The sequence below is a fragment of the Vicugna pacos genome, chromosome X, assembly GCF_048564905.1.
Source record: "Vicugna pacos chromosome X, VicPac4, whole genome shotgun sequence".
Taxonomy (NCBI): domain Eukaryota; kingdom Metazoa; phylum Chordata; class Mammalia; order Artiodactyla; family Camelidae; genus Vicugna; species Vicugna pacos.
The window spans coordinates 44,276,820-44,348,908 of NC_133023.1; the positions used below are offsets into that span (position 1 = coordinate 44,276,820).

General features: G+C 37.1%; 1 protein-coding gene and 1 long non-coding RNA gene across 6 annotated transcripts; one reads left to right on the plus strand and one right to left on the minus strand.

Annotated features, from left to right (window-relative positions):
• Window positions 1-12,536: 12,536 nt before the first annotated feature.
• Window positions 12,537-15,920, minus strand: LOC140691754 (uncharacterized). Its single transcript, XR_012067427.1, has 2 exons — window positions 15,796-15,920; window positions 12,537-12,821 (listed from the first exon to the last, which is right to left on the minus strand). It is a non-coding gene; the product is annotated as an uncharacterized lncRNA (long non-coding RNA).
• RRAGB (Ras related GTP binding B) lies at window positions 15,682-42,169 on the plus strand. 5 transcript variants are annotated; one of them, XM_006218901.4, is made up of 11 exons: window positions 15,682-16,400; window positions 17,235-17,268; window positions 20,100-20,199; window positions 24,583-24,666; window positions 26,581-26,647; window positions 32,244-32,466; window positions 34,917-35,012; window positions 37,188-37,310; window positions 39,435-39,526; window positions 40,601-40,716; window positions 41,630-42,169. In XM_006218901.4, the coding sequence occupies exons 1-11, from the start codon at window positions 16,309-16,311 to the stop codon at window positions 41,725-41,727; spliced, it is 1,125 nt and encodes a 374-aa protein (XP_006218963.1). In that variant the 5' UTR covers window positions 15,682-16,308; the 3' UTR covers window positions 41,728-42,169. The 5 variants fall into 5 exon arrangements, with proteins under 5 accessions (XP_006218963.1, XP_072811864.1, XP_006218964.1 ...); XM_072955763.1 differs by having other exon boundaries at window positions 15,682-15,969; XM_072955765.1 differs by having other exon boundaries at window positions 15,695-15,791.
• The last annotated feature ends 29,920 nt before the right edge of the window (window positions 42,170-72,089 follow it).

Here is a 72,089-nt window from a genome sequence, read left to right on the forward strand (position 1 = left end):
GGTTCATCAATTGTACCAAATGTGCCACACTGATGAGGGATGTTGAGGGTAGGGGAGTATATATGCGTGGGTGGGGAAGACTATGTGTGAACTCTCTGTATTAAATTCTGCCATGAACCTGAATCTGCTCTAAAAATATAAAGTCTATTTTAAAAAAGATGTGTAGAATGAGCTAGAGTTAGATATTTTCCTTTCCTTGGTTGAGCTAGGCATTGATAAAACCCCAGTAGTTTAGGCTTTAGTAAAATAGTTTCTCCTGAGGACAGGTTTTGTTGAGAAGAACAGAAATTTCTGGTTTATTTCAAGTTACTTTGCCTCTCCCACTTCCAGTAACAGGAGGGGATTTTAAATCTGCTATTTACTTTGAGGACCTGGCAGAATTCTTGGAGGTAAAACTCACAAAAGTGTGGATCCCCCCACTATGACTGGGCTGCTCTGAAGTTTTTACCTCTTAGACTAGTCCACACTGAGCCTCCAGCAAATTGTTAACTCCGGTTGAGGTTTTCCTACCCTTGTAGTGGTTCCCAGAGAGGTTTCTGGGTGAGTTTCTGCTCTGAAGAGTTATTCTCATTATCCAACTATTTGCCTTTCCAATTTTAAGGGAAGTAGTTTGTCCTGTGACTTCATGTCTTTGATGAATATAAGAAGACTTGTCAGTTTTTTGGTTTGCTCAGCCTTTTACTTCTTGCTAGCTATTGTGAAGTGGTGACTCTTAAGCTCTTTACATGCTGGGCAGGAAACTGGAAGTCCCTCGATTAGATTTTTATTCATCATATCCATAAGTTTAGTTAACTGGAAGATCATTTCCTGATATTTCAAGCAAAGAGGTGGAAATGGGGAGGAAATTACTGCCAGCAGGATGTAGGAATAAGTTAAGACCCTGAGAAGTAAGAGTGAGCTATGGAAACAGAGGAATGTTGACTAAGAGTGCCACCTGCCATATCAGTTAACAAAGGATGTTGAGCCCATCAAGCCAACAGCCACTACAACCACTCCAACAGTGAGGCCTGTGGGAACTTAGAGTGGAAATAAACAGGATACTGGCCCTAGATAGTTAAGGTGCATATCAAAGGAATAATTTCAATGGGCCCAACTCTTGCATCTTCCCATACATAGAAAGCACTAAATTCATTAACTTGTGATGTCTGGATATCTTTAATTAACAGTCATACTTTGATGTTCTGACTGTCTGATTTTTGTTTCAAAACCTCCTATATATCCTGGCTTCTCCCTTACTTCTTTGTAACAGTACCTCAGCGCTATCTGAGAGGCTGTCTTCTGAGCCTGAGTCCTCAGAAATGCTCACTGAATAGAATATATTTGTCAACTTTTTGGCTGTGCAGTTTTTTCAGTTAACCATTTTGGTAATCAATAAAGGGGCCCAGAGCAGACTTCTCTCCTTCACCTGAACTCTATGAGGCTCTAGAGCCTGATATCAGGAGAGGCCTGTTATGCCCACCTGCCTCCTCAGAGAGTCCAGGAAAATTTGGGTGAATCTTTCTTGATCCTCAGATTTCCCACAATTGGCTGATGCTCCTAAACTCCTCTCTGGAAACTTGGTTTCAAGCAGATGTACCCGGATTATTCTCAGTTAAAAGACACTGGGAAGATTTTTGCTCAGTTTAGCCACTGAGTGGTTTATTCTCAGTTAAAAGGCTGGAAAGACTTTAATCATTTGAAAGGCACTGAGTAAGGTTGGACTGGCCTGTTGTTTTTCCTTGAACTGGCTACTTTAATAGAGTTTATCAAAATAACAAAACTTTCAAAAAAAATGAAAAAAGAATGACAGATTGCCAACTTCCAACTAATATCCCAGCCAGGTTTATGTATGCATAAAACTTATACTTACAAGTACTTCCTTAATTGGGAATTAAAGAATATCTCACCCTGAAAATTACCAAGATATGGTTCTTTAATCATATATGCAGTTAAGTTAGAAAAAGCTGGCTTGATAGAACATCTTTTCAAAATTCTGAACTTAAAGAAACAAAGCCTTCTATTTTATAATTTCTTTTTATTGTTTATTATTTTACCTTTATTATTATTTATTATTTTATGTATTTATTTGAATTTTTATTTCTCTTCCTGTGTCTTTGAAATGTAAATATTCTACCTGATCTTCTTGATATTGTGCTTGTGTGTGTATTTTTTGAGTACTTTTTGGTCTCTGCCATCCAAAAGATACACAGATGACGTACATTTAGCAGCCAATCAAATAGAATGGCATTCTGAGCAGCCTTTTGTCTAACTGTAACAACTCTTATGGGTTAAGGGGCTTTTTGCCATCTTAATGTTTATTACATCAGCCTGTACAGTGAAGACCTTTATTTTCTTAAACTATTTTGGGGAGTAAACTTTCTGGATTTTGTTTAGGATTGCAGCCTTTGCACTCTCTTGTGGGAAAACCTCTTGCATCTTATTACTTTGAGTCATATTAAAATATATCTCACTAATAGCCAGATGATGGTTCCTTTAAATTGTAGAAACTTCTAAACTGGTAAAAAAAAAATAGAGAGAGAGATCTCATTATAAACATCTGTTTTATTGGTACCTGTCAAAAAATTAAAAGGTGGAAATATATATGTAAAATGGTTAACCTAAGAACTCTTTTAATTAAATTAAATTAAAACAAAATAAAGTTTTATTTGTGGTCTGTACTTCCCCTCAATGGGTCTTACAGATGCTAATAAAAACATTAGGACAATTAATGTTAATTAGGTTGATTCAGAGAAGTGAAAAAAAAAATGAAGGAAATTCTACAGACTTTTTCCCCAAAAGGTGAAAATTTTAAAGAGACTTGTCCCAAAAGAATAAAGAAATCTATAGATGGTTACTAAGAATAGGATAAATAAAACAGATATTAATGGAATTAAAACCAAAGGTTTTGATACAACACTACCTAAGGTTGGATGGGCCAGAGGGACCCCCTTCTGATTCCCAACATTATAGGCCCCAACGAAGTCCATTCTATCTACCCCAGTTTAATATAAATATATATTAATATAAATATATATATATATATATATATATATATTTATAAGGCTGGAAGAAAATTATATTGAGATACTTGACCAACAATTACTTGGGCAGCATTTAGGCAAAGTAATAAAGTTAAAAAATTAACAAAAGGGCCTGAGACCCTGGCTCAACCCCTCTCTGGGGACCATGGAGACTTTTTATACACAATATATAAAATGATCAAAGGATAAAGAGAAAAAAAGCTTCTAGGACTCCTTGTAAGACTGTTGAGGTTGAGAGTTACTTGTTTTGTCACAGAAAGAATTCAGAGATAAGACATGGAGGTTAAGAAAGCGAAGAGAGGATTTATTAAGGGATAGGTAGTATTCTTTCAAGGAAAGAGCAGGCAGACCCAGATGGGTGGCTGCCTTGAGTTTCCTTGGCAAGCTCATTATATGAGTGTAAAAATGACTGGGCAGAATAGTCATTGCTGGGGAGGGGTTTGGAGTCATCTTTCCTGAACTTCACCCCAGCTATACCTTCCCAGGTGGGGAGGAGGGATTTTTCATCCTTATTTAGTCTTGGTTGGGAAGTTGGATGAGGTCATACTGAACAAAAGGTTACATTTGAATGGAGGTATCATAAGCAAAAGTTACATTTACACAGAGGTCATAATGATCAAAGGGTTACATTCAGATGGTGGGGATTCCTGTCCTGTCCCACCCTTCTGTCTCCAGGACACTTATCAACACAGAAGGTATGGTTTTTTTTGTTTGTTTTTGTTTTTTTTTTTATCAGTCCAGAGAATCCTCTTTTTCTTAAACTGTCCCAGGACCCCCATTGTTTACAGAATGTATGGTTTTCTGTTATTTGCCCATGTCCCCCTTTCTCTGCTCATATCTAGCTACCTGCCTGATCTAATAAGATCAAGGCTTATTGATGGGGTCCTAATGGAAACTAAAGTTAAAGGTATAAAAGTTGATAAAATTGAGATAAAATTTTATAAAAATTGGTGTATTTAAAGGGCTTTCTGTAAGATAGTTACATCTCTTTTGCTTACTTGGTATAGACATGTCCGCTAGGAAATGCTTCCACTGATTGGTGTTGCAATACAGGGCATATGAATCTGCCTCTCAGACAATTTTAATTAAACACATTAACCAAAAGACTTATATGAGCCTGTACAATATAAAGTAAAATCAGGAGCAATATTCAGAAGCGAATAAAAATTATAATAAGGATTTTGCTCTGAGTCTAACCTGTGAACTCAGAAAGAGGTCCTTTGTTGAATGCCTTATGCAAGTTCTTGAAAACATGATAAATTAAGCCCTAGAATTCTAAAACATAGAACTCTCGAGTTTCAGTTTATTTGGAAATCTTCTCACTGATATAAAAAAGCAAATTAAAGAAAATATACTTAGAGAAATCAATCTTTTAACATCATTTAGGTAACAGATTAATTATTTGGAGGAATTAAAAGTGACTATCTTTGTCTTGCAAATTTTCTACAAATTAGAAATGTAAATACAGTCCACTATGACCTGAAACTGAGCCTAATTGGCTGAACTAGGTAAAACCTAAAACCAAGGGGGAAAAGGGGTGGGGAATAGATCTTTTAAAACTCAAACTGCTGTAAGGCTCCCTTACCCAAAATCTAATTCATAGCTTCCTTAAGGGTTTATGAAGGACAAATACAAATCTTAAAAGTCTTTTCCACAAATAGTAAAGTCTTAGTTATCTGAACAGGCAAATTTAACTTATTCCAACTGTTATTTATAAACTAGTAAGTTTATGCTGTAACACCTGAGTCATAACTAAGTTTCTAAAGTGAAGCTATTAAATCTCTAATTTTGTCTGTTTATATGTCTATGTACACATTATACATGAGATGCCTCTACTTCCAGCAAATATCAAAATTAGACTTATAAAAGAGCTCTATTTAAATGACTTAAAATTCAATGCTTACAAATTAAACATTTCCAAATATAAAAGAAACTGGCCATAATGAATTTCAGGTTCATGTGATCTAGGAAATATTCAGTATTAAATTAATATCTGATATTAAAGTTAGCCTAAGTTTGTTGGTTTAATCAATATGGTCATGTCTTACTTTTATGTACCTAGGTTTACTGAAGGTCAATATGTTTATGTTATTTATGTTACAGAGGTTGTCAGCAAGGAAAAAATTAACTTGGTACAGTAATGTTTTCATGTTAATAAATAAAGGTAAATGCACTAAAAGTTTTCAGGTGAACATTTGAGGCATAGTTATATTTTGGGAATGCCTTTCTAAAGTAGTTTCTCCAGATTTTTGGTAATGTACAACTTTAAAGGTTTTGTTAAATTAAGTTAAATGATGGGAATTCATTGAATATCCATTTCATTTCAAATAAGTAAAATACTGGAACATTAACTGATAAACAGGTCTAAATTTACCTACTTTTGTCTCCTTACAAGAGAGAAAATAAAGATATCTGAGTTTATTAGACACACATCATGCATCACATTGAAAAAGTTATACTATGAGAAGAAGTATGTTTCTAGAGATTATGGGATATTCTAATCAGAAAATGCTGATATGACAAACAGTTCGCAATTACTTGCTGCTTGTCAGTTTTCACAAGAGGTTAAGGCTTATAAGGGTTAAAATTGTAGCATGTAATTAAAGCTACTAAAATATTAAGGGGAACATTTCAATGTGCAAGGAAAGTAGGGTGTATGTTTTCAGTAAAAGAAGGCATGAAGAATAGAAATGAATTTGTTGGAACACCTATCCTTCTGAAACTATTCCAAAAAATTGCAGAGGAAGGAACACTTCTAAACTCATTCTATGAGGCCATCATCATCCTGGTACCAAAACCAGACAAGGCTATTACAAAAAAAGACAATTACAGGCCAATATCACTTATGAATATAGATGCAAAAATCCTCAACAAAATACTAGCAAATCAACTCCAACAATGCATTAAAAGGATCATACACCATGATCAAGTGGAATTTATCTCAGGGATGCAGGGATTTTTGAATATATGCAAATCAATCAACATGATACACCACATTAACAAATTGAGGAACAAAAACCAATAGACACAGAAAAAGCTTTTGATAAAATTCAACATCCATATGTGATCAAAACTCTCCAGAAAGTGGGCATGGATGGAACATACCTCTACATAATAAAGGCCATATATGACAAAACTACAGCTAACATTATATTTAATGTGGAAAAGCTGAAAGCATTCCCTCTAAGATCAGGAACAAGACAAGAATGCCCACTCTCACCAGTTTAATTCAACATAGTTTTGGAAGTCTTAGCCATAGCAATCAGAGAAGAAAAAGAACTAAAAGGAATCCAAATTGGAAATGAAGAAGTAAAACTGTCACTGTTTGCAGATGACATGATACTATACATAGAAAACTTTAAAGAAGTGACCAGAAAACTACTAGGACTCATCAATGAATATGGTAAAGTTGTAGGATACAAAATTAATATACAAAAATCAGTTGCATTTGTATACATTAACAATGAAATAGCAGAAAGGGAAATTAAGGAAATGATGCCATTTACCACCATGCCAAAAAGAATAAAATACCTAGGAATAAACTTACCCAAGGAGACAAAAGAACTGTCTGCTGAAAACTATAAGACACTACTGAAGGAAATTGAAGATGACATAAACAAATGGAAAGATACACTGTGTTCTTGGATTGGAAGAATCAATATTGGTAAAATGGCCATACTGCCCAAGGCAATCTACAGATTTAATGCAATCCCTATCAAATTACCCAATCTACAGATTCAGTGCAGTCTCTATCAAGTTACCAACAACATACTTCAGAGAGCTGGAACAAAAAATGTTAAAATTTGTATGGAAACACAAACAGCCAAGACAATCTTGAAAAAGAAGAATGGAGCTGGGATAACCATGCTCCCTGACTTCAGACTGTACTACAAAGCTACTGTAATCAAAACAGTATGGTACTGGCACAAAAACAGACACATAGATCAATGGAACAGGATAGAAAGCCCAGAAATAAACCCATGCATATATGGTCAATTAATCTATGACAAAGTAGGCAAGAATATACAATGGAGAAAAGACAGTCTCTTCAATATGTGGTGCTGGGAAAACTGGACAGCTACCTGTAAAAGACTGAAACTAGAACATTCTCTAACACCATGTACAAAAATAAACTCAAAATGGATTAAAGACCTAAATGTAAGACCAGATACTAAAAAACTCCTAGAGGAACACTCACAGACATACATTACAGCAATATATTTTTTCAACCAGCTCCTAAAGTATTAGAAATAAAAGCAAAAATAAACAAATAGGATCTAATTAAACTTAAAAGCTTCTGCACAGCTAAGGATTCCTTCAACAAAATGAAAAGACAACCTACAGAATGGGAGAAAATATTTGCAGAAAATGTGACTGACAAGGGACTCATTTCCAAAATATACAAACATCTCATATACCTTAATATCAAAGAAACAAGCAATCCAAACCAAAAATGGGCAGAAGACCTAAACAAGCAATTTTCCAATGAATACATACAAATGGCCAATAGGCACATGAAAAAATGCTCAGCATCACTAATTGTCAGAGAAATGCAGATCAAAACTACAATGAGCCAGAATGGCCATTATTGAAAAGTCTACAAATGATAGATGCCGGAGAGGCTGTGGAGAAAAGGGAATCCTCCTACACTGTTGGTGGGAGTGTAGATTGGTGCAGCCACTATGGAGGACAGTATGGAGATTCCTTAAAAAACTGAAAATAGGCTTATCATGTGATCCAAAAATCCCATTATCCCATATCCAGAGAAAAATAAAATTCAAAAAGACACATGTACCCAATGTTCATAGCAGCACTATTTATCATAGCCAAGACATGGAAACAACCCAAATGTCCATCAACAGATGGCTGGATAAAGAAGATATGGTACATATATACAATGGAACACTACTCAGCCATAAAAAGAATGAAATAATACCATTTGCAGCAATATAGGTGAACCTGAAGATTGTCATTCTAAGTGAGGTGGGCCAGAAAGAGAAAGAAAAATGCCATATAACATCATTTATATGAGGAATCTAAAAAATAATAACAATAATAAACAGGACACAAATGAACTAATTATTTACAACTAAGATGATCGATTTCTTAAATACGTGTAAGCACATTTGACTGTCCTTTATGATTGGATTACTGCAATCTGTCAATTCTTATTTTGTAGTTGTCTTTATTCTTTTGATGACTATGTAATTTTAAAAAGCCAAAGCTCTAACCTGTTCTTAGAAACAATAATTAGTACATATATGTGAACCCCAAAAAGTGCTATATATGGTATATATGCATTTACATGCAATATAATGTGTATGTACAGTCGCACTGTAATAAGTCTACCTAAGAACACTAAAAAAGGAGAAAAAAAATTTTAAAGAAACAAATTTGTTGGAAAAAGAGGGGTGATTTTGTCCCAGAGCTGGTTATTTCTGGATTTAAAACAAAGGGTGGGGGTACTAATATGGATACAGAATTTGTGGAAGGCTTGAAGAAAGGAAGCCTGAAAAAAGGAGTTTTATACATGGTCATGCTGAATTAAGTTAAATTTAATTAGATCAATATATTTTGTTACTAAAAGTAGGCTAGTAGAAGACTAACTTTGGTTCCTCTTTCTGTTAAGAGAGTGAAGTTTTCTTGGAATACTGCTTTTGATAACAGATTGTGTAAGTTTCCTTGCCTTCAAGTGATCTGTATTTATTTTTTACATCCTTTGTCACTTTGATGAAGTGAGCAAGTATTGTTTCACAGTAACCTATGATCTTTTTGACCAAGTATTTTTAAACCTTTTTGATATTTTTGACAGGTTTCCCAAATATTAAATTCTAACTAAGTTATTATGATCTCCAGCTAACTCTAAGATGATTCAAAGAAACCCTGAGATATCTCAGATAGAAGTGTTAAATTAATCAGGCTTATTTGGTATGTTAAATTACTTGAAAAGCATTGTCAAGTGACTGGATTTAAACTTTAGGTTTTATAGTATGGGTAAATGTCATAAATATAGATATTCCAAAATTTATATGAAATTCCTAAAAATGTGCTATACCCTGGTATAATGTTGTCAGTCTTAATTCTAGTTATTATCTTAAAATTCTACTTGTCACAGAAATATCCAAGTTTCTTGTTAAATAGCAATTTAATCCTTTCCTTAACCATGCTATTTTAAATCTTTTGTCATTTGTAGACAATTATTATTTTATTCTGATGCTCTTATAAAATGAAGAACTTCAAGAAGATTCATATAAAGAACTTTTTGACAGATATAACTTGATAACTTTTAGATCATACCACTTAACTGAGTAAGAAATTATAAAACTCTAATTTAAAAACTGATGACTTCATCTAGATCAACAGGAATCAATTACACGAGACTAAATGAACTGATAAATATGATTTATAATTTTATAAACTTTATGTAAAATATATTGCCTTTTAATCTTTGTTCTCCAGAAAAATCTAACCCCTTTGCTTTGACCCTCAACAAGTTGATAAAGTATACCTTTGTGAACAAAGATGAAACATTTATCTTTTTCTCTCTACCTGATCCTTCCAGAATTTCACTTCTTTAACTGGCTCCCCTCTGGACTTGCTGGTTTATTGTCACCAGATTACAATTAGTTTACTAATCATTGCTTTAATTTTTTTCTCCTTGTTTTCAAATTGTTTATGCTTTGTATCTCTCTCTCTGCTGTACTATGACTTTGTGGATGAGAATGTCCTCTACCATATCAATAAACAAAGGATGTTGCTGCCGTTGAGCCAATAGCCACTACAGCCACCCCCAACTGTGCACCATGAAAGGATTCGGGATGGAGAAAAGCAGTATACTGGCCCTAGATAGTTAAGATGTGTATGAAAGGAATTATTTCAATAAGCTGAAACTCTTGTATCTTCCCATACATAGAAAAACACTAAATTCATTAATTGAGATGTCAGGTTTTTCTGGATTTTTCTTTAATTAACAGTAATTTTTTGATATTCCAACAACCTGTTTTGTTGCAAAAACTCCCATATATTCTGGCTCTTCCCTTACTTCCTTGGAGCAGTCCCTCAGAGCTATCTGGGAAGCTATCTTCTGGGCCTGAGTACTCAAATTCTGTCAAAGAAAACACAATTCTCAATTTTCAGGTTGTGCATCTTTTTTTAGTTGACAACTTTATTAATACTACTAGCTGTATTACTTATATCCTATCTATTTTATGAGGTGGTTATCTCTTACATTACCCAATGTGTAACCTGGCCTCTGAAAAACTTAAAGATGGCTAAAAGTCTTGAGGCAGTTGATCATATATATAATTCTGCATAGAATAATTGTAATAGTGCAACTCTGGATATGAGAAGAAGCAACAAGGGAAAGCATTTCCTGTGTCATAACAGACTAGTAAGACAGGCAATCCATAGTATTCTAGATTATTAACAGGGCCTGATCCAAAAGAAGAAAAAAATAAACACATTAAATGGCCTATCAACAGAATCTTCACCTCATAAGGGAATAAGCCTCCTTAGCACCGTGGGACAAAATTTAGTCATGAAATGCCTCCCAAACATTGATTGAATTTATGACCAAGAGGAGGCGCTGTGGACTAGGAATGTCACCTACCATAAAGCTAACAAAGGAAGTTGAGCCCATAAAGGCATCAGTCACTGCAGCTGTTCTTGATGGTGAGCCTTGAGGGAACTAAGGATGGAAACAGATAAGATACTAGCCCTAAATAGCTAGGTGCATACCAAAGGAATGATTCCATTGAGCCCAGAATTTTGCACCTTCCTATACAAAGAAAAGCGCTAAATTCTTTAACTTGAAATATCTGGTTTTCTTTAATTAACAATAATCTTTTGATGTTCCAACTACCTGGTCTTTGTTCCAAAACCTCGTATATATCCTGGCTCCTACCCTACCTCTTCTGAGCAGACTGTCAGATCAATCTGAGAGATTGTACCCCAGGCTTAAGTGCTGAGAAAGTCCACCGAATAATACGTAACTCTCAACTTTTAAGTTGTGCTTTTTTTTTTTTCAATGTACAGGAAGAAGAGAAGCATGGAGGAGAGAAAGGGCAAGGAAGTTATGAAGGACACTTTTGGAACTGGAGACCCATGGATGTGGTTGAGGATAAAGATGAGTAGAATGAGTTTTGCAAGAAAAGGAAATATCTTATTGGATCTTAGGTGTTCTGTATTACTTTTACTTGCTGAGATGGATGGTTGAAAAAAATATGGGGTGGGAAAAACAAAAACATTAATTCAGAAAGATACATACACCCTGCTATTAACAGCAACGTTATTTATGTTTTTATTTTTCTCAATATATGCCCAGGAGTGGAATTGCTGGGCTATGTGGTGGCTCTGTTTTTGAGTTTTTGACAAACCTCCATATTGTTTTCCATAGTGGTTGCACCAATTTACATTCCCGGCAACAGTGTACAAGGGTACCCTTTCTCCACATCCTTGCCAACATTTATTATTTATGTTCTTTTTGATGATGGCCATTCTGAAAGATGTAAAATGATATCTCATTGTGATTTTGATTTGCATTTCCCTGATATTAGTGATGTTGAGCAACTTTTCATGCTCCTGTTGGCCATTTGCATTTCCTTTTTTGGGAAAATGTCTATTCAGTTCTTCTGCCCATATTTTAAATGGGTTGGTTGGTTGGTTGTTGGCTTTTTAATTGAAGTACAGTTCATTTAAAATGTATTAGTTTCTGGTGTACACCATGAATGGACTTGGAAGGCATTATGCTAAGTGAAATAAGTCAGACAAAGAAAGACAAATAGTGTAAGATATCACTTACATGTGGAATCTTAAAAAATACAACAAACTAGTGAATATAACAAAAAAGAAACAGACTCATAGATGTAGAGAAGGAACTAGAGGTTACCAGTGGGGAGATGGAAGGAGGAGGGGCAAGATGGAGGTGGCGGATTAAGAAGTGCAAACTATCAGGTACAAAATAAGCTATAAGGATGTATTGTACAACATGGAGAATATAGTCAATATTTTAAAATAACCATAAATGGTGCATAACCTTTAAAAATTTGTGAATCACCATATTACATACCTGTAACATATTGTACATCAACTATACTTCAATTAAAAAATATGATATTGTAAAATACATACATAAATAAATTTTAAAGTGGTTAAAAATATGGGGTGGGATCTGGACAGATGGAATACTAATGTGTTTGTACGTGTGTGTATAAGTGTATATGACTATAGTGAAGCTGAGGTGCTACACAGAAGCATCTGACAGGCAGTGGGACCTGAAATAAAGGAATGTTTGTATCTCTAGTGTGTAACATAGTTCCTGGCACTGAATGGCTGCTCAATAAGTATTTGTTGAATGAATGCATGAATAACTCTGCAGAATTTAACACTTTCTGAAAAGAATATAAAATAAAAAGTTTAAAAATTAACTAGACAAAAATGAAAAAGCAAACTTTTTTGCCTGTTATTGCCGAAATGTTGGCCTCTATGCACTGGTGTTGAATTGAGTCTTGGAGACAGTTTCAGGTGAAGTAGAAAAGAAATAGCTTTAATTGCTTTGTCATACAAAGGGGACCACAGTAGGCTAGTGCCTTTAGGACTGTGTGTCCACCAGGCATGGGTATGGGAAAGTTTTATGGGAAGATCTGGGGTGCAGAGCAGGTGATAAGGATCAGAGGTGAGGGTCTTGCAGTCTTCTTATTCCAGAAGTCCACTCAGATACAATTGCATCTGGTGTTACGGTCATCTCATGATGGGTTTGTGGATTTCTGGAGCTCTGGTGGTTATTAAAATGTGATCTTCTTCCTAGAACAAAGGAGGTTGGGGGGATGAGTGAGTGTAATGGGAAGGTTAGAGGCTATTCAGCACAAAATCAGTTGAGCAAGGTAAACAGAGATGGGGGTTTGTCAGAAGAAAAAAAGTTGCAAGAATTCCAAGTCAGAGTGAATCAGCAAACAGCTTTAGCATCAGGGGAGCCATTTTGGAACAGAGGCTAGTTTACTGCTTCAGTATCTATGTAAGATTCTTTAATGAAATGTAAAAATAAGCAGCCAAGGGTACCTGGGTGAAAACCAGAATCTTAACCTCTACATCATAGAGGAATGCATCATATCAACAGTCTTCTTTGTCATTCTCTGGAATCAAATCTCAATTTTGTTTAGTTCCTCTATCATTTTCTAATCCTTTTCTTCCACTCCCATCCTCCTACCCCTATTCCTCCTCTTCCCTATTCTCCTTTCTCCTCTCTTCCTTACCTCTTCCCCTCTTCCCCTTTTCTTCTTCATCCTCTCTTCCTTTCTTCATCTGTTCTTCATGGAACTTGAGGGAGGTAGTGAGAGCAGGTAAAGAAGTATGATGGTTTGGAGCAGAAGGAAAGGGAGACTAGCAACAGGGAGACTGAATTTCTATAAAAGAGTGGTTTAAGGGGACAATTTGGCTGGTGAAGCCTTGTGGTAATGGGGGTTGGAGGATATGTTGAAAGCTGCCTTTACATAACAAGCACATTATTTACACTGAATGCTTTTCTAGGGGTGAAATGACTGATGACCATTATTTCATCCACTCCAAACTCCATTGGAGCTGCCACTGTAGGAAAATCACTTAGCAGACTATTGCAATTATCCAGGCCTGATATTATCATAGCTGGGACAAAAACAGCGACACCAAGAATAGGTAGGAACAGACAGATTGTAGAAAATGGATTGGGAAATGCAGAACTCTCAGCACATAACTCTGTCCAAACCGCTGCACCAAGAGTCTTGCCAAGCCCCTAGGATGACCCCAGGCTCCCCATTGATCCCCACCCCAACTCCCTCACCCCCATTAAAAAGCCTGCCTGAGAATTCTCAACACTGCAAGGAGAATTTACTGTTTGCCTGATGATAGGCTCTGACCTACTTTTCTCAGAACATTTACTCAAAAGAGCTTACAATTGTGAATATGTATCTATTGCAAGTCAGAAATGTCTTTTTCAAGGAACTGAAAGTCATTCCTTTGAAACATAATCATCAAGAAAGATAGGTGAGGGAGATTAAGAAGTACAAATTTCCAGTTGCAAATAAATGAATCACAGGTATGAAATGTACAGTGTGGGGAATATAGTCAATAACTATGTAATATCTTTGTATGCTGACATGTCAAAACTAAACTTACCATGGTGATCATTTTGAAATGCATAGAAATATCGAACTACTATGTTGTGAAATGGGAACTATTAACATAGTGTCATAGATCACTTATACTTCAAAAACAAACTCATAGAAAAAAAGATCAGATTCGTGGTTACCAGAGGTGAGAGGTGGGGGAAGGGGGATTTGGATGAAGGCAGTCAAAAGATAAAAACGTCCCGTTATAAAACAAGTAAGTACTAGGGATGTAATGTACAACATGATAAATATAATTAACACTGCTGTATGTTATACATGAAAGTTGTTAAAACAGTAAATTTTAAGAGATCTCATCATAAGAAAAATTTTTTTCTATTTCTTTATTTTGGTATCTATATGAGATGATGAATGTTCACTAAACTTACTGTGATAATCATTTCATGATATGTGTAAGTCAAACCATTATGCTGTACACCGTAAACTTATACAGTGCTGTATGTCAATTGACAATACAATATTTTAATAAAACTGGAAGAAAACAGTAATAAAATGACTTTCTAGTTTGGGACTTAACGTCCTTCACCACAAAGGGAAAACTAGAACAAGAGCTGATTAGGGGACAGCTGGTAGGGAAGAGGGATATTTGGCAAGTGATAGGGTTAAGGAGGCATGGTAAGAATAAAATGAATTTTTCTTGAAATATGTCAGTTGTGGTAAGAAGGAATCATACAGTATGGAAAATGGGGACATCTGGGAGTAGACAACACCCTGTTTCTGTCGTTTCTCTTTCCTTCCGTCTGTCCTTCCTTCTCTCCCTCCAGTTCTTCTTTCTTTTCAAGTAATGTATACATGTGGTTTAAATATATACATAGTATATATATTTAAAAGGATTAAGATGAAAAGCAACAATACCCTCACTTTCTATGCCCTGCCCCTCTCCAGAAGCAGCCCCCGTTGAACTATTTCAGACGTTTTTCCCTTGAGTCCCTACATCTAAATGTGTTATGTATATGTCTATCACTAGTCCTTCAGTCATCAATTCTAGACTTTGTCTATTGGCTTCTTACTATGGTGTATGATGATTCGTTTCCCATATTTCCAGTTTTAAACAAGTAGGGAGATAAGGGTGGGTCTTAAAATTCCTTATGAATCCCTGATCACAGCAATAACTTTTATTGCGCGCTATGTGGAAGACACATTTGTAATCACTTCGGATGTATTAACTCACTTAATTACAAGCTCAGTTATAGGGATGGGACTAATAATAAAAGCAGGACGATAAAGATTTAAAAAACAGGAAAAAAAAGTTAATGTTGGGCCTTCCTCATTGAAAAACGTTAAGGGTTAAATAGCAGTTTAAAAAAAAAAAAAGGCTAGCTTTGACGCACTGAAATTCCAACCGTCTCCTTTAATTCTCCGCAGCGGCGCTGGGGCCTGGTTGCCCACAAGGGAAGCCCCTTTAGGCGGGCAGCACCCAACCAAGCCTGTGGCTGAGTCAGAAACCGGGCCACGTGACAGCGACAGACGGCACTCTGTCTTTCTCCGCGCAGTCTCTATGGTATTTTTCCCAGACCACCCGCCCCTAGGGAAGCGGCCATCAGGTGACAGACTCCGGGTTTACGGCAGGTGCCCACGTGATCCTGGCCTGCAGTCCGGTGGTTGTGGTGAGGTACCTGCGCTCCTGAAGGGCGGGCGGTTAGGTCGTCACCGCTGCAGCCACTGGCGGACTCTCCCGAGCGGCGAGGCTCGGGAACAACGAGCCGGCTGAAGCATTCATCGCTTAGTGCGTACGGCACGGGCCTGCTCTTTCCGCCGCCTCTGCCTTCGTCATCCCCACCTCTTTGCGGGTGAAGTCCCCTTTGGGTTTCGAGACCTTGGGGCCAAGGCCCAAACTCGAGACGAACCCCTTCCCTAATCCTTCTTTCCTTCTCATCCTCCATCTCTTCCTTTGCACCAACGAATCATTTAGCCTTTGAGCTGGCCAGCTCGGCGGTGCCTTGAGGCCAGGTTCGAGGCGGTAAAGGTAACCGTGGGGAAAGCAGCCCCCCAGTGGACAAAGGCGGAGGCAAGAATAGAGCAGGCCTAAGGGCCGCAGGCGACAAGAATAGGCGGCAGAGGGGGTGAACAAGGAAAAAAACGAGAGAGTACTGCGTATTTAGAAGGGACTGGAAAGGACTTGTTGCACGATGGAAGAATCTGACTCTGAGAAAAAGATGGAGAAGGAGAATCTGGGGCCGAGAATGGATCCTCCCATAGGGGAACCGGAAGGATCGCTTGGGTGGGTGAAGGGTATTATGTTAAACCTGGAGGGGGGAGGTTGCGCGTTCTAACTGAAGAGAGTATTGTGAATTAGAACACATCACCCATGAGAAAGTGCTTTGATTTACCAGTAAAGTTGCTTTTGGCTATTGGATAAACTGGGAAGAGTACTGGTTGCTATCTGGGTGGAAGCAACTCTTGGGACAGGCCTGATAATCACTCCGGGGAGGGGGATGTGTTCTAATTGAGGAGGCCATTATGAATTCCTTTGAATTATCCATAAAGGAGATTTGACACCATCATGTTGAGGATGAGAAGACTAGGAAGAGGGTTGGCATTTCCTGGGCAGCTTGAGAGTGCTTTCTGTGCTAATTTGTACCTGAATTTGAGACTTGTGTTTTATATACCTTGTGCTTGTGATAAGTGAAAAATGACTTGGAAGAACAGCTGAAGGACTAAAGATTTTTAAAACATGCTGACTTAAAAAAAAGGTATTCAAATATGACAATATTGCTTGAATTATTAAAGCACTTGTAAATGTTGCTTGGATAATTTTTTTAAGATGAAGGAAAGGTGAATCTTGAATTTTAATGGCTCATCTATATTTCTAAATGAAATCTTCCCAAGCGCTATCTCCTGAGCACAGAATTAGGGAAGAAGGAGCATAAACCCAGTTTTATAATGTAGGAAAATGAGGGCCTCTACTTAACTGAGGTCCCTCAGACAAATGTATTCAACTGTTGTGCTAAACAGTGCTCTTTTCCACCTCCACTTTTTTTTTTGCTATTTCTTTAATTCCAATTTTTAAGGCAACTGGATCATAGAAACTCTGTCTTTTGGTTTATATCTGCAGATGGGTGCTACCAAATACAGCCATGAAGAAAAAGGTAAGATGTGTTAGGTACATCAAAACCACGAAGGTAAAGGTAAGAAGTTACTAGTCAGGAAATAATGTGGTGCATATTTGCCATCTTTTCTGGACTGTTGTAGGAACTTCTACATGTTCTCCCTGACTCTTGTTCCCTTCTTTGTTATCAGGTTTAATTTTTCTAATATATAAATCTAACTAGGCCATTCACATACTTAAGAACTTTTTGTAACTTCCCACAGCCCACAGAATATAATCCAAATTACTTCATCTTGTAGAAAGCCCTTTAAAAATCTATTCCTGACTAAACCATCTGCCACACCTGTGCACCCTATCATAGCTATGCAGAATCTGTTTTTCTCCACATTTACAAATTAACTTGCATTTTGTGCAAGTCATATACACACTACACAAGCCTTTGCCTGGGCATTTATGTTGAACCCAACTCAAATGTTACCACTGTAAGGTCTTACATGAATTCTCCAAATGGAATTGAACACTCCTTCCGTTGTGCTTTTATGGTACTGTGCTCTAACTTGAGGTTTAGAAAGAATCCATATGAGCACAGCTCTGGAGCAAATTCCTGTACCTTTTGAGCTTTCAGTTTCTTCATTTTTAAAATGGTGATAATAATATTCCCCATCTCATAGAATTGTTATGAAATTTAAATGAGCAAATGCATGTAGAATACTTAGATTAGTACTTAATACAGTTGGCCTTGATAAGTCTTTCATAAACTATTAAAATTAGATTTCTTAAATTGGAAAACAAAAGCCCATAAAAAAGAATGAAATATTGCCATTTGCAGCAACATGGATGAACCTAGAGACTAGTAGGTTTAATGAAATCAGTCAGGCAGAGAAAGACAAATACTATATGGTATCACTTATATGTGGAATCTAAAAAATAATACCCATGAATCTATATACGAAACAGAAACAGACTTAACAGACGTAGAAAACAAACTTACGGTTACCAAAGGGGAGAGGGAGTGGGGAGGGACAAATTAGGAGTGTAGGATTAACAGATGCAAACTTCTACACAAAATAGATAAGCAACAGAGATTTACCTTTGCACAGGGAATTATACCCAATATCTTGTATTAACCTATGATGGAATATAATCTACAAAAAAGCCCTCAAAACAAAAATGAATCACCATGCTGTGTACCTGAAACTAACACAATATTGTAAATCAACTATATTTCAGTTAACAGAGAAATGTACTGTATTTAGCCCTAACTTTATCTAGTAATTCAGTTACATAACTGCAGTTTGATAAGGAAATATTCTTGATGAGCCTGGCTAAAGTTGCTATCAACAAGGGTACCTAATAATACCAGAAATTGTACGTGATTAAGAATAAAAGCAAACCTTTTTTCTAACAATTTTAGACTGGCTCCTTAGTAACATTTCCTTAGTAAGATAAAATTATGTAGCTAAATAGTGAGATTACATTGAACTTGAGTGCAGCATACTTTCATTAATACTCCATTAATATTTGTAATACTTCATTAATATTTGTAATAGGAAATTTTTATAAAATATCTTGGAATTGAAGTTAGAATATCTATCCCCTCATTTGAAAAGCAAGGTAATTGGAAATACATTTAATAAATTTTAAGTTAGAAAAGACTCTTGAAAGTTACCTCACCCAATTCCCTCCTAGTGCAAGAATCTACGTCATCTTTAATAGGTGTTTTTCTGTCTTTGTTAAATGCTGACATTGACAAGAAGGTGTTTACCTTCATGTGACTACCCTTTCCATTGGACAATTCTCACTGCTAAAAATTTGCTTCTTTTATATCTTTGTTTTGATAGACTGCTCATTCTTTTGATTAACATATTTTGAGCATCTGTTGTATGTTAGGCACTGAAGACTCAGTGGGATTCTCCCTGCCATTCAGGAGCTCAGTCTTGTGAGAGACAGGCCAAAAAAGAAGACTGGATAACTACAATGCATTATGGTTTTTGCAGTGTCATAAGAGTGTCATGGGAGGACAGAGGTGAAACACACCTAAGCCAGCCTAGGGCATTGTAATTAGAGAAGCTTATTGAGGAGATGATTACTGAACCAAGTCTTGAAGGGTAAGTGGAGCTTAGCTGAAGGAAGAAAAGGGAGTGAAAAGTTACTGGCAGAGAGTACAGCATGATACAAAGACATAGATGGGCTCCCTGGAGACTTGGGAGCAGTCAAAGGGGCTATATGCATTTCAGTTCAGTTCAGTATGGCTGAACTCTACAAGTTCCAGGCCAGGAGTGGTCAGAAGATGAAGGCAAAGAAGTAGATAAGCCAGATCAGGGAGGGTCTTGTATGTAGTTTAAGGACTTGATCCTGTAGGTGATGGGATGCTTTTAAAAAGGAAAAAAAGAATAATTAATGGAACAAAATCATGAAGATAAGTAGAAAGGATGAGATCAAGGGCAGAGGTGGTAAGGTTGACCCTGAGCAGGAGGAAGAACTTTCAGTTATACTGAAATACCCTGCCAGGTAGTTCAGTGCATAAAACATTAGATAATGAGAGATTAGGGTTCAGTTTCCTCTCAAGTTGGTATTCCTCTAACATAATTCTGAATGTATGATAGTGCATATTATTACCATAATAAATTCACTGTGATTCTATCACCAAGAGAATGACTCATGACAGGTAAGTGCCTGGCCTCTGGAATTCTAGATACCTTTGCAATCACCATTGGTTGGGGAACTAGTTAGTTACAGATATCCACACCAGGTTGTTAGTTCTGTCACTTCAGTAAAACATCAAGGATAGGAGAGAAATAGATCCTTTTAGACTTGATTTGCTGTTGATTGCTGACTTCTTTCCTCTCTTTTTCCCCATTTTGTCCTTAGGTGCTGTTGATGGGTAAAAGTGGGTCTGGTAAGACCAGCATGAGGTCTATTATATTTGCAAATTATATTGCAAGAGACACACGTCGCCTTGGTGCAACAAGTAAGATGTTTTATCTTATTGTAAAGTCAGGTGATCTTAATTATTAATAATCTGCATAACACACTTGATTGCTGTAACTTGGGGATGCAGAGATTGACAGATTTGTTTTTTGAGCATGTTTCCCTTTTTTTCACTCCTTTTCAGAGGAATGTGACCTAATTCTGGTTACTACTGCTCGCTCTCTTGGGGAAGTTTTTTCCTTTCTAGGTTACTTACCAAATGGGCTGCCCTTGTCCAACTTCTTTTCTATCTTGCTCTTTCTTAAACAAGCATAGGGGCCCTTTTGTTTGTTCATGTGGGGGGAGGCGTTTGTTTTTAACTGTTATTACATTAAAGGGAAATTAATTGATGGGTATTAACCAGCATAACAATAAAATCTAAGATTTTTTAAAAGCAGTAGTTAGTTCTAGTCTTCACTAAAAGGTAAATTGCTGGGATTGGGGGGCTGTTGGACGGAGGTTATCCAGATCTGTACTCTACTGCTTTACCTGGCTACACATAGAAGTTCTTATTAGAGTTCTAGCATTGACTTGAGAAATGTTTTATTGCCCTTTATGGTTTGAATGTTCAATCTGCCTTCTTAGTATAGGCTAGCTGGGCTGCCGTGGCTGCCAGTTCAGTGGATTTATGCTCCTGGGAGACCCTTTCTGTCTCTAGGCTATAATGCCATTTCATTTTGTAGCATCCAAGCATTTCTGGATTCTTCCTTGGTCCTTGGCCTCTATGTGACAAAACCGTTGCCCTACTTGGCTTTCAAAGATTCCTGATCTGGGTTGCTAGCATCTTGAACATTTTTAGGAATAAGTCACCCACTACTTCATAAGGTATCTCACTCTGGTTTCAAGAATGACAAACATTTTTAAAACGCCCTATGTTCTAGACCCTAGGATACAAAAGAGAAGGAAACCTCACTTTTGTTCTTAGAGTGTAATGTAGACTCTCATAATTGAGGAAGCTTTAATGATTAGAAAGTTATTTCTTATTTAGAGCCCCAAATCTATTTCCCTTTATTTCTGTTAGCTTATACCCTTTCTGTTCTCTTTAGCCTCTACAAATATTTTAGTGTGATTAATGTCTCCATCTATCCTAGGCATCCTTTGCCTCCCAAATCTTATCTTCTTTAAGTTAAACATCTCCAGTACCTCTATGTATTCCTCACTTGACATCATTTTGAAGCATTTTAAAGAACTTGTTTGAATGTGTCTATATATATATTTTTAAGTGCTGAGTCTTGAGTGAAGATGTGGTCTAATCAGGACAGAGTAGGACTATTACATCTCTTGCTCTGGGCATCACACTGCTGTTAGCACATTCTAGCCCCTACTCTCCTTTTGTGAAGGGGCCTTCATTATACTGAGTCATATGAAAAATATACCTTTTCATATATATTGTTATTAAAACACATATCCTCCTTCTGATTCTTGTGCAGTTAATATTTTGAACCTAAGAATAAATTTTTATCTCTATTATTCAGTTTTGTTTGTTTTAGACCATGATATGTTTCTGTACAGTGTTTGCTAACTATGAAGTCCAAGACAAGTTACTATCTCACTGAGACTCAGTTTTCTGATCCATACGAAAGGAGTTGGATACTATTTTCATTTTAACTACTTATTCTCTCATCTGATATATTAGCTATCCTTCCTAGTTTTGTACAATTTGTACATTTGATAAGCATCTCATCTAGTTTTCATCAAAGTCATTTATCAAAAATTTTGGTTAAGACAGGGTGCTATGGCCTATTATGCCTTGAGAGACTTCCTTCTAGAAAGTGCCTGTCCAGACTTCTCCCTGTTTTGATTTGCTATATTTTAAATTTTTTCTGCTCTTCCAAGTTTAATATCTGGACCTAATAAACACAGTTTCAGTAGATTAGAGGAAGCTAATGTTTACTGTATGCTGTTTTATTTACTTTGGTTCTCACGTTAATTTCATTTTAATAGACTTAGAAATGGAGCTCATGCTACAGCTGCAATTCCTGGCAGATTTCTTTCTCTTTGTATTTTAAATTCTGCACATTTTATTGAAGTGTTTTTTTTCTAGTCCAATTAATATTTTTGTTTTTAGCTAATCAGCAGAGTGATTGACTACCCTAAATCTAGTGAATAGTCTTGCAACCCAAATTTCAGAGCTAGTCAAGCTACTTAAAATAGTTTTAAAATAATCTAGCAGCATCATTAAAAAATTTTAGATAAGATATTTGCAAATTATATGAACCCTGTACATTAAAGCAGGCCATTTATTTAACAGATGTTTTCCTGGAGCTTCCTGTGAATGGAACAGGGCTCTTGAACTTAAGGATATCTCAATGGGACCATTACTGATAGTACTTTATTAGTAATTACTGTATTTCTTAAAGGTAGTAAAAGTATACTTTGAAATATAATGCTGGCCTTAATGCTTTAGTGTATCTTTAGTTTGTCATTGCTGAAGAAAGGTCTGAGTTCTACTGCTAAACTTACAGACTAATTAAAAATATTATGTATAGTGTATTGATTTTTACTTACTATTCACTTTTATGCAGTTGCTGATTTTCTTTAAAAATACTGGAAAAGTACTTATTCTAAACTATTATATCACCTTTAATGTTTTAGTATTTTTATAGTTTGTCATTGCTGAAAAAAGCCTAGTTCCATTTTGTTAAAATTAGAATCTACTGTTTTGAAATTTGAAGTAAGGATACAGAATGGTGGTGTAATTAATTATTAGGGGGCTGTTAAAATGTGTTTGTTGAAATAGTAAACTTGTCAATAAAATTGTGAATATGAAGTATTTTAGTCTCAAACACTGTTGACGTCTCCAAGATTTCCTACCTTCTCAAAATTCTCTGTTCCCTTGGCTTTTATTTAATGCTTTATTACCCTTATTTTATTCCTATATCTTTAACCATCCTTCCCTTTTAAAAAAACAAGAATATTTTCTTCTTTCTGCCCCATAAGTGTATGTGATATCCCAAAGCTCTATTCTTGGTTCTTTTCAGTTGCTATTATGACAGCAGGACAGAAAGACTAGGAGAGCCAGAGGGCCCTATAGGAGACATGAGATTAAAGAGGGAGACAGAAGGTGGGGGTTAGATCATAAAGCTAAGTCAGGTAGTTTAAACTAAACTGAGGGTAGAGGGCAACCCTTAGAGTTTCAAACAGAGAAGTAGTAGGATAGATTACATTATTTTTAATTTAAAATTTTAATTACAGAAGTAATACTTGTGAAAAATTCAAACATTATAGAAGTATGGAAAGTCTACTCCTTCCCTCATTCTCAGGCTTACTTGCTAGGGACAATCACCATTAGTAATTTGAGGTTACCCTTTTGGCTTTTTTTTTTCTGGGTGTATATAGTCATACAGAGACATGCTATGTTTTTTTTTCTTTTTAAAGAAGAATGGAATAAAATCTGCATTGTTGAGAGATCATTTTATCTGTAATATGAAAGATAGATTGGAGGGAGACAAGGGTAGAAAAAGGTTGACAAATTGGGAGATGGTTTTTAGTAGACCAGGTAAGAGATGCTGGGGGCTTAACTTTGGTTAGGGTGGTGGCAGTGGATATGGTAAGAAGCAAATGCATTTGGGATATATTTAAGAGGTAGAGTCAGTAGGATTTGCTTATAGGTTTGGGGGGAATAATGGGGGAAAGAGTAGACTCAAGGATGAAACTAAGATTTTGGCTTAGACTGAAAGAGGAATAGATTTTGTGGTAAGAATGGGAGGAGAATGAGTTATATTTGGATGCACTGAGTTTGGGATACTTTTGTGCTTTATGCAAGTGAAGATGTCCAATGTATGATTCAGAAAGGGAAGAAAGAAATCTGTATTTTATATATATATATACATATATATTATAATTTATATATATATATTATATCTATAGATATATATATCTATAGATATATATATATCTATATATAGATATATAGATATAATATAGATATATAAATATAAATGGATTATCGGTATCCAAATGGTAAGTAAAAAATATGAATTGACTTGCTTGCCTGCGGGAAGAATACAGAGAGAAGAGTAGGTGGCCAAAGATGGAATCCTGAAGAACCCCAACATTTAAGGGACAGAAAGAAGAATAGGAGACTGTAAAGGAGGATGTGCCAGAGAGGTTATAGGTATGATATCAGAGGCCAAGAGAAGAGAATCTTTTGAGAAGAGAGTAGTCAACAGTGTCATGCTGCAGAAAGTAAGACAAGGACTAAAAGTCCACTGGATTTGATAATGGGGCAGTTGGTTACTTGATGAGAACAATTTCAATATATGGGAATAGAAATCAGATTTCTATCCCATGTGCTCAGTATCTAAACAGTCACTGAATCCTGTCACTTCTTTTGTTATTGTCTTTCCCTTTCTCAGTAGCACTTCTTTCCATTTTTTTTTAGTACTAGACCGTTTACATAGTCTTCAAATTAATAGCAGTTTGAGCACCTACTCTCTCGTAGACTCTGTTGGAAATACAAAGACATGTAAGATATGATTCCTTTTCCAAGGAGGGGGAAGTAAGGGGGAAAAGGGAAGTAGTTTGAGCACCTACTACGTGCCAGGCACTTTACGTATGATAACTCCTTTAATCCTCACAGTAATCCTGTGAGGTCAACAGTATGCCTCCCACTTTTTTAAATGGAAGAGGAAACTAAGACTTGAGGTTGACTTACCCAAGGTCACACAGAGAGGTAAAGCTGATATTTTAATTAAGAACTGTTCGACCTAATGCCAGTGTTTTTTGTTTTTTTTTTTTAGATAATGCTTTGCTGATTAGGATCTAGTTTATGAGAAGATAAAATTGCACAAGAGTTAGATGGCAGTCAATTTAAGCAACAGCTTCAAGATAGCTGCAGAAGAAGCACCACTGTGTGATTGATTATCACATAAATTATAAAGATGATGATTGCTAGACTTTACGCAGTTTCCAGGATAAGAATTTTCATTATTCCTCCTTGTGATTTTTAGTGCCTGGCAGAGAGTAGATGCTTAATAAATGTTTAAATGAATTCAGAGGGAGTGATGATGGTAAGTGGGGGTGGCCAGTTAAGGATTTTACAGGATGTGGGATTTAAGCTGGGTCTTAGAAAATGAATCTAACTTCAGAAGAAAGGTGGGGAGGATGTTCTAGGCAGATGGACAGAGCAGGCAAAGTATAGGGTGGGGAGGGAAGTGTAAGGCAGAGGTCGCAAACAGGCAGCCTGTATGCTGGATGAGGCCTGTAGATGTGTTTTGTTTGGCCTGTGCAATGTTTTAGAAAAATTGAAATTAGTTATCAATATGTAAAAGTTTCCATAAAAATCTGGATTTCCTATTACTATTGAAAAATCTAAAGATCTGGTAATTCTGAGCCCACACGTTCCTGCATGACAAATGAGCTAGAGCTGAGTAATTGCTACCCACTCCATCGTCCCCTTGGGTGGATATTTACTCTCCATACATGATCAACTTCACTCTTGTACATTTCCCAGCCTGGCTCCTATTAGCAAGTTTGCGACCCCTGATATGAGGTATGTTGGGGGTTGGGGAGGTAGTGGGGTTTGGGAGGACTATGAGTAAACCAAATTGGACTGGAGCAAAAGGCTTTATTAATGTGAATCATTGGGGGACATAAAGGTAGATTGGAAGCCAAATTCTGAAGGACCTTGAATGCTCCCACTATAGGCATGGAGGAGCCATTGAAAGTTTTTTTGAATGGGGAGTGACATGTTCAAAGTAGTGTTAAGATAAACCTGGCAGTAGCCTATAGGATGAAGCAAAGTGAGTAAGGCTTCCTGGTGGGAGGTAATTGAGGAGCTATTGTAGTTGTGTAGGCTTGAGAAGGTAAGGGCTTTCCCTAATGTTAGTGGCAGGTTGTAAAAGGAACAGTGGAATTGAGAGAGATTACAAAGGAATGGCAATGAGTTGAATGTGGACAGAAAGGTCAAAATGACCCCCCTCAAAATGGGAAAATGGTAGGATCATTAATCAAAATAAATCAATAGAAGGAGTGAGTTTGGTTGTTTTATGTTTGTTTTGTATTTGGTTTTTGTTGTCATTTAAAAATTTTTTTTTGTGAAGACTGTTGGCAGGTCAGAAAAGAGCTCTTAAATGGTATATGTCTCTGTCTTACATGTTGAAATTTTAACAGTATTATAATTGGGAATTGTTTCTGCTCTAAGCACTAAACTACTAAAAAGTAAAATGACTTACATGAGATCCAGTTCTGTAGCTCAGGGTAGTTTAGGTGCCCACCTTGCCACTAAACCACACTACTAAGCTGAAAATCACCTTCTTGTTGTAGCTTTGAGCATTTCACTCCACTTTGGTTCTTCTAAATTCCATGGGTTAGCACTTTGCTTATTTTGAATTTCACCTCACATACTACAATTACTAGAGTTGTCATATTTGTCTTCCAGTTGATGTAGAACATTCTCATGTTCGATTTCTGGGGAACCTGGTATTGAACCTGTGGGACTGTGGTGGGTAAGTACCATCTGCTTAATTATTTGTGCAGCCAAAGGCAGTAATCATGGCATCTGGTATAATCAGCACAGAGAATACACTAGAGTTAACTATCATTTTAAAAAGTACATTAGATAGAAATTACTTAAGAATTGGCACTTGGTTAAATAAAGATCTCTGACTTTTATGTAATTGTGAAAATGTCCTCTGTATGTGACATGTTAAGCAGTAGTAACACTATATCTAGGTATCTGTAGTATGAAATAGATTACCGCCCCACCTCTTTTGCAAGTGATGAAATCAGATTTCTTTCTCAGGTGACCTAGCACTAGTGCTGAGCTCTTAGCCATCACACTGTACCACTTTATTCTTTGTTATTTCAATAATTGTCTCCAGGCAGTCTGAGGACTGTAGATTGGACCTGAGAGCATATATTCTCCAGCTGAGCCCCCACTGTTGGTGGAATAGGAGATAGTTTTTCCTCTTATGGCCAAGACACTTCCAGAATATTCCATCACAAATACAAATTCACTATGCTTGTGTGCCGGGTATTGTACCCTACCCTATGGTTAGGAGCTCCCTACCATATGGTGTGCTTCCCCTCCTTGCATCTCTGTGCTGAAGCAGAAACATGTAGTGATTAGGGGCCTAAGCCATGGAGTTAGATTGGGGTTTATATCTCAGCTCTGTTAGCTGTGTCATCTTGGGTAGATCATTAAAGTCTCTGAGCTACAGTTTCTTCATCTGTACAATAGGAATCATGATGGTACCTAGTGCCTCACAAAATAAATAAATATCATTGTTAGTTCAGTGTCTCTCAGCTCCTAGCATAGAGCTAGCCATGGATTAGATAGATGCTCAATGAATATTTGTTAAAAGAATAACAAAATAGCCAAATATTCTGTAAGAAAATGACTTCGTTATTGCTAGCAGATGGATCACTTAACACCCTAGCAGCTTTCTCCATACAAATCCTTCCTCATTATCACTGCTTGCAATTCTGTCATCTGTGTTGAGAGTAGTACAAGTCTCTTGCTTTTAGGCACTAAGATGTATTGTCACTTTTGCAGATAGGGCAGCTGAGTTCCAGTCAGTTATGAATCTCCCAAGGTCACACAGCTAATTAATAGCAAACTGTAGGACTAGAAGCTAGGTTCATGATTTTTTGATAGGAACTTCTATTTATTGAGAGCATGACATTTGCCAGGTTTCATGCTAGATTCTTCCCTATAGGAAAAAAAAAATCCATAGATTTTTAGGATAGCCTCCAGAAATTTAGAAAATTAAGTTGATCAGAATCCCCCACCCCAATTCACTGAATATTCTAGTTTTTTAGAAATCTATTCAGCATTCATTCAACAAATATCTATTGATCACATACTATGTACCACACAGTGAATAAATCGTTGGAAGTTATACCATAGTAGATAATACACAGTGTTCGGTGGCTACAAGAAAACCTTGAAAGTACATGTATTTTTTCTTTGCTTTGTTTAGTTATTTTTGTTTATTTTTTTAAGATTTATTTTTGTTGAGGTAGCATTGGTTTATAATAGCATTTAAGTTTCATTTGTACAATATTGTATTTCTACTTTTGTATACCCTATAGCATGCCCACTACCAAAACTTTAGTTTCTATCCATCACCATTACAATTGATCCCCTTTACCCTTTTCACTCTTCCCCCCACCTCCTCTTTCCCCCTGGTAACACTATTCTGTTCTCTGTATCTATGTGTTCATTTTTGTTTGGTTTGGTTTGTTCATTTATTTTTTGTTTGTTTTTTATATTCTATGAATGAGTGAAACCATATGGTATTTGTCTTTGTCCATCTGACTTACTTCACCTAGCATAATAACCTCAAGATCCATGCATACTGCAAATGGCAAAATTTCATCTTTCTATGGCAGAGTAGCGTCCATTTTATATGGATGCCACATCTTTTCCGTCTATTCATCTATTGATGAGCTCTTAGATTGTTTCCATATTTTGGCAATTGTAAATAATGCCACAATGAACATAGAGCTGCATGTATCTTTTCCAATTAGCATTTTCATATTTTTGGATAAATACCCAGAAGTGGAATAGCTGGATTATATGGTAGTTCTATTCTTAATTTTTTTGAGGAATCTTCGTATTTCTTCCTTAGTGGCAGTACCAGTTTACAGTCCCACAAACTGTTTAAGGTTCCCTTCTCTTCACATCTTCTCAAACACTTATTTCTTGCCTTTTTGGTAATAGACAATCTAATAGGCGTGAGATGGTATATTATTGTGGTTTAGATTTACATTTCCCTAGTAATTAGTGACGTTGAACATCTTTTCATGTGCCTGTTGGCCATCTATATGTCTTGTCTGGAAATATGTGTACACAGTTGCTCTGCCCATTTTTTAATCAGGTGTTTGCTTTTTTACTGTTGTTGAGTTGTATGATTTCTTTATATATTTTGGGTATTAACCCCTTATCAGATACATGATTTGAAAATATTTTCTCCCATTTGGTAGGTTGTCTTTTTATTTTTTTTATGGTTTCCTTAGCTGTGCAGAAGCTTTTTAGTTTGATGTAGTCCCATTTGTTTATTTTTGCTTTTGTTTCCTTTGCCTAAGGAAACATCTAGAAAGATATTGCTAAGACTAGTGTCAGAAAGCATAGTGCCTATGTTTTCTTCTAGTTTTATGGTTTCAAATCTTATACTGAAGTCTGTAAACATTTTTCAGTTAATTTTTGAGTATGATGTGAGTTAGTGGTCTAGTTTCATTTTTTTGCATGTCACATTTATTTTTCCCAATACCGTTTACTGAACAGATTATTCTTTCTCCATTGTATTTTTTTTTTGCTCCTTTGTCATAAATTAATTGTTCATATATGTGTGAGTTTATTTCTAGGCTCTCAATTCTGCTCCATTGATTTGTGTATCTGTTTTTCTGCTAATACCATGCAGTTTTGATTACTGTGGCTTTGTAGTATATTTTGAAATAAGGGCATGTTGTACCTCCAGCTTTGTTTTTTTTTTTTCAGAATTGTGTTGACTATTTGGGTTCATATGTGTTTTCATACAAATTTTAGAATTATTTGTCCTATTTCTGTGAAAAAATGTTGTTGGAATTTTGATAGGGATTGCATTCAGTTTGTATATTGCTTTGGGTAATACAGACATTTTAACAATATTAATTCTTCCAATAGAAAAGCACAGAATATCTTCCCATGTATTTGTTTCTTCTTCAGTTCCTATCATCAGTGACTTATAAATTTCAATGTTCAGTTCTTCTACCTCCTTGGTTAAATTTATTCCTAGATATTTTATTCTTTTTCTTGCAATTATCAATGGGATTGTTTACCTAATTTTGCTTTCTGCTAGCTCATTGTTAGTGTATAGAAACACAACAGATATTTGTATATTGATTTTGTATCCTGCCAATTTACTGTATTTGTTTATTACTCCTGACAGATTTTTGATGGAGACTTTAGGGTTTTCTGTATATAACATAATATCATCTACAAATAGTGAAAGTTTTACTTCTTCCTTTCTAATTTGGATGCCTTTTATTTCCTTTTCTTGCCTAATAGCTCTGGCTAACACTTTGAGTACTATGTTGAATAAGACTGGTGAGAGTGGGCATTCTTGTCTTGTGCCTGATTTTAGAGGAGGTAGCTTTCAGTTTTTCACTGTTGAGTATGATGCTAGCTGTGGGTTTGTTATATGTGGCCTTTATTATGTTGAAGAATATTCCTGCTATACTTACTTTATTGAGTTTTTTTTCATAAATGGGTGTTGAATCTTGTCAAATGCTTTTTCTGCATTTATTGAGACGATCATATAGTTTTTATATTTCATTTTGTTAATGTGGTATGTCATGTTGATTGATTTGAAAATGTTGGGCCATCCTTGCATTCCTGGAATAAATCCCACCTGATTGTGCTGCATGATCCTTAAATTAATGCATTGTGTTTTGTTTGCTGACATTTTGTTGAGGATTTTTGCACCTATGTGCATCAGAGATACTGGCTTGTAATTTTCTTTTTGTGTGTGTTGGCTTTGCCTGGTTTTGGTATCAGGGTGATGTTGGCCTCATAAAATGAGTTAGGAATTACTCCCTTCTCTTCAATTTTTTTTGAGTTATTTGAGAAGTATAGATACTAAATCTTCCTTGAATGTTTGGTAGAATTCATCTGTGAAGCCATCTGGTCCTAGACTTCTGTGGGGTTTTTTTTTGGTAGCTTTATGATTACTGTTTCAATCTCTGTATTAGTGATCATTCTCTTCAGATTTTCTGTTTCCTCATGGTTCAGTCCTAGAAGGTTATACATTCTAAGAATTTGTCTATTTCTTCTAGATTGTTCAGTTTGTTGGAATATAGCTACTCATAATATTCTGTTATAGTCCTTTGTATTTCTGTGTTATCTGTTGTCATTCTTTTCTTCTGTTTCTGATTTTATTTATCAAGGTTTCCTCTTGTTTTTAGTTATTTGTCAGTTTTGTTTATCTTTTCAAAGAACCAGCCCTTGGTTTCATTTATCTTTTCTATTGTTCTTTTAGTCTTGATTTCATTTATTTCTGCTTTGATCTTTACTATTTACTTCCTTCTACTGACTCTGCAGCTGTGGGCTCAGCTACCCTGGTCAGAGGGCTGGGATTGCCTCCACTGTTCCTTTGATTCTGCCTCCTCTATCTGTTCCAGTCTTTCTACTTTTAAATGTACAGGTGTGTGGAATTCTGTAGCATTCTGGTGTGTTGGGTAAAGGTACCTTTGTTGAACTGTGGATGTTTTACTGGTTGTAGATTGAAGGGGAGAGACAAAGGTAGCCTTTCATTCTACCATGTTGCTGATGGCACTCCTTGATTTTTTTGTTCAGGACAAATCTTTACTGTTTTCTGCTAGGCAGCTGGTAATTGAGAACTTCTTGGGAAACAGCACACAGCCTAAGGAGCAAAGAGCAACATTCTGCTAAAAAGTTGTCTTGAAGCCATTTTCATATAGTTTAGAGTGCTTGACTAGTTATTCATTCTGTAAATATTCATTGAGAAACTACTCTATGGCAGGCTCTGAGCTAAAAACCTGGGAAACAATGGCGAACAGTAAAGGACATAATTCCTGCCTTTAAGGGACTTGCTGTCTAAGGAAGTGAATGCCATTAATTAAAAATTATTAAAAATAATTGTGGTAAGTATGAAAAATAAGAGCAATGTATTAATATAGGGGCCTATGGTGACCAGATTTGCCCAAGTCATTGAGGTCAGGGATGATTTCTGTGAGGAAGTATGGATTGAACTGAAATCCAGTGGAACAAGTAGGGGTTAATTAGATGTAAAGGTAGAGGGATAGCATGTGAGGCAGAGTGAACAGAATGTGTAAAGTTCCCTTGGTAGATAGACCACAGGTCACTAGAACTGGGGGAATGTCAAAGCATATTTGGGACACAAGGAGAAGGGAAAAATGTAGTGTAAGGTGTGGCTCGAGAAGTAAGAAGGTGAGGCCAGCCTGATTTGCTATCATTTGTCCTTTAATTTTAAGCCTTCAGGTTATCTTTCACATTGATTAAGCCAACAAAAATAGATCATAAGTAGGAGTGATTAAATGAGGACTTGCTTACTCCCTAGATTTATTTTTTCTTACTAGACAGGACACCTTCATGGAAAATTATTTCACTAGCCAACGAGACAACATCTTCCGAAATGTGGAGGTTCTGATTTATGTTTTTGATGTGGAAAGCCGTGAACTGGAAAAGGACATGCATTATTACCAATCATGCCTGGAGGCCATTCTGCAGAACTCTCCAGATGCCAAAATCTTTTGCTTGGTGCACAAAATGGATCTGGTACAGGAGGATCAACGAGACCTGGTAAGAAATAGAAAGGGTGATGCACCAAATTTGACGTACTTCATAAACTTCTTTTATAGAGGTATAGATAAATTTGTACCATTCTGTTTTCAGGGAAAAAATCTCAGCATAAGCTTTCAAAATAAAGTTCTGTCATTTGTTTTTAAAAACACTCATAAACAAATTTTCCATGGTAATGGAAAGATAATATTCATTTAGCAAATAATTTTCAAATTTAGGGAAGGACCATGTGATATCACTAAGCAGCTTTATATATTTTTAAAATATATTTGCTGCCCCTGTTTTACTGTCCTTCAGAATAGGAAGCTATTGTCAAGGCTAGAAGACCAAGCAGGGGTGAGATGAAGAAAGGTCACAGCTGTCACCAGGCTGACTTAGGAAACGGGTATGCACCAATTCGCATGCCAACTACACTGTGTTAGACACAATGCCAAGGCCCTCATAATTGCACTGGTATGGTATATGTATCTTCTTTTCTAGCATAGGAGTTAGTATGCATAAATTTAAACCAGAAAACACATATTAGGAAGGGCAAACTCCTAGCTAGCTATGAGACCCCAGGACTGGCAAGTCACAAATATAGCCTAGCTTCAGTTTGGTCAGTATAAAATAAGAGGTATGGATTTAAAGTGTAAGCAGAAAGAGAAGATCCTCTATTTCCAAGGGTAAAGTTGAGGAAAGCAGTTTTAGAATATGCTGGTAATGTAGAAGAATAACAGTTCTTCTTTGGGTTGGAGCCTAGGAATCTAAGGATAACTTTTATTTAAGAATTTTTTTGGTAATGGCTGTGGTCAGGAGTACTTTTTTTTCCATAATTAGTTCCAAGATTGTCTTCAGTGTTCCAGTGTTTGAGTATGTTTTTGTGTTTCTAGGTTAGCTTACAGGCTTTCAAACACTGCTTGAGCATGTTCTATATTTGACTCTGAAAAGTACTTTTGAATATCTACTCTTTTTAGTTCCTTCTCCCTCTCACTCTCTCACCAAGTATTAATTATGTTTCAGTGCAGGAGAAAATCCTGTATGTAGCTTGGGTCTTGAGATTTTGAGGGCTTTGTTATTATTATCATTTTCTGTTTTGTTTCCCTGGCCCAGTTTGCAACAGAAAGTTTAGAGTGTTCCAACAAATGACCACCTTACGGATTTTTTTAATTACTTCTAATTTTTAGTGATCAGCTTATTGTTTTCTAAATGCTTATATAACTATCCCCAAAGATGTATTAATGTTCTTTGTGGGATTTTAAGCTTAACTGAGGAAAATATACTTTATTTCATTAAAGATTCAGACTTGGAAGTTTCTGAGTAAAATGACTAGGGCGCTTCCTTAAACGTCAGTTTCAGGCAACATAGACGTTTCCCTCTATGTGTGTGTGTATTAGGGTTCCTCAGAGAAACAGAACCAATAAGAAGTTCGTGTGTGTGTGTGTGTGCTCGTGTGTATAGATAGAATGAGAAGGACAGATTGATTAATTTTAAGGAATTGACTCATGATTGTGGAGGCTGGCAAGTCCAAAATCTGCAGGGCAGGGTGATAGGCTGGAGACCCAGGAAAGAGTATATATTGCAGCTGACGTCAGAAGGCAGTCTGGAAGGCAGAATTCCCTCTTCCTGGGGAATGACAGTCTTTTTCTCTTAAGGCTTTCAACTGATTGAATAAAGCCTACTCATATTATGGAAAAAGATCTACTTTACTCAAAGTGTGCTGATTTAAATATTAATATTAATCACATTTAAAAAATACCTTCAAAGCAACATCTAAATTGGTGTTTAACCAAATGTCTTGGTACTGTGGCATAGCCAAGTTGATATATAAAATTAACCATCACAGTCTGAACATGCACTCATGACAAGCCCATCCAGTTCTTATGTGTGTATGTATTTAAATTTGTATAAATAGATATTTTTCATGTGTATATGGGCAGATATGTGTAGATACACAGCCAAGAAGAATATATGTGTGTGAGGGGGTGTTATATCTATGCAGCTAAATAAATACAGTCCATACAAAAATAATATATCTGAGTGTATGCATATTGTGTATGAGAGAGAAAGATATCTACACAAGTTGAAGTATTTTGATTTATAAAATCTTGATATTGGTATATCTCTCTTAAAATGACCCAGGTTGGGTGACTTGGAATGTTTGATATATTTTATTAAGATTCCTCTGTATGGTAAGTTTTATTTTCCAACATAGTGCTCTTAGTGAGTACTCAGAACAATCCTGAATCAAGCACAATCCTGAAGAATTCTAGTAGCTGTTGCACTTTAAGACCTGACCTGAAATCATTTCTGCCATCCAAGTTTATGAAGTAATGTACTCACTTAAAAATTCCTCTAAGGAAAGATGAAGTGTCCCTGTTTCAAATATGCTGAAATATTACATCTCAAATTTTGCAATGAACGAGGATAGCTGTTATATGCTGATCAGTATATTGATCTTTTTACTTCAGATTTTTAAAGAGCGAGAAGAAGATCTGAGGCGTTTGTCTCGTCCATTGGAATGCTCTTGCTTTCGAACATCTATCTGGGATGAAACTCTCTATAAGGTGTGTATGTTTCCCTGAGTTCCCTCATTTTAAGAGCATAAAAAAAAGCTAGAAGGGTATTATCAAAACTAAAAGATTTTAAACTCTTTCATAGCCATCTAGATGTGCTGAACTAAAAGAAGAAATAATCTACAATAAATTGTTTGAAAAATAGCACTTAACCTTAAGAAATTTTGGTTTTGCTCTTAGCTTGGGTCGACATACCTACCAAATCACAGTGAATTAGCCAGTTTGATCATGAGTAATTTGACACAGATCTTCATGACAGTAGAGGTTTCACTGGCCATCATCCATTTTGACCTGTTGTAGTCTCAGTGCTGATTGGAACTGTGTCTAATATTTAGGTACCTTTACAGGATATAAGCTTGTCTGCTTAAGTTTGGATGGCAGTAGAAGAACAAAATTTAGGGGAGAGATTGGAAAAGGGAATCTTAGAATGAGACATTATGCTGAGAGTGTGATACCTTCAACTTTCATGCCAAATTGGAGACTAGCTTTCTTTCAACCAGAGAGATTGTTTCCATTGCTGGAATGGATACCACACTGCTTGCAATAGTTGTAGAGGTTACAACAATAGCTGTGTTATGGATGAAGCTGAAATTACCTTATTGGCACATAGGCTCCTTATCCTGCTTCCTCCCTTTCTCCTACTGGTCTAGTGATTTGAAAGACTAGGTCATTTTGGTTCTCCAGCGGTCAGACCTTTCCTTCAAACTGCTTCTGGTATCCACTGACAAGTCTGGGTAGGAAGGCATCCTTCTCTGTCACTGGTAGCTACAGCCTCAGTATCAACTGCACCTGACAAGTATCTACAGCCAGAAGCACAGAAACGTGATTTGCCAAGGAGAAACACAATTGGACTTTAAAATAGCCACTGATTTATTTTTTTAACTAATTCATTTTTTTTCCAATATTATGTTGACCCAGCCTCACTCTAATAACAGATCATTTTGAGATACCTGTCTAGGAAATACTGTTCTAGATTAATTTGGGCCGAATTTCTCTCAAAGCCTTATTCCCATAGAACAGGTAACCGTGAATAAGGATGGACATGACGCACTGATAAGAACCAACTGCGGTGTGAAGGATGGCAATACATAACACGACCAAAGACAATTGGCTAATCACAACACTGCTGTGAGTGACAATGTCTCTGCTGTGGTTAGCTTTGGTGCCTTCTCCAAGGTAAATTCAGCAGTGACATTAACACCGACCTGGGAACTTGGAACCTGAACCCCCATGCCTAAGTAATAAAACTAATTGGAACAGAGACATGGCACTACTACCTCTTACATCAATGTTGCATAGAGCTGACATAACTTTTTATATTAAGTTTTATTCTACAAGCACTCATTGGATATCTGCTTGATGCTGTTGGACACACAAATGACTAAGACCAGGTTCCTGCCCTCTAGTAGGGGAGAGAAGAACATTGTACACCTTACCAGACAAATTGGACTGAAATTGAAGAAAGTATTATAATGAAAATTCAAATAAAAGAGCCTTAAGAGAATAGAGGGAGGGTATGGTTAATTTCAATTCCTTATTTAGGTCATACTCTTCTGGATAAAGTCAGTTTTAGGCAAACATACAGTGGACCATTTTTAATTCAATTGGATCAATTTATACAGCTGACAGTAAGCCTTTTGGAATGATAATGCCAATGATTTCTTTTGTAATTTCTCTTGTATGTTATCCCATTGAGGGGAAGGGCCATTTTTCTCCGTGGCTCTGATATTTTCACAAAATTGATTCTTAGATCTATGTTAGATATAACATTACTAGGTTCTGATCTTTAGAGCTATCTACATTATTGGACTTGAATATTTGTTGAATGGCTGGGTTAGAAGCTCTTTAGCCCAGTAGATCAGTTTTCATCTTATCCTAAGGCAAAATGATGAAATTAGATTATTTGTTTATTTTTAATTATCAGTGTAAAGAAGCATTTTACGAGAGTGTTTGAAATGCTAAAAAATCCAACTAAAGGATAAAAATCAAATATTAGCTTCATTGTCTCACTTTATTTGTGTTATATCATATTTGTTGTCAATATTTGTGTAGGATTCAATTATCACCATATTTTGCTTACCATATGTAATAGTGTATTTTCTCATTTGCAAAGTTCTGGGACTGCCTACCTGTTAGTAATATTACTCAGTGTTTCTGTTCTGTTAGGCTTGGTCCAGCATTGTTTATCAACTGATTCCCAATGTCCAGCAGCTGGAAATGAACCTAAGGAATTTTGCTGAAATTATTGAGGCTGATGAAGTGCTTCTATTTGAGAGAGCCACTTTTCTGGTGAGAACTTTCTGCTCTGCAGATGTACTTCACACTGAACCTTCGTCTGTTCAACAACAGAGAACATGTTGCCACCTTCACAAAGAACCTTTCCCTCTTGTCATCACTTCAGCATGCATAGCCTTATTTATAAAGTAGTATTGTCAGCAAGTGACCTGAAAGAAGTCCTTTGGTGTGTGGGTCTTTAGTAATTAGCAAAACTTTAATGTTTGCAGGTACACCTTACTAGAGAGTTTAGATTATTTTTGCTAATGATTGTTAATTTGTGTTAAAGGATTCCTATTTCCTATTGACTTTTATTATGAAATGAGGAGTATTTTCCTTCTGAGAAAACTTGCATCCAACTTCTTTCCCCAGAGGACTGAGTTGAAAATTTTTAACATGGAAGAGATGTAATGGTCAACTCAGTGACATAGATCAGAGTTCAGATGGGGAGGTAAAAGGCAAAGAGACATGTTGGTATTTTTATTTTTCTTATTAATTCAGCCTACTGTGTGTGTGGCCCTGAGGGGGTATGCAAAAAACAATATTATATTTGTAAGTAAAATTTTAAACAATAGTAATAGAAACTAATTTGAAATGTCACAAAGCTCTGCATAAGTAATTGCTGATCAGCTTAATAAATGTAACTCTAAGAGCAGCTCACAGTAAATAATTTGTTTCTGAGCTCCACCAATGCTTGGTGATTTTAGATGCATTTCTTAATCTCTCTGAGTTTGGTTCCCCTTTTATAAAATGGAGATAATAATACCTATATCATATGTCTATTGTGTGTGTTAAAATGGGACAAGGTAACGTTAACCCTAGCACAAAGCTTAGCATATAGTTGGCAAACTATTAAATGATTCCTTTTGCTATTATAGCCAACAGAGGACAGAGAATGCAGAGTACAGTTTTTCCTCCTTCCTTTGTGTAAACGTTATTTGTAACTAGTGTATTTGGAAGTCATCCTTCCTGGAAGCTAAGTGGTACAGCTGAGGCATGGAGTCCTAACTGGAGTGTCTTTCTGCCTCAGTCCATGGCTAGGGGTCACTTGTTTGGAGTTAGACTACCCTGAGCCCTGTCTTTCCTGCTAGTGTGAATAGCAGCAAGCAGGTGAGCCCTTCTATCTGTCTTGATACACATGGCATGGTAGAATCCTGCTTCAGCAGTATTCTCCTGCCCTATCTATTATACATGATCATAGAGGTTCACCTAATATAAACTCTCTGTTCTTCACTAACAGTAATTGGTGGCTTTGGTTTCTTGAAGACTAACTTTAGGTGTGATTAACCATTTTCACTGAGGTGGTTAAAGTCAAGCAAGGGGAACCTGTTCCACCATTGGTCTAAGAATTATGTTTTGAAATTATCACATGGTTTCAGGGAATTGCCTTGTGAATTTTCGTCTGGCAAATGACTTAGTGACTTAGTTTTGCTTCCTACTAGAAACTTTACATCAGCCTATAGAAAATAGTTGTGTGGTTTTATTAAAATCTGAAAGTGTTAGGGGAAGTATTTTCAGCTGGCATGGGCATCCATCATAAATAGGTTCATTTATAAATAGTAAATCTTCAGAGTTTAGAATCATTTAGTTAAGATTTTTAAACGTAACACCAAAAGTCACTTGGTTATAGCCTTCGTTAAAATTAAATACATTAAGTATGCTAGAATCATTTAGTTAAGATTTTTAAATGTAACACCAAAAGCCACTTGGTTATAGCCTTCGTTAAAATTAAATACATTAAGTATGCTTCAAGAACAGCTAAGAATTTTTATTTATTTTTCCTTTTTGATTTATACTTTTTTTTTGGATCAAAGACATCCTGTTAAATACTGAAACAAGATGAATATTTAATCATTAAGGTAAGTGAGAAAGAACAGCAGTGAACCAAAATAGGTAATAATTAAATGATCTAATAAAATTATAACCAAACAGTACTGGGTGGGTCATCCTCAGGGATGTTGAAATTATGCAAAATGTTAACAAGATATGAGACAGAGGAAAAGGGACAGTAAAGCCAGTTGCCAAGTCTACCCTGAAAATCAGAGTGACCTAGAGACTGACAGATGTATGCCTTGAAGAGTATTAGAGGGTGATATGACAACACTGCATGGATTTAAAGGGCATTGCTCTTTTTCATAGGTGATTTCTCACTATCAGTGTAAAGAACAGCGTGATGCCCACAGATTTGAGAAAATCAGCAACATTATTAAGCAATTTAAACTGAGCTGCAGGTAAGAGATCTTATGTGATCTATTTATCCCTGGAAAAAGTTTATCATGTTAGAGTGGTTCAAATAACTATAGTACTGCACTTTCTCTATTCAGAATTGTTCCTTAAAGTAAAGATAGAGCTAAACTCTAAAGGCATCTGCAGTTGACTGAAAGGAAAGACACTGTCCTTTAATGTAAACTCAACTGATACAGAAGAAGATACAGAAGAAGCATATGAAAAATAACTAAGCAGAGTGCCTTTTTGTTATGTACATTTGATACTATTTGGGAAGAAATAAATAGAAAATGTCCAAGAGAATTTTGAAAAAGAAGAAAGAAGGAGAATTTACACTACCAAATACCAGATTTACTATAAAACTACAGTAATTAAAATAGTGAGGTACTAATGCAGGAATGGTACAAAATAGAAATCTTTAAGTATATTGTCTCAGCTTTGATTAAATACACTTTGAATTTTAACATTGTGAATATAGGAAGAAAGAATGGCTGAACATCATAATTTAATAAAGTTTTAATAATCAAAATTCTTATCCTGGTAAAACTTTGATGCCTAGGCAATAGAATAAGTTTATCCCTTTTATGCATTAGCATACTTTGAGACTTTCTGACATGTTTATGCTAATATTTTTAAAAAGAAATAACAAACGACATGTAAATATCATTACCTTTGTTTGTTTTCAAAGAAAAGAGATCACTTTTTGAATTTTGGTATAACTAACCTTCAAAAGATATAGTTGTTAATCTCAATGATAGGGAAATTTCAACTTAAGAAACTTCTTAAATATTGGAGAACTTGTTGGTAACATGATTTTTATCGTGAAACTAGGTCTAAGCCTACTTTCATTTCACAGTCAGTGTCACGTCCTAACCCACTTTCTGCCTAAGTCACTTTGCAAGACATGTTAAATTTAGCATTAGAGTTTCCTTGGAAAACAAATAGGGTTAGTGATTAATTGTATAATGAGGTGGTGAATTGAAGTATAATGCTATGAAAATGTTTAACTTAAAAGATAAAAATTTCTTATATTGCTATTATTTTATGTTCTTTATTCACTTTTCTCCTTTCTCCTATAGCAAGCTGGCTGCCTCTTTCCAGAGCATGGAAGTCAGGAACTCTAACTTCGCTGCTTTCATTGACATCTTTACATCCAACACTTATGTGATGGTTGTGATGTCTGATCCATCCATTCGTAAGTTAAAATTAAGCTTACATAGTTTCAAAGAATACACGTATTCTTTAAACTAATTGCCCTAGAGATAGTACTCTATTAAAGATACTGAAAAACTATTTTGTAGTGGCAGTTGGTGCACAACACAGTGAATGTACTTAATGCCACTGACCTATAGATTTAAAAATGGTTAAAAATGGTAAATTTCATGTTTAGGTATATTTTACCACAATGAAGGAAAAACAATTTTAGTATTAGTGGTAAATACCTTTTTTATTTAATAGACATATTTTGAAGCTTAAAAATGATTTAGACTCTAGGGTATTATGTTTTCTTCATGGGAACTTCAAAACTCAGATTATTAACTGTAGGGATTTTAAAGAAAAAAGAGCCCAAACATGTGCCTTGTATTCCACATGATATAGATTTTTAAAAGACTAATCAATCTAAGCTCTGAATTACCAAAAGTTGAGTCGTTTCATATGACACTGTATATTCCTAAGTGCCATGTTCCCCTATTTGTGTTACTGGCATAAAGAGAGGTATTTGGTGCTTCCATGCCATAATAGCCATAACCATCACAACCATTGAAATAAAAATTATAGCAGCATTTCAGGATGCTCCCAGAAATTTAAATTATCTACCTTGGGTTAATATTGGAATATAACATAAGATAATGGGTTTTACATTATTAGCCCCAAACCAAAAGAGTTTGAAATTTTATTTTAAAAATGTTATGTTTAGAATATAAACAAATCTTTTACTTTTTCAGAATAATTAAACTCTGGTTAACTTGAGACCTCCTATTTCCGTATATTTTCTGTGACATACCTTGAGGGATTTGGCTCTCTTTTATTTGTTTATAGGTTTTTAATAGGCAGACATTCCTTTGGCTGCTTGTACTTATTGGGTGTCTCCCCACCCCTACCCTTAGCTTCCGCAGCTACTCTGATCAATATCCGCAATGCCAGAAAACACTTTGAAAAGCTGGAAAGAGTGGATGGACCAAAGCAGTGTCTTCTCATGCGCTAAAACATTGCCAAATGCTGTTTCAGAAAAAAAATTGAAATACTATTTCTCAATCTTAATGTTGTATTGGCGTATATGTAGGCTCTGAAATGTTGTGATGCTTATCACTTCTGTATTTCTTCCCTACTCCCCAGTCTAAATGTTTAACCTTCAATGCTATTTACTCAAATAGCCAGTGAGGAGTTAGAAGATAAACTGTCTATGAAGTTGGTGTGACATAAAAGTAAGTGATATATAAATGTTCTAATAACAAGGTTCTAATAGCGTAAGTGTTCTGATAACCTGGTTCCAATAGTTGTGTATGCCAAAGCCTTTCCCAACATCATCTTGTATTCCTTATCAGCTAGTAACCTGTAAGTTTGGGATATTACTGTTTTCTCAGCATGCGTTAAAAATATTCCTTAACTTCAATTGTAAATAAACTTTTGCTGTTAGGGATTTCAGTGTCTGTTTTTCTTTTCCTTGTTTCTTCAACTTTTCTCTAAGAAACAGCAAATGAATTTCACAGTTATCCTAGGGGAAGGGGACCTGCTGTCTGGGAAATAGTACAAAATAAAGTTGGATGGTAAGAACGAGCCAAATGATAGCCTTAAAGCTAGGCAGAAAAGTTTAGACATAATGTGACAGGAAATGGCAAAAGAATTTTGAAAGAAAATTAACCTGGACTATATGGGCTGACTGATGCCAGTTGGAGAAGCTGTGATAGTAATACAGGCTTTAGGTGTGTTGAAAGTCTATTCCAGGATGAAACTAGAGAAGGAATGAATAAAAGGTTGAGGGAAAATAAATAGCATTATGAGATGTAATTCTTCTTTCTTTGAGGTCTGGGAATGCTTAATTTTATATATTCCATAATACCTAATGGGATATGCCTTTATTATACTAGTTAAGTAATACTAAAACCTCTTTCAAGCTGGGAGTTTATTTGACTTCATCACCTAAGGAAAAGATGAAGCATTGTGAAGTGGAAGAAATGGAGCTTGACAACACTGACTAGAATTACTCAAAGCCCTAACTTTTTCAGTTTCCATAGAACTGAAACAGAACACAAAAGCATTTAGGGAATCTACAGCACAGTAGACTCATCTCAGTTCTCTTGTCTCTATGTCATGAAGAAACTTCTAGATTGCCAGAACCTCACCTTTCCCCATTTTATTGTCCCCAGTTGAGTGATAATATAGTTTTTACTAAGCAGCACAGAACATGTTATTTTTTTAGGTAGCTTAACATTATGTAGATTAAAAATCTCAAGCCTTAAAAGAACCTCATCTGACTAATTTTAGCAATAGTTGTATAAATCTTCCAAAGAAGGAGAGGTTTTTTTTTAAGTAGATGTTCCAGATTCTTTATCCTGTTAACATCTGGGAAAATGAAAAGAGCAAATGAACCTGGGGGTCTGTTCTGAGACTAGTATGACTCATGATTTGGCATGTTCTCATTATCCTCTGTCTGGGGTGGGGTTTTAAGGAAAATACCTTGAAGTGTTTTTGTTTGTTTGTTTTGAAGATGGATAGATATAGACATTCAAATGTCTGTATATCTTTGCACACAAAAAACAAAGTTGTATAATTACTCTATTTGCTCTTGGTTCAACCCTTGCTCAGATTCTAGTTATGATTTGAACTTAGAGGATGTATAAAAGGATGAAAGTTTAGGAAAATAAGCTTATTATTTGATTTAATCCTTATTATGGTAATGAGCATCCAATCTTCTTTGTCACTGAAGACAAAAACGTATTTTGAGATAGATATTTGTCCAAAGATGGAACTACTTAGAAATTGAAGTAAACACAAGTAGACAGTGAAGGCAGGTACCCAGACAGAAACAGATGGAGAGGAGAAATCAAAACCAGAGATGTGAAAATGATGAGATTAGTGATACAATGAAGTGATGCTATTTATAGGCCATGTTAACTATGTCAGTAAGATAGGGCAATGGTTCTGAAACTTGAGCATGCATCAGAATCACCTGGAGGGTTATTGTTAAAACACACACTTCTGCCTCACCCCTCACCACCAAGAGTTTCAGATCCAGTAGGTCTTGAGTGGGGCCCATGAATATATGTTTCTAACAAGTTCCCAGGTATTGCTGATACTGATCCTGTTAGTCCAGGGATTATACTTTGGGAACCACAGCTTTAGGGAAAAGAAGAGGAAATGTAGATTTGGAAGCAGGAATGGGAAAGCATGTGCTCACCAGGTATGCAAGGATGAGTTGAAGACATTATACCAAATAAGATATATATAGTTTAGACCACTGATTTTCAAAGTGATCTAAAAGTTTGTGGAGCACTGTTTTAGATAAAAGCAATGATTAGAAAGCTTCTAATTCATAAGTAATATGTTGCAAATGGAAACCATTGCTAGCATAAAGAGAGTATGCATAGTGATTTGTGTAGGAACCTAGCTTTTCCAGTTTCAACCAGCTTTATTTGCTAACTCAATAGGATATCTTGAAAACTTAGGTGGTTTGCCAAATGAAAATAGTGCTACCTTTGGTTCAGTATTTACTAGGTGTCATGTTGTAAATGCTTTATAAAAATTATCTCATTTAGTCTTCACAAGAACCCATTTGAGGTAAGTACTGTCACTATCACATCATTTTAGATGGGGAAACTGAGCCTAGAGAGATTAAGAAACTGGCATATATTTATATAGTAGTAGTTGTAGAGCTGGAATTTGAATTCAGGTAGTCTAACTCCGGAGCTTGTGCACTTAAACTTAACCTTGAAAGTTATATGGCCTTCTTGAATTTAAGGGGCTCCTCAGGGTGGTACATTTAGGTGCACCCAGGTGTGAGAAGTAGTAAACCTATGTTACTTCTGTGTTCACTGGGGCTTCACCATGTGGAATAAGGTTTACCACAGTAGATACTGAAAAGCAGAGTCAACAGGAGGGAAAAAAAAAAAAACAAACAAACCTCTAGTTTGAGGGACTTAGATCAAACCTAAGCAGTTTTGCAGTATTTATGGTTTTTCCTCCAGAATTGGACTACTGTGAGTGGTTAGTTACAGTCTCTACTTCTCTGGGGCCCTTTAAAAACAGGAGGGAAAAAGTTTGTAACTTTTTTAGATTTCCCACAGCAATGTTTGGCAAAGGCTGGCTTATGATTTCCTACTTAAATTCCTGACTTCCTTATAAAGCAGGAAAGCAGTCAGGGTCTTCCTGCAGCCTTCACTAACAAGATTTATGGCCTCATTGAATGTAAATGTCATCACTGCATGTGATTTAGTGGAATACAATAAACATTTTTTCCAACTTTATTGAGGTATGATTGACCAATAAAAACTGTATATATTTAGACTGTACAATGTGATATTTGGTTTTTTTAAGGTGTACAACATTACTTAATGTACATATACATTTTGAAACTGATTACCACAATCAAGTTAATTAACATGTTCATCACCTCACATAGTTACCTTTTTTTTTTTCTGGTAAAGAACACTTAAAATCTACTCTCCTAGCAAATTTCAAGGATATAATACAGTATTCTTAACTATAGGCACCACACTGTAACTAGATCCCCAGAACTTACTCATCTTATAGCTGGAAAATGGGTACCATTTGACAAATATCTTCCCATTTCCCCCCCACCCTTAGCCCCTGGCAACTACCATTCTACCCTGCTTTTATTAAGTTCGATGTTTTTAGATTCCACATGTCAGCGAGATCATACAGTATTTGTCTTTCTCTGTCCGACTTATCTCACTTAGCATTATATCCTCAAGGTCAGTCCATATTGTCTCAAGTGGTTACATTGGAGTGGAGGAGGCAGAAGCCACACTCACTGGGCTTAAAGAGTCTGTGGACAGTGATGAAGCAAAGAAGTGACAACTCCTCCTTCAAAGAAGTATAGTTATGCATGGAAGAAAAGAGGATGGCAGCAATGTCCAGGGAAGTATTTTTTCACTCCTTAAGAATTTCTTCCTTAGGCTGGTCTCATTCCAAAAGAAATTTTTCAAGGTCTGACCAGCAGCTTCTGAGTCAAAGATTGTTTCACTTATAATCTGTTTTCAACACCACATGTATTCTTCTCTTGAGCACTTCTTGAAACTGGAAAGACTGAACTGAGTGTAGAAGAGAATGCAGCCAAATTTTCACCCCATAAAAAAATAAGAAATGGAATTTCTTTGGAGTAGCTTAATTGGATACAACTAACTTTTGGTAACTCCCTTCATACTAGCTCCAGAATAACAATTATGATTTCCAACATTTATTGTTATGCACTCTTCCAAGCATTTGTTTTAATTATATTATTAATATATATTAATTCATTTAATCCTTAAAAATTCCATTAATTAGTTACTATTATATATGATAAAACGAAGACACAGAGAAGCTAGGTTACTTGCCCACAACTCACATGGTTAGTGAGGGACAGAGCTGGGACTTGAATCCATGCATCTAGTGTGTGCCACTAATCTCTCCAGCTGTACTGCTGGAGTAGCAGAAAAGATCTTAGAGATGGAGATGCTTACACCTTGTATAGCTCAGGAGTTTCAGAATAAAGTAGACAGAACTGGACAGACACACTATCTCTAGACTAGGTTGAAGCTAAATTAGCCCCATAGGGTATCAGTTCCAGTTTTCCTTCCTATGGTAGTAAGCCTTGACTGAGGAGTCCTGTGTATTTAGTTGTTTTAAGCCTTGTGGTTGGGAAGACAAAAAAAGATCTGCTTACATAAAAGCTCTTCCCATAATAGTGGAAACTCCTTGAGGGCATAAACATGTCTATTTTCCCTCCTCACTGACTCTCCACAATATAGTACAATGCCTGGCATGTCATAGGCATTCAGTAAATAGTTAATGAATGGAGAATAAAGCTTCTGCTCTAGACTATCTCTAGAGAGGAAACAAGTAATGCTGGCTGGATTGAGGTCAAGAATAAATCTAACTCTAGTTACTAGCTTTTAGATTGCTGTACAGTCAGATTTTTTTAAGGTTTCTGTTGGAGGCAGGGGTCAAATTCCTGAGCCAGCTGCTTGGTGTTTTTCTGAGTCAGATTGCTAAAATACCTCCCAAAACTTTGAACAAGACAGAAGCATTCTGCAGCTGCAGGCTTCTGAGAACATGATTGGTTCTTTTCACACTTTGTAACATAATCTGAGGTAAGGAAACATTGTCTTACTTTGAGGCTATTCACTGATTGGTATCTAGGAGGAAAAGGATGATCAAGGTTATGCATACTTTATATTTTTCCACTACAGACACTTTCTCTGCCTCCAGGCATGTTTTCTTAAGTAGAACTCTCATGGTCTTGGGTCTAAAAAACCCCAAAGCAGATGCTTGGTCTTCCTTATGCCACCTACTCAACGGGATAAATGGGGTGCAACTTTCAGCAGCCCAGGTTGCCAAGAGGTACCTAGATGTCCAAATATAAAAGATAATGACTTCTCTAAGGCTATCAGGTGTAGAAGTAAACAGACAGGCATTAAAATCAGACCAGGTATATTCTTTCTAGGTGGATTATTCTGGATAGTCTCTTAACCTCTCCCAGCTTCAACTTCCTCATCAACAAAATGGTAATAACATCCGTTTTACAAGGCTGTGTGTAGAATGAGATGAGATAATGTATCTAAAGCTCCCTAACAATGCCTGACATATATTTGGTACACAACAATGGTAAATAATAATAGCAACAACTGTAAGTTCACTCAGTTGGTAGATCCATGGTGAGAGGAAGCTGGAATACTTGACTCGAGGATGTTAAGAGGAAGATGGGAGGAGGCCAAGATGGTGGAGTAGTAGGATGCATGTAGCTCACTCTCTCCCACAGATACACCAAGACTCACATCCACAGACCCACTCAGCCAACCAGAGCACCTGCGGAACTGTGACAAAACATCGTCCTCTTCAAAAGATAAAGACGCCAAAAATCTGGTAGGACAAAGGAGAAAAAAAAAGGAAGATGAAAAGGCAAAACAGTGCAGGACTCTTCCACAGGGAGGGAGTGGCAAAGGAGGACTGGCTCTCATTTGCTGGGTCTCCCCTCTCCAACTGAGAGGCCAGCGGGACGGAGGGGGAGCCTCTGAGGCTCCGAGCTGTATGGAACAGCCCTCGACTGACAGAACTAAGTTAAACGGGCACAGAGGGTCCCTGTGACACCCAGCCTGAGACCCGCTGGGAGCTGGGGGCCGGGACAGGCTGCTCAAGCCTGGTGGAGGACAGGGACGGCTGCACTGAGGCAGCCCTGTGGGACTGCTGGGTGCTACACAACGTGGATGAGTGGGTGCACAGGGCAGAACAACCTGGGCCCTCCATGAAACAGGATGGCTGATGTGCCCTGGGGAGAAGGGTGCATACACCCATCTCTGAAAACCCAGGGAAGGTTTTCTGCGAGGAGAGGCAGGGCTCAGGTGCAGCCGCCATATCCTCTGGCGCTTGGCACCCAGGTGGGGGCGGGGGCGAAACTTGAGTCCATGCCTGGGAGCTTGGCAGCGTTGGAGGCCAGACAGTGACTTGTTTGCAGCCTGAATCAGGATCCTTCTGCCCTGGTGCCTTGCAAAGTTCGCGCCACCAGCACAAACAAGGAGCTGAGTTTGGACACAAAGCAGGGGTGGGGCTGTTCTTCAGTCTTCCTGGGGCCACCTGTGGAGCGCCGATCTGGGGTGGAGCACTCTGTGGCACGGAGCTGCAGAGCTACCGCGCTGGGAGACAGTGGGCAGCCACCCCCCCCCCCCGGTACTGAGGTGGAGTGCGCAGCAGCACGGAGCCACTGAGCGACCAATGCCAGGAGACAGCAGGTGGCCCCTAGCCTTTCCAGCAGGGACTGCTGTGCTGGGAGGGGGCGCGATCTGCTTGCAAACAGGCACTGGGAGCAGCACAGATGACAGCGCCAACAGAGGGCCTCGGGAAACAACAAGCCGAGCTCGTGAAACAGGGTGAACACAGAAAGACTTCTCATTAAGAGCACACAGTCTCCAGGAGAACACTCTCCCCTTTTTATTTATTTTTTTTTATCTGTTTTTGCCTGTTGTATTTTCTGTTACCCTTTTGATTTTTTGCTTTTTAAACAGTAGTATATCCTCCCAGTTTTGGTCCCTTTTGAACTTTTAAAATGGTATAGTTGTTATTTTGAAAGATCCACATAGTGTCATTTTTTTCTCTCTTGGTTTTGATCACCAAGATTGTACACAGGTTTCAAATGTGTTTTTTTTCCTCTCTTGTCCTATATTGGAGCTTTTTGGGAGACGTCTCAACCCGATTGCTGTTCTACTTCAACTTACTCTTCAGTTGTTCATTGTACGCTTTTTTCAGGCCTTTTTTTTTTAACTCTCCTTCTTCGGAATTCTCTCTTTATCATATCTTTTTTTTCTGTCTGTTCTATTTTTTATTACCTTTTTGATTTCTAATTTCTGGACGGTTGTGTATGTTCTAGTTTGGTACCTTTTTGAATTTTTCTTTCTAAACAATTGTGTATGCTTCTAGTTTTGATTCCTTTTGGGTTTTTCTATAAAGTAGTTATATTGATTTTTAAAGAGAATCCACTTGGTTGCATTTTCACCTCTTTTGGGTTTGCTCTCCTGTTGTTGATTGTAAATGGGTTTCAGGTGTCATTTTTTTAATCTTTTTTCCTTTTTTTTGAGGGTTTTTAAAAGGATCTGAACTCGAATGCTAGTCTAATTCAAACTGCTCTTGTATAATTGACTATGCATTATTTTCAGTCCTTTTTTTCCTAACTTCTCTTAAAATTATCTCTTTATTTTATCTTTTTTATATGTTCTATTTTCTATTATCTATTTAATTTCTACTTTCTAAATAAATGTATATGCTTGTAGTTTTACTTCCTTTTTAAATTTTTCTGTTAAAGTAGTTATATTATTATTATTTTTTAAAAAACAAACTCTACCTGATTTCATTTTCATTTCGTTTGGTTTTGATCTCCTGTTATAGATTATAAATAGGTTTCAAATATCATTTTTGGATCTTTTTTCCTTTTTTTAAGGGTTATTAGGGGAAAAAAAAGACATCTCAACTGGAAAGCTAGTCTGAATCAAACTGCATTTCTATAATTGATTATAGACTGTTTTCAAACCATTATTTCTCCATTCTTTTGAAATTCTCTTTCTCTCTCTTTTTTTTCAATTTAATTTTTTTAAGTTTTATTCCTACATAGGCATTAGACAGATAAATAAATAAACTCCTTTAAGGACCACAATAGATAACTGATACTCCATAAGCCACAGTACAAGAGACATATGAGCAATATGAAGAAGTGGAGAAACCACTCCCAATTAAAAGAACAAGAGAAATTCCTTGAAAGAATGATCAATGAAATAGACATTGATAGCCTACTAGATCAAGATTTCAAAAAAGGAGTGATCAAAGTATTGAAGGAACTAAAAGAGATAGTGCTTAGAGATATAAAATATGTCAAACATGAAATTGAAGCTATAAAGAAGAACCAAGTAGAAACGGTAAACTCATTGGCTGAGATGAGAACAGATCTAAAGGCTGCACAAAGCAGACTAGATAACGCAGAGGAATGAATTAGTTACCTAGAAGACAGGACAACAGAAAGCACCCAATCAGAACAACTGCAAGATAAACAAATGAAAGCAACATAAGCGACCAATGGGATAACATAAAGCATGCCAATTTTCACATAATAGGGGTTCCAGAAGTGGAAGAAAGATCAAAGGGAATTGAAAAGATATTTGAAGAAATCATGACAGAAAACTTCCCAAGCTTAAAGAAGGAGCCAGATATCCAAATACAGGAAGCTCAAAGGGTCCCAAACAGGAAGAACCCAAACAGATCCACACCAAGACATATCATAATCAAGATGGCCAGAGTCAAGGATAAGGAAATGATCCTAAGGGCAGCAAGAGAAAAGCAAAAAGTGTTACAGTGGAACCCCCATAAGACTGTCAGCTGATTTCTTTACACAAACACTACAGGGTAGAAGGGAGTGGCTAGATGTATTCAAAGTCCTGAATGAAAAAAAAGGTGCAGCCTAGGATACTTTATCCAGCAAGGCTATCCTTTAGGATAGAAGGAGCAATAAAGGATTTCACAGACAAGCAAAAACTACAAGAGTTTAGCAACACTAAACCAAGGCTAAAAGAAACATTTAAAGTTCTACTATAAATAGAAAAGCAGCATGAGGATACAGAAAAGAGAAATTCATAACTGGAAAGGTGATAACTCATGAATTACAAAGAAAATAAACACAAAATTGTAAAAGAAGACATCTAAATCATTAAGAGTGGGAGAGGGAAGCAAGAAAATATAGAGTATTTTTTTTCTTTCTTTCTTTTTTAAAATTTTTTGGTTCTGGTACGATAGGTTCGAGATATAGTAATGGGCTAATAGACTTACAGAAAAGGGTAACCACAAGCCAGACACTTACAAGGGAGTCATAAAAACTAAATAAACTCCATGATAATACAAAGTAAGATTACCAAACCAAAAAAGGAAGAAGAAAGAAACAAAGAGGAAATACCAAATCAACTGCAAAAATAAGTTCAAAGTGGCAATAAAAACACATCTATCATTAATTACTGTAAATGTTAATGGACCAAATGCTCCAATCAAAAGACATAGAGTGGCAGACTGGATAATAAAGCAAGAACCTTCAATATGCTGCATACAAGAGACCCACTTTAAGAAGGACATATAGATTGAGAGTGAAAGGATGGAAAAGGATATTCCATGCAAATAGAAAAGCCAAATAAGCAGGTGTAGCTGTACTGATTTCAGACAAAATAGACTTTAAAACAAAGGCCATAAAGAAAGATAAAGAAGGACATTTCATAATGATTAAAGAAGTGATACAAAATGAGGATTTTACACTCGTTAATATATATGCACCCAATACAGGAGCACCTAAGAACATAAAACAATTACTAACAGAGATAAAGGGGGATATTGATGGGAATACAATCATAGTTGGAGATTTTAACACCACATTAACATCACTAGATAGACCTTCCAGACAGAAAATAAACAAGATAAAAGAGAAATTAAATAATGCAATAGAAACATTAGATTTGGTGGATATTTTCAGAGCACTACACCCCCCCAAAAATAGGATATACATTCTTTTGAAGTGCACATGGAATATTTTCCAGGATTGATCATGTACTTGGGCACAAAAGAAACCTAAGCAATTTTAAGAAGATAGAAATTATCTCAAGCATCTTTACTGACCACAGTGCAATGAAACTAGAAATCAACAACAAAGAAACAAAGGAACATAAAAGGAAAGCATGGGAATTAAACAGTATGTTATTAAAAAAACTAATGGGTCAATGAGGAAATCAAAGCTGAAATTAAAAAATACCTTGAGACAAATGAAAATGAAAGCACAATCACACAAAATTTATGGGACACAGAAAAGGTAATGCTAAGAGGAAAGTTTATAGCTATACAGGCCTTCCTCAAAAAAGAAGAACAATCTCAAATAAACAATTTAACCCACGAGGTGAATGAACTAGAAAAAGAAGAACAAAAATCCCCAAAAGGCAGCAGAAGGAAGGAAACTATAAAGATTGGGGAGGAACTAAATAAAATATAGATTAAAAGACCATAGAAAAACTCAATCAAACCAAAAGCTGGTTTTTTGAAAAAGTAAATAAAATTGATAAACCTCTGGCCAAACTCACAAACATGAAAAAAGAGACAGCAAAAATTAGCAAAATAAGAAAGGATAATGGAGAAATTACAACAAATAAAATAGAAATATGATAATATTATGAAAAACTATATGGAACCAAACTAGATAACCTAGAGGAGATGGACAAGTTTCTGGAAACATACTGTCCACCAAGACTGAATCAAGTGGAAACTGACCACTTGAAGAAACTGATCACTGGAAATGAAATCAAAATAGCAATAAAAAAACCTCCCTACAAATAAAAGTCCAGGACCAGACGGCTTCACCGGGGAATTCTACCAAACATACAAAGAAGAAGTCATACCAGTCCTTTTTAAACTCTTCCAGATGATTGAAAATGAGGGAATACTCCCAAACACATTCTATGAAGCCACCATCACCCTGATACCAAAACCAGGCAAAGACACTACAACAAAAGAGAATTATAGGCCAATATCACCGATGAACATAGACGCCAAAATCCTCACCAAAATATTAGCAAATAGAATCCAACAACACATAAAAAAGATTATACATCATGACCAAGTGGGATTCATCCCAGGGACACAAGGGTGGTTTCAACATACGCAAATCAAGCAGTGTAATACATCACATCAACAAGAGAAAGGGCAAAAACCACATGATCATCTCAATAGATGCAGAAAAAGCACTTGATAAAATTCAACACCCATTTATGATTAAAAACTCTCCCCAAAATGGGTATAGAGGGAACATATATCAACATAATAAAAGCTATATATGACAACCCTACAGCCAGCATAGTACTCAACGGTGAAAAACTCAAAAGCTTCCCACTACAATCTGGGACAAGACAAGGATGCCCACTATCACCACTCCTATTCAACATAGTCCTGGAAGTCCAAGCCACAGCAATCAGGCAAGAGAAAGAAATAAAAGTGATCCAAGTTGAAAAACAAGAGGTAAAACTGTCACTACATGCCAACATGTTACTATATATATAAAACCCTAAAAGGTCCACACAGAAACGACTAGAGCTGATCAATTAATTCAGCAAGGTAGCAGGTTACAAGAGTAATATGCAAAAATCAGCTGTATTTCTTTACACTAATGATGAATGAACAGAAAAAGAAAGTAAAGAAACAATCCCCTTTAAAACAGCACCCAAAGTAATAAAATACCTAGGAATAAATCTAACCAAGGAGGTGAAAGAATTATACACAGAAAACTATAAACCGTTGATGAAGGAAATTAAAGAAGACTTTAAAAAGTGGAAAGATATTCCATGCTCTTGGATTGGAAGAATAAATATGATTAAAATGGTCACACTGCCCAAGGCAATCTACAGATTTAATGCAATCCCTATCAAATTACTCAGGACATATTTCACAGAACTAGAACAAACCATAATAAAATTATATGGAACCATCAAAGACTTAGAATTGCCAAAGCATTACTGAAGAGAAAGAAAGAGGGAGAGGGAATAACTCTCCCAGACTTCAGACAATACTATAGAGCTACAGTCATCAAGACAGCATGGTATTGGTACAAAAACAGACATATAGACCAATGGAACAGAATAGAGAGCCAGAAATGAACCCACAAACTTTTGGTCAACTAATCCTCGACAAAGGAGACAAGAATATACAATGGAATAAAGACAGTGTCTTCAGCAAATGGTGTTGGGAAAACTGGACAGCAGCATGTAAAGCAATGAAGCTAGAATACTCCCTTACACCATACACAGAAAGCAACTCAAAATGGATCGAAGACTTACCCAAAGACAAGATAAAATAAACCTCCTAGAAGAAAATATAGGCAAAACATTGTCTCACATGCATCTCAAAATTTTTTTCCTGGGAGAGTCTACCCAAGCAATAGAAATAAAAGCAAGAATTAGCAAATGGGACCTAATGAAACTTAAAAGCTTCTGCACAGCCAAGGAAACCATAAGTAAAACAAAAAGACAACCTACAGAAAGGGAGAAAATTTTTGCAAATGAAACCGACAAAGGCTTGATCTCCAGAATATATAAGCAGCTCAAATGACTTAATAAGAAACAACCCAACAACCCAGTCCAAAAATGGGTAAAAGACCTAACAAGCAATTCTCCAAGGAAGACATACAAATGATCAATAGGCACATGAAAAAATGCTCAATATCACTAATTATCAGAGAAATGCAAATCAAAACTACAATGAGATATCACCTCACACCAGTCAGAATGGTCATCATTCAAAAATCCACAAATGACAAATGCTGGAGAGGCTATGGAGAAAGGGGAACCCTTCTACACTGCTGGTGGGAATGCAGTTTGGTGCAGCCACTATGGATAATAGTATGAAGATTCCTCAAAAGACTAGGATTAGACTTACCTTATGACCCTGGAATCCCGCTCCTGGGCTTATATCCAGAAGGAACCCTACTTCAGGATGACACCTGCACCCCAATGTTCATAGCAGCACTATTTACAATAGCCAGGACATGGAAACAGCCTAAATGTCCATCAATGGATGACCGGATAAAGACGAAGTGGTATATTTAAACAATGGAATGCTACTCAGCCATAAAAATTGACAACATAATGCCACTTGCATCAACATGGATGTTCCTGGAGTCTGTCATTCTAAGTGAAGTAAGCCAGAAAGAGAAAGAAAAAATACCATATGAAATCACTCATATGTGGAATGTAAAGAACAAAAACAACAACAACAACAACAAAAAACAAAGCATAAATGCAAAACAGAAATAGACTTATAGACATAAAATACAAACTTGTGGTTGCCAAGGGGGCAGAGAGTGGGAAGAGATATACAGGATTTCAAAATTGTAGAATAGATAAACACGATTATATTGTGTAGCACAGGGAAATATACACAAGATCTTATGGTAGCTCACAGAGAAAAAATTGTGACAATGAATATATATATGTTCATATATAACTGAAAAATTTTGCTCTACACTGGAATTTGACACAATATTGTAAAATGATTATAAATCAATAGAAAATGTTAAAAAAAAAGAGGAAGATTACTTGATTAACTCCCCAGAAACTGAAGTTCTAGACCATTGAAATGTCAGGAAATATTGGACTCTACAGATCTCTGGTAATACTGAGCCTGGGCAGGGTCACTAGAAAGCTCCATGGTCCTGCCTTCCTAAGCTTTCACATGAGCAGAGATACCACTTGAGGTAATGAGAGAGCTTAGCTCAGAGGTGTGCCTGACTGTGGCTTTCTCTACAGACTTGGCTCTGATTTGATTGCTGTGATTGCAATAACCCCTTTGCCTAATTCCTATCCATCCTTATTAAGTCTCTACCATACCTTGCTTCTTGCTGGCTTTCCCCCCAATCAGATGGATCCCCAGTTCTGTTGCCACACTTTTTGGTCATTCTGGTCTCAACCTCACTGAATATGGCAACTTCATCAGCATCTTGCCATAATAAAAGTGGTAATAACTGCTATTTGTAGAGTACCTACTATATAATAGGCACTTTACTTATTTTGTTTCATCCCCAAAGTAATCTTACTTACTTAACACTTCCCTGTTCAAAACTCTCAGATGGTGCTTACTTTTCAGACAGAAATGACAAATGAGAAAAGGATAGGAAATGTGAAATTTGCTTCAAAATTATCTAAAGGTTTGTGAGGAGTAGATGGCCATGAATTGATGACCTAATGATTATTAAAGCTGAGTGATGAGCATAAGGGTTTCATTATATTATTAAATCTCTCTACTTTTGTGTATATTCAAAACTTGCCATAATAAAAATATATTTTAAAGGAAGCAAGATGGCAGAGTAGAAGGACACTTGTAGGTCACCCTCTCCCAAAAATACACCAAAACTCACATCTACGACCTACTCAGCCAACCAGAGCACCTGCAGAACTCCTACAGAACATTGCTCTCTTCAAAAGATAGAGACACCAAAAATCTGATAGAAGAAAAGAAAAAAAGAAAGAAGAAAAGGCACAACAGAGTGGGACGGATCCTGCGAGTGTGAAGAGGCAAAGGAGGACTGGCGCTCGTTCGCTGGGTCTACCCTTTCCAACGGAGAGGCCAGCGGGACGGAGGGGGAACCTCCAAGGCTCAGATCTTCCCCGAGCACCCCTTGACCAACAGAACTGAGTTAAACGGGCACAAAGTGTCCCCACAACACCCAGGCCGAGACGCGAGCCGGCAGGCAGTTCGAGCCAGGCAGAAGACTAGGGACTGCGGGGTGCTGTGTGCCATGGCTGGGAGGGGATATGGAGCAGAACAACCTCGTTCCCCCATAAATTGTGAATAAAGCAAAGCAACACAGCTGGTGTGCCCTGGGGGGAGGGGCATCATAGCCTTTGTCTCCTCAGACCTGCACCGCCATTACTGGCATTTCTCAGAAGAAGAGAGGTGGGGCTCAACCACAGCCGCCATATTTTCCTGTGTGCAGCTCTTGGGCGGGGGTGGGACTGAGACCTCAATCCACACCTGGGGGCTCCACAACCTCCTAGGCAAGACTGAGGCTTGTTTACAGCTAGAGGCAGATAGGATCTTTCTTCTCTGGCACCTCAGAGAACTCAATCCACCAAGACAAACAAGGACCTGAGATTTGGGTTGGAGCAGGGGCTGGGCCATTCCACGGTTTTCCCCGAGCCTGCCTTCGGAACACTGACCCGAGGCAGAGCAGGCAGTTGCACCGAGCAGCAGAGTGACCGGCGCCGGGAAAGGGCAGGCGGCAACCCACTTACCTGGCAGGAATGCAGCACCTGACCATGGTGCTGGGAAGGGGCGCGATCCGCCCACCTGCCTCCCCTGAGTGCAGCAATTGACTGTGGCATCGGGAGGGGGAGTGACCCGCCCACCCACCGGATATGAGCTCAGCATCTGACCCAGTGTTGGGAGGGGGCTGCTAGCCGACAGCCACTGGGAGCAGCATAGAAGAGAGTGCCAACAGAGGGCCTCTGGAAACAGCAAGCTGAGTTCGTAAAACAGGGCAAAGACACAAAGACCTCATGATAAAATCATTAAGAGCACACCGTCTCCAGGAGAACCACATAACTGATACTCCTTAAGCCACAGTGCCAGAGAGATATGAGCAATATGAAGAAGCAGAGAAACCACTCCCAAATAAAGATCAAGAGAAATCCCCTGAAAGCACGATCAAGGAAATATATATTGATGCCCTACTAGATCAAGATTTCAAAAAAGGAGTGATCAAAGTACTGAAAGAACTAAAAGAAATAGTGTTTAGAGATATAAAATATGTCAAAAAATGAAATTGAAGCTGAAAAGAAGAACCCAAGTAGAATTGGTAAACGCATTTGCTGAGATGAGAGCTGACCTAAAGGCTGTACAAAGCAGGCTAGATAATGCAGAGAAACAAATAAGTGACCTAGAAGACAGGACAACAGAAAGCACCCAATCAGAACAGCTGAAAGAAAAACAAATAAAATCAATGAAAACAATGTAAGAGACCTATGGGATAATATATAGCATGCCAATCTATGCATAATAGGGGTTCCAAAAGGGGAAGAAAGAACAAAGGGGATTGAAAAGGTATTTGAAGAGATCATGACTGAAAAGTTCCCAAACCTAAAGGAATCAGATATCCAAGTACAGGAGATTCAGAGAGCCCCAAACAGGAAGAACCCAAACAGACCCACACCAAGACATATTATAATGAAGATGGCCAGAGTCAAGGATAAAGAAATGATCCTAAAGGCAGCAAGAGAAAAACAAAGAGTGAGTTACAAGGGAACCCCCAGAAGGCTCTCAGCTGATTTCTCTACACAAACACTACAGGCCAGAAGGGAGTGGCAAGATATATTCAAATTCCTGAATGAAAAAAAGATGCAGCCTAGGATACTCTATCCATCAAGGCTATCCTTTAGAATAGAAGGAGAGATAAAGAACTTCACAGACAAGCAAAAACTAAAAGACTTTAGCAACACTAAACCAAAGGTAAAAGAAATACTGACAGTTTTACTCTAAATAGAAAAGAAGCAGAATGGTACAAAAATGAGAAACTCATAACTGGAAAGAGATGACTGCCCTGAATTATAAAAAGTATAAACACAAAATTGTAAAACAAGACATTTAAATCATTAAGAGTGGGAGAGGGAAGCAAGGAAAGCCATTGTGGAAAACTGTACGGAGATTCCTTAAAAGGTTAGGAATAGACTTACCATATGACCCAGGAATCCCACTCCTGGGCATATATCCAGAAGTAACCCTACTTCAAAATGACATCTGCACCCCAATGTTCACAGCAGCACTATTTACAATAGCCAAGACATGGAAGCAGCTTAAATGTCCATCAACAGATGACTGAGTAAAGAAGACGTGGTATATTTATATGATGGAATACTATTGAGCCATAAAAACAGACAACATAACACCATTTGCAGCAACATGGATGTTCCTGGAGAATGTCATTCTAAGCGAAGTAAGCCAGAAAGAGAAAGAAAAGTACCATATGAGATCGCTCATATGAGGAATCTAAAAAAAAAAATACAAAACAGTAGCAGACTCATAGACATAGAATACAAACTTGTGGTTGCCAAGGGGATGCAGGATAGGAAGGGACAGACTGGGATTTTAAAATGCAGAATAGATAAACATGGTTATACTGTATAGCACAGGGAAATATATACAAGATCTTATGGTAGCTCACAGTGAAAAAAATTGTGACAATGAATATATATATGTTCATATATAACTGGAAAATTGTGCTGTACACTAGAATTTGACACAACTTTGTAAAATGACTATTACTCAATAAAAAATGTTAAAATATATATGTATTAATTAAAGAGAAAAGTAAAACAGATAAACATACACATGCAAAACAAAAACAAAAATTCTCTCAGATGGCTGCTCATCACACCTAGAACAAATGCCAAATTCCTTAATAAGACTTAATGGTAACTACGTGACTTGTTTTGATCTCATTTCCTACCACTCTTCCCCTGGCCTGCTAAATTCCATCCATACTTTTCTCCTTGATGTTCTTTGAATATGCTAAGCCTGCCTATGCATCAGAGCTTTGCACTTGTTCCCTCTGTCTGGACCACTCCTTTCTCAAATATTTACATGCCTTGTTCCTTCATTTCATTTAGGTCTCTTCTCAAATGTTACCTCCTCAGGGAAGTCTTTTCTGACCTTGAAAGATAGCCCCATTCCCACCTGTTACTCTCTCACCTTTTACCCTGTGTTTCAGCTTTTTAAAACCACTTATCACTATCCAAAATGATAATAAACATTTTTATTTACTTGTTTATGTTTTGCCTATCCCACTAAAACGTGACTTTTCTGAGGACAAGGACTTGTAAACTGTTATATCCTAAAACACCTAAAACAATCTCTGGGAATAATAGTTATCAAATATTCATTAAGTGAACTTAATTGAAATATAAGTAATTGACATGATCCTTAAGTGAAGTCCCAGGAAATGTTACTGCCATACTAAAGGCAGACATGTGTAACACAGTCAAGGTAATTACTTAGTTCCCCAAGCCAACAGTCTTCAAATATCAATTCAGCATTTTTGAAATTATAATCAGTTTTCCTACTAATACATTGTTATATCTCTTTACTTCAAAATAAAGGATTTGGTATGTATTCATTACATGTGATATTCAAAAATTAGACAACTTCTTGGAAAGCTCTTTTTGAAGTGTAGTCTGTTTACAATGTGTTTATTTCTGGTGTACAGCATAGTGAATCAGTTATATATATATATATCCCTTTTCATATTTTTTTCATTATAGGGTATCACAAGGTATTGAATATAGTTCCCTGTGCTATACAGTAGGACATGACAATGAATATATATATGTTCATGTATAACTGAAAAATTGTGCTCTACAGTGGAATTTGACACAACATTGTAAAATGACTATAACTCAATAAAAAAAAAATTAAAAAAAGACCTAGATTCTAGTGCACTGCACAGTCATACCACTGAGAGGTAAACAGCAAGTCACTTAACCTCTTTCAGCCTCAATTTCCTCATATGAAACTCTGGGATAATAACATCTATCTCATTGACTCATTGCACCCTACCCTTTTATGAGAATTCCCAGAGCATCCTCTACATGTTTCTAGCATCATGCTTTCCAATTTATATTGAAATCAGATATTTATATCTTTCCCACCAACACTTGAGCTGCTCATTGGCAGAGATTGTGCCTTATTCATTTCTGTATCACCAAATACTTACCATTAAGGCCTTTAAGAAATGTTGTTCAACTAAACAAAGCACTTGTAAATTAAAAAGGCATTGAGAGTAGTTGAGAACAACTTTTCAATTAATTTTGCTAGCACCTAACTAATATAATGTAAATTATAAGAGTCTTTCCCCCAAAATGTGGAATCCTCCCCTCCAGAATACATTCCATAACTGCTGTCATATCTCTCTACCTTGCCCTTTCTCTAGATATGTGATGATTAATATTTTGAGGTCATTTCTCCCTTAGATGGTCAGATGAAATCCATGGACATCTACCTAGTAAAATGTATACCTATGCCAAATGTTTTTCAGTTTCATGGGGTTTGTAACTCCCTAAAGCCCATCCATGGGTTCCAGCTTAACAATCGCCACTCAAGAAGAAACATGGACTACCCTGGGGAAAATGAGGAAGACTTGCATCTCACACTGCTGTAGGCCTGAGGTCTAGGTCTGAAAGCAGCTCACATTCAGAGGAGGACTATAACTTCAAGGAAGACCATGCTGAACTGCTGAGCAAGTGCCAGGAAAAGGTCAGTTCTGTTCATTCTACTGCTTTGATCTTAAGCAGAGAATTGTCCTACGTGCCTCCAAAGAAGCAGGAAAGGCAGAAAGCAATTGTGAAGGGCTCTCAGAGGTTGGCCAAGGAACCTAGTAAGTTCATACCCAATTTATGCTCAGAATATTGTGATATGAGGAAAAGTTTGATCTCCTCCAGCTTGAGTCTAGCTCTGAATCATTTGAACTCATAAAACATCCAAGCCCCTCTGAGGACTCTGTTTCATTGACTGATCCAAGTTTCAATAAGGAAATAGTAGCAGTTTTAACCAGCTTTTAACAAACAAGAATAAAACAAAGATAGACCAAGAAATGCTCAGGAAAAGACTGAGATACAGACAGATGCACTCATACAACACACACATCTGAAAAAAGGAAAAGGATTCCCTCAAGAACTTCATGATTCAGAACAATTAACCACATCCTCTCTCCCTACCCAAGATTAACCTCAAGTTTAAATGAAGACAACTCCTAATCTTACACTGTAATCCACCCAGCATCAGGCCAAACTTTTCACTGACTAGAACAAACTCTTTAAAGATCATCAAAAAGTTAAATTGAATTGATTTCTGGAAAGCTATGAGTATCCTCTTCAATATAATAGAAAGGGAATATCAAAGCAACAAAAACAAAAGTGAGTTCTGTGAATACTAACATGCACAAGTAAAATATTCTAACCCATCTTGAAAAATGACTAAACCTAGAGGCACAAATCTCCAGAAAATGTTATTTTTTTTTAAATCTCTAGGGGAAGTGTGTAGCTCAGTGGTAGAGTGTGTGCTTAGCATGCATGAAGTCCTGGGTTCAATCCCCAACACCTCCATTAAAATAAATAAATAAACCTAATTACCCCCCAATTAAAAAACAAAACAAAGACAAACAAACAAACAAAAAATCTCTGTAATAACGTCACCTGTAATGTACCTAACTCATTCTCTCTTGGCATCAGTATGTATCCCATGAATTATGTCTAGGTCTAGAAATATTTTTCTGGAAAGTAGGAAGCATGGAAATACATGCCAGACAAGAGCATCTTTTCTTTATATTCCATACATTTATCACTCACTCAAATGTGGTAATGGAATGGGTCTGGGTCTGGGTCAGTGGAGACTCTGATGTGTTTTGACTCCTGAGTCAGCACATGCAAGCACAATGACTCTATCAGAGTGGAGAAAGAGACAGTCTCTCATTCACCTGAGCCTTGAAGAGAAAGAAGCATATTTTTATTGATTTAAACAATAGAGCAATTAATAAGCATTCTTGGAGAGTCTGTTATGTGTGATACCCTGTGTTAGACTCTAAGGACAGCCATTCATTTATTTGTGCAGAAAGCACTACTGCGTGCTTTATGCCATACAATCTTCTAGGTTCTAGGGATGCAGTGCTGATTAAGACTAGTCTCTGGCCTCAAGTAGCTCAAAGTAAGTTACTGGAGGAGACAAACATTATAACAGATAACATGAACAAAATGCCAAAAAATAACTTACCTTATCTTTATTTCAGTGTTAGCTTCATAATATGTTACAGGATTTATAAATTGATATATTTAGATTAAATATTTCAAACAAGAAATGGAAATGTAGAAAATAATGTAACAGATATCCATGGACCCAACCCCCACCCCCAAATTTACCACATGTGTCATCTGGAAATTATCTTGGTTTCCATTATAAAATATCTTCCTGTTTGTCTTAGAACTCTTTGATCATTTTTTTCTGTTTCATTTATTCATTCATTCGCTTAATATTTGTTTACTCATCTATTCCACTTCCACTACCAATTGTCTTAAATGTCAGCTTTCTTCAAAGCTTCATCCTCAGCTCATTGCTCTTCTTGAACTGCAGATTATCCTTGGAAGAGTTCATCTACTTGCACAGCTCTAATGACAATAAATAAGCTCAGGGCTGCCATTAATGTTAATGGCACCTTCGTGAGAATATGAAAAAAGTACCCCCTCTTGTGGACTCATTCCTTTGGGCACAACGCTTGCTTAGTGAGCAACAAAATTGTGCTAAATTTTTTAAAAAATCACATTTTCCTCTCGGCAGACTTAGTTTTTTGTTGGAGTGTACACGTTAGTAAGCAGCATGTAGGCTGAATTTCAGTCACAAGTGAGCCCCTAAACGAGGCACTTTGCATAATACACAACCTGCACAACTATATGTGCTTCTGTATTTGATGATGATTCACAAATTTATATGTTTAGCCCTCATTTCTCCTATGACATCCAGACTAAGATATCAAACTTTCTATTGGACATTTCTGCCTAGACATACCACAAATATCTTAAATCCAACATGTTCAGAACTGAACCTTCCAACTCTTCTGATTTCCCTCTCTCAGTTGACAGCTTAACCATCAAATTAAAAATGCAAAAAACATAAAGGCATTACTAAATATTTCATTTCTTCTACTCCCACATCCAATAACTAAACCATCCCATTTAGACTTCCTAATGATTTTTTCTACTACTGCTATCTTTTTTTTTTATCACTATGATCGTTTTTATTTTTTTTATTTATTTTTTTACATTTTTTATTGATTCATAATCATTTTACAGTGTTGTGTCAAATTCCAGTGTTCAGCACAATTTTTCAGTCATTCATGGACATATACACACTCATTGTCACATTTTTTTCTCTGTGATTTATCATAACATTTTGTGTATATTTTCCTGTGCTATACAGAGTAATCTTGTTTATCTATTCTACAATTTTGAAATCCCAGTCTATCCCTTCCCACCCTCTACCCCCCCCCGGTAACCACAAGTCTGTATTCTCTGTCCATGAGCCTATTTCTGTCCTGTATTTATGCTTTGCTTTTGTTTGTTTTTGTTTTTTAGATTCCACATATGAGCGATCTCATATGGTATTTTTCTTTCTCTTTCTGGCTTACTTCACTTAGAATGACATTCTCCAGGAGCATCCATGTTGCTGCAAATGGCATTATGTTGTTGGTTTTTATGGCTGAGTAGTATTCCATTGTATAAATATACCACCTCTTCTTTATCCAGTCACCTGTTGATTGACATTTAGGTTGTTTCCATGTTTTGGCTATTGTAAATCGTGCTGCTATGAACATTGGGGTACAGGTGTCATCCTGAAGTAGATTTCCTTCTGGGTACAAGCCCAGGAGTGGGATTCCTGGGTCATATGGTAAGTCTATTCCTAATCTTTTGAGGAATCTCCACACTGTTTTCCATAGTGGCTGCACCAAACTGCATTCCCACCAGCAGTGTAGGAGGGTTCCCCTTTCTCCACAGCCTCTCCAGCATTTGTCATTTGTGGATTTTTGAATGACGGCCATTCTGACTGGTGTGAGGTGATACCTCATTGTAGTTTTGATTTGCATTTCTCTAATAATTAGTGATATTGAACATTTTTTCATGTGCTTTTTGATCATTTGTATGTCTTCTTTGGAGAGTTGCTTGTTTAGGTCTTCTGCCCATTTTTGGATTGGGTTGTTTATTTTTTCCTTATTGAGTCGTATAAGCTGCTTATATATTCTGGAGATCAAGCCTTTGTCGGTTTCACTTGCAAAAATTTTCTCCCATTCCGTAGGTTTTCTTCTTGTTTTATTTCTGGTTTCCTTTGCTGTGCAGAAGCTTGTAAGTTTCATTAGGTCCCAATTGTTTATTCTCGCTTTTATTTCTTCTAGGAGAAAATTTTTGAAATGTATGTCAGATAATGTTTTGCCTATGTTTTCCTCTAGGAGGTTTATTGTATCTTGTCTTATGTTTAAGTCTTTAATCCGTTTTGAGTTGATTTTTGTATATGGTGTAAGGGTATATTCTAGCTTCATTGTTTTACATACTGCTGTCCAGTTTTCCCAATACCATTTGCTGAAGAGACTGTCTTTATTCCATTGTATATTCTTGCCTCCTTTGTCGAAGATGAGTTGACCAAAAGTTTGTGGGTTCATTTCTGGGCTCTCTATTCTGTTCCATTGGTCTATATGTCTGTTTTGGTACCAATACCATGCTGTCTTGATGACTGTAGCTCTATAGTATTGTCTGAAGTCTGAGAGAGTTATTCCCTCTCCCTCTTTCTTTCTCTTCAGTAATGCTTTGGCAATTCTAAGTCTTTGATGGTTCCATATAAATTTTATTATGTTTTGTTCTAGTTCTGTGAAATATGTCCTGGGTAATTGGATAGGGATTGCATTCAATCTGTAGATTGCCTTGGGCAGTGTGACCATTTTAACCATATTGATTCTTCAAATCCAAGAGAATGGAATATCTTTCCATTTTTTAAAGTCTTCTTTAATTTCCTTCATCAATGGTTTATAGTTTTCTGTGTATAATTCTTTCGCCTCCTTGGTTAGAATTATTCCCAGATATTTTATTACTTTGGGTGCTGTTTTAAAGGGGATTGTTTCTTTACATTCTATTTCTGTTGGTTTATCGTTAGTGTAAAGAAAGGCAACTGATTTTTGAACATTAATTTTGTAACCTGCTACCTTGCTGAATTCTTCGATCAGCTCTAGTAGCTTTTTTGTGGACCTTTTAGGGTTTTCTATATATAGTAACATGTCGTCAGCATATAATGACACTTTTACCTCTTCTTTTCCAATTTGGATCCCTTTTATTTCTTTCTCTTGCCTGATTGCTGTGGCTAGGACTTCCAGGACTATATTGAATAGGAGTGGTGATAGTGGGCATCTTTGTCTTGTCCCAGATTTTAGTGGGAAGCTTTTGAGTTTTTCACCGTTGAGAACTATGCTGGCCGTAGGTTTTTCATATATAGTTTTAATTATGTTGAGATATGTTCCCTCTATACCCACTTTGGCGAGAGTTTTTATCATAAATGGGTGTTGAATTTTATCAAATGCTTTTTCTGCATCGATTAAGATGATCATGTGGTTTTTGTCCTTTCTCTTGTTGATGTGATGTATTACATTGATTGATTTGCGTATGTTGAACTAGCCTTGTGTCCCTGGGATGAACCCCACTTGGTCATGATGTATAATCTTTTTTATGTGTTGTTGGATTCTATTTGCTAAAATTTTGGTGAGGATTTTGGCGTCTATGTTCATCAGTGATATTGGCCCATAATTCTCTTCTTTTGTAGTGTCTTTGCCTGGTTTTGGTATCAGGGTGATGGTGGCTTCATAGAATGAATTTGGGAGTATTCCCTCCTTTTCAATCGTCTGGAAGAGTTTGAGAAGGACTGGTATGACTTCTTCTTTGTATGTTTGGTAGAATTCCCCGTTGAAGCCATCCGGTCCTGGACTTTTATTTGTAGGGAGGTTTTTAATTGCTATTTCTATTTCCTTTCTAGTGATCGGATTGTTCAAGTGTTCCGTTTCTTCTTGATTCGGTTTTGGTGGACAGTATGTTTCCAGAAACTTGTCCATCTCCTCTAGGTTATCCAGTTTGGTTCCATATAGTTTTTCATAATATTCTCGTATGACATTCTGTATTTCTATTTTGTTTTTTGTAATTTCTCCATTTTCCTTTCTTATTTTGCTAATTTGTGCTCTCTCTTTTTTCTTCTTTGTGCGTTTGGCCAGAGGTTTGTCGATTTTATTTACTTTTTCAAAAAACCAGCTTTTGGTTTGGTTGATTTTTTTCTATGGTCTTGTTAATCTCTATTGTATTTAATTCCTCTCTGATCTTTATTATTTCCTTTCTTCTGCTGCTTTTTGGGGCTTTTTGTTCTTCTTTTTCTAATTGATTCAGGTGGTGGGTTAACTTGTTTATTTTAGATTGTTCTTCTTTTTTGAGGAAGGCCTGTATCGCTATCAACTTCCCTCTTAGCACTGCCTTTGCTTTGTCCCTTAGGTTTTGAGTGGTTGTGCTTTCATTATCATTTGTCTCAAGATATTTTTTAATTTCAGCTTTGATTTCCTCATTGACCCACTGTTTTTTCAATAACATATTGTTTAATCTCCATGCTTTCCTTTTTTTCTCCTTTGTTTCTCTGTTGTTGATTTCCAGTTTCATGGCATTGTGGTCAGTAAAGATGCTTGAGATAATTTCTATCTTCTTAAATTTGTTGAGGTTTCTTTTGTGTCCAAGTACATGATCGATCCTGGAAAATGTTCCATGTGCACTTGAAAAGAATGTATATTCTATTTTTTGGGGGTGTAAAGCTCTGAAAATATCCACCAAATCTAGTTTTTCTATTGTAGTATTTAATTTCTCTGTTGCCTTGTTTATTTTCTGTCTGGAAGATCTCTCTAGTGATGTTAATGCAGTGTTAAAATCTCCAACTATGATTGTATTCCCATCAATATCCCCCTTTATCTCTGTTAGTAATTCTTGTATGTACTTAGGTGCTCCTGTATTGGGTGCATATATACTAACGAGTGTAATATCTTCATCTTGTATCACTCCTTTAATCATTATAAAATGTCCTTCTTCATCTTTCTTTATGGACTTTGTTTTAAAGTCTATTTTGTCTGAAATCAGTACTGCAACACCTGCTTTTTTGGCTTTTCCATTTGTCTCTTGTATGCAGCATATTGAAGGTTCTTGCTTTATTATCCACTCTGCCACTCTATGTCTTTTGACTGGAGTATTTAGTCCATTAACATTTACAGTAATTAATGATAGATGTGTGTTTATTGCCATTTTGAACTTATCTTTGCAGTTGAATTGGTATATCCTCTTTGTTCCTTTCTTCTTCCTTTTGTGGTTTGGTAATTTTCCTTTGTATTATCATGGATTTTATTTAATTTTTATGACTCCCTTGTAAATTTTTGACTTGTGGTTACCCTTTTTTGTAAATCTTTTAACCTATACCCGTTTTTATTAAACTGATAATAACATGATCTCAGGCCATCCTGTTAAAAAAATTTAAAAAAAGAAAGAAAAAAAATTCTATATTTTCCTGCCTCCCTCTCCCACTCTCAGTGATTTGTATGTCTTCTTTTATAATTTCTTGTTTTCTTTATTTGTAATTCATGAGTTATCACCTTTCCAGTTGTACGTTTCTCATTTCTGTAGCTTCCTGCTGCTTTTCTATTTAGAATAGCCCTTTCAATGTTTCTTTTAGCATGGGTTTAGTGTTGCTAAACTCCTGCAGCTTTTTTTTGTCTGTGAAACTCTTTATTTCTCCTTCTATCCTAAAGGATAGCCTTGCTGGATAAAGTATCCTAGGCTGCATCTTTTTTTCATTCAGGGCTTTGAATATATCTTGTCACTCCCTTCTGGCCTGTAGTGTTTGTGTAGAGAAATCAGCTGAGAGCCTTATGGGGGTTCCTTTGTAGTTCACTCTTTGCTTTTCTCTTGCTGCCTTTAGAATCATTTCTTTATCCTTGACTCTGGCCATCTTGATTATGATATGTCTTGGTGTGGGTCTATTTGGGTTCTTCCTGTTTGGGACCCTCTGAGCTTCCTGTACTTGGATATCTGATTCCTTCTTTAAGTTTGGGAAGTTTTCAGTCATGATTTCTTCAAAAACCTTTTCAATTCCCTTTGATCCTTCTTCCCCTTCTGGGACCCCTATTATGCTAAGATTGGGATGCTTTATATTATCCCATAGGTCCCTTATGCTATTTTCATTATTTTTTAGTTGCTTATCTTGTAGTTCTTCTGAATGGGTGCTTTCTGTTGCCCTGTCTTCTAGATCACTAATTCGTTCCTCTGCATTAACTAGTCGGCTTTGCACCGCTGTTAGATCATTCCTCATCTCTGTCAATGAGTTTTCCCATTTTGCTTGGCTCTTCTTTATAGCTTCAATTTCATTTCTAACATATTTTATTTCTCTAAGCATTATCTCTTTTAATTCCTTCAGCAATTTGATCACACTTTTTTTGAAATCTTAATCTAGTAGGCTATCGATGTCTGTTTCATTGAGCTTTCTTTCAGGGGATTCCTCTTGTTCTTTTAATTGGGAAAGGTTTCTCTGCTTCTTCATCTTGCTCATACCTCTCTGGCACTGTGGTTTATGGAGTATCAGTTGTCTATTTTGGATCTTAAGGATTTTATCTATCTAATGCCTATTTAGGAATAGAACTTAGGAAAAAAAAAGAAAAAAGAAAAAAGAAAAAAGAGAAAAAAGAGAAAGATTTTTAAAAGAAGGGAGAAATAGGGTTTGAAAACAATGTATAATGAATAATAGAAGAGCGGGTTGAAGCAGAGTATTAATCGGGTGGAGACGTCCTTTTAAAACATTTAAAAAAAAAGGGGGTGGGGAGATGAATATATGTGTTTGAAGCCTGTGTCTAATCAATAACAGGACATCAAAACCCAAGAGAAATAGAAATGTATTAAGAAGTAAAAATTAAGAGAGTAATTGAAAATAGAACAGGTAAAAACAGATTAAAAAAACAAAACAAAAACAAAAACCAAAAACAAAAAAAACAAAACAAAACGAAACAAACAAAAAACCAAAAAAAACAAAAAAGGGGGTTGTCGGTGTTCTCCTGGAGTGTGTGTGCTTTTAATGTGATGTCCTTCTGTCTTCGTCCTGTTTTGGAAGCTCAGCTTGTTTTCATAGGCCCTCCGTTGACGCCCTCTTCTGTGCTGCTCCCAGCACCTGTCGGCAAGCTGATCGCGCTTCCTCCTAACACGGGGTCAGATGCAGCTCTCCTCTGCTGTGGGCGGGCGGGTCACTGCCCCTCCAGATGCCGCAGTCAGATGTTGCAGACTGGCCAGGCAGGAGGGCGGATCGTGCCCCCTCCCAGCACCTCCGTCAGGGGTTGTGTTCCTGCCCGACAGGCGGGGGGCCGCTCTCCCCCTGCCTGCACCACCAGTAGCTCCGCTGCTCTGTGCAGCTGCGCACTCTGCGCCGGCGCTCCGCCCTGGCTGGCGCTCCGCCCTGGCCGGCACTCCGCCCTGGTCGCGCTCCACCCCGTTCGGCGCTCCGCCCTGGTCGCACTCCTCGGGTGGGCTCGCGGAAGACCGAGGGGCAGCCTCGTCCCTGCTCCGAGCCAAGACCCAGCTCCTTGTTTGTCTTTGTGGAGCAAGTTCTCTGAGGGACCAGGATGGAAGGATCCTATCTGCCCCAGGCTGTAGGCCCGTCTCAGGCTGGCCCTTGAGGCTGCTAAGCCCTTCGGTGTGGACGCAGGTTTCGCCTCTGCCCCCGCCTGGGTGCTAAGCGCCGGGGAATATGGCGGCTCTGCCTGGGCCCCGCCCCTCTTCCCCTGAAAAGTTTCCGCGGGTTTTCAGAGATGGGGGTATGCACCCTTCCCCCGAGAGCACATCAACCTTGCTGTTTTATGGAGGGCTCAGGTTGTTCTGTCCTGTACACCCACAGCCCCGGCGCCCAGCCCCTTGCAGTCCCTCGTAGCTGCCTCCGTGCAGCCGCCCCCGTCCTCCGCCCGGCTTGTGCAGCCTGGCCCTGCCCGCCGCTGCCGGCCCGCGTCTCAGGCTGGTGTCGGGGGGACGCTCTGTGCCCGTTTAACTTAGTTCTGTCAGACAAGGGCTTCTCTGTACAGATCCGAGCCTTGGAGGCTCCCCCTCCGTCCCGCTGGCCTCTCAATTGGAGAGGGGAGACCCAGGGAGCAAGCGCCAGTCCTCCTTTGCCGCTCCCTCCCCGCGGGACCCGTCCCGCGCTGCTTTGCCTTTTGTTCTTTCTTTTTTCCTTTTCTCCTACCAGATTTTTGGCGTCTTTATCTTTTGAAGAGGGCGATGATCTGTTGGAGTTCCGCAGGTGCTCTGGTTGGCTAAGTGGGTCTGTAGATGTGGGTCTTGGTGTATTTGTGGGAGAGGGTGACTTACAAGCGTCCTTCTACTCCGCCATCTTGCCTGGAAGTCTCCTACTACTGCTATCTTGATTTAGACCTTCATAATCCTTCACCAGCACTATTACATTAGCCTCCTAACTTGTAACCCAGCTTCTAGGTTTGTTCTTCCTTTCCAACTACAGCCCTCCAAAATATTTTTTTCCATTCTGCTACCAGAGTAGTTTATGTAAAAAGCAAATAAACCCTCTCGGTTCTTTTTATTAAATTCTGCAATGTCTTCCCATTACTTGGTAAATAAAGTTCAAGCTTTTTAGCATGGCATACTATGCCCCTTCATACTTCTCTTGCTTTATTTCTTTTCTTTTATTACTTCTCAGTTTATACTGCAGCAATACTGAATGGCTTGCACTTCCATAAACACAATGTGATCTTCAATGCCTAATAACTCACCCTTTCCTGAATCTCTCTTTCCCTCAGTCTTCATCTGGCTTTACCTCCTGTTTTTTCCTTCAAGGTTCAGCTCAGGTGTCACCCTGCTCTATGAAGTTTTTCCCTCATCACACCTTCAGAGCAAGCAGAATGTGCTATATTGAAATCATCTGTTTGCTCTATTTTTCTCTTGACTCCAAACCTTTCAAAGGGAAGTGGGAGTGTTGGAACACTTCTAAGAGGAGGTGACACTTGAACTGAGTCTTAAAAGCTGATAAGTTACTGGATAGATCGATTCATTGGGGGAGGGTGTTAGGATCAGTAGGGCAGAACATTTCAGGTCGAGAATAGTATGAACAAGGGAAAGAAGCAGAGCTTACAAATGGATTTCCCTTGAACAGAATTCATACTGCAGATGTGTTTTACTTGGCCCTTACAGCATTTTTTTCAAAAAAATGAATTAATTGCCAACATTAAAAAAAATCAGGATACCAAATAAAAATTGGATTTCTGGCTTCTGTTCAACAACTAGAAGATCTGCTGACAGTATACCAGTAATTCTATATGACAACTGGCTGGAGGGAATTAGTGGCTACCACCTTTAGAGGAGAATTTTAATACTCCAGTCTGTTACCATCTCCATCTTTTCCACTTGCTTATACTTGGCCTGCTTTCCTCATGTGTGTTAAACACCACACCACTGTAGAATTTTGAGTTTGTGAACCTTTATATAGAGTCATAAGGGAGTGTGACAGGTTTGGGAATCTGTGATAAGTCAGCATCACACATAAAATAGGAAAAACATTACCCTCTGCTTTTTAAGAGCTTAATTGGAATATAAGACAAAAACAAATGAAAAACTAATTTTAAGTATTAAAATTATTGGTGTATGGTAGTGCTCTAAACCAGTAGTTTTCAAAATATTAAAAATCAATGGAACTTTTTCAAGTGAAATCTAC

What these genes read in the sequence shown, in the direction of transcription:
- RRAGB (XM_006218901.4), top strand. Translation starts at nt 16,309, where the DNA reads ATGGAAGAATCTGACTCTGAGAAAAAGATGGAGAAGGAGAATCTGGGG. An exon ending in GGGATGAAACTCTCTATAAG is followed by an intron (nt 35,013 to 37,187) that starts GTGTGTATGTTT and finishes CTGTTCTGTTAG; the next exon opens with GCTTGGTCCAGCATTGTTTA. An exon ending in CAATTTAAACTGAGCTGCAG is followed by an intron (nt 39,527 to 40,600) that starts GTAAGAGATCTT and finishes TTTCTCCTATAG; the next exon opens with CAAGCTGGCTGCCTCTTTCC.